Source organism: Borostomias antarcticus (genome assembly GCF_949987555.1).
Source record: "Borostomias antarcticus genome assembly, chromosome: 11".
Classification (NCBI taxonomy): domain Eukaryota; kingdom Metazoa; phylum Chordata; class Actinopteri; order Stomiiformes; family Stomiidae; genus Borostomias; species Borostomias antarcticus.
In genome coordinates, this window is record NC_140244.1 from 10,100,870 (window position 1) to 10,172,958 (window position 72,089).

At 43.9% G+C, this 72,089-nt stretch overlaps 2 protein-coding genes across 5 annotated transcripts; both read right to left on the reverse strand.

The window, feature by feature from the left end:
• Positions 1 to 721: 721 nt before the first annotated feature.
• Positions 722 to 28,951, reverse strand: stat2 (signal transducer and activator of transcription 2). Of its 4 annotated transcripts, none has more exons than XM_084446021.1 (24): positions 28,731 to 28,951; positions 27,412 to 27,545; positions 26,900 to 27,044; positions 26,459 to 26,554; positions 14,344 to 14,436; positions 14,089 to 14,170; positions 13,815 to 13,894; positions 13,519 to 13,670; positions 13,020 to 13,178; positions 10,904 to 10,993; positions 10,714 to 10,773; positions 10,537 to 10,557; positions 8,937 to 9,024; positions 8,793 to 8,840; positions 8,537 to 8,620; positions 7,277 to 7,375; positions 6,800 to 6,935; positions 6,634 to 6,686; positions 6,421 to 6,515; positions 5,099 to 5,238; positions 4,052 to 4,240; positions 3,785 to 3,839; positions 3,493 to 3,584; positions 722 to 2,341 (listed from the first exon to the last, which is right to left on the reverse strand). In XM_084446021.1, exons 2-24 carry the CDS (start codon positions 27,540 to 27,542, stop codon positions 2,094 to 2,096), a joined length of 2,436 nt encoding a protein of 811 aa, XP_084302147.1. In that variant the 5' UTR covers positions 27,543 to 27,545; positions 28,731 to 28,951; the 3' UTR covers positions 722 to 2,093. The 4 variants fall into 4 exon arrangements, with proteins under 4 accessions (XP_084302147.1, XP_084302144.1, XP_084302145.1 ...); XM_084446018.1 differs by having other exon boundaries at positions 8,937 to 9,030; positions 28,731 to 28,950; XM_084446019.1 differs by having other exon boundaries at positions 8,937 to 9,030; positions 27,412 to 27,548; positions 28,731 to 28,950.
• A 7,532-nt stretch (positions 28,952 to 36,483) lies between these two features.
• On the reverse strand, positions 36,484 to 37,821 carry apof (apolipoprotein F; the record flags this gene model as incomplete). Its single annotated transcript, XM_084446055.1, has 1 exon — positions 36,484 to 37,821. One exon carries the CDS (start codon positions 37,819 to 37,821, stop codon positions 36,484 to 36,486), a length of 1,338 nt encoding a protein of 445 aa, XP_084302181.1.
• Between the last annotated feature and the right edge of the window lie 34,268 nt (positions 37,822 to 72,089).

Here is a 72,089-nt window from a genome sequence, read left to right on the forward strand (position 1 = left end):
CGGCCTTATCAAATACAAATTACAAAAAACTCCAAAGTAATTGAAATACGTATTTCAAATACAAGTAATAGAAATACTGCCCATCTCTGCCTATAGCCAGCATAGCCAGGTGATTCCCCTTCATGTTCTTGCAGCGTTTCTTCTCCCATTTCTCCAAATGAAACATGGGGTTAAACGGAAATATAACTGGAAGAACTAGGCAGAAGAGGCCAGCAATATGTTCAATGTTGTGGTAACACCACAGGGGTCTGTTCAACAAACAGCAAATCCAGATATAAGTATAAGGACACCGTGTAGGCTGTGTGTGTGTGTGTGTGTGTGTACTGTACAGTATGTGTGCACACTATCCCTTTACCTCACAACTTTGTCACATCCTCACAACACACCGGGTCTCATTTCCCCAAAGAGGAACATTTGAACCTGAAACTGTTGTGCCTCACACATCATGGGAAATACACTATGGTGTAACATACCGTAGGATGTGATTCAGGTGACGTGACACCCGTCTAATTGAAATGAGAATGATAGAACTGTCATAGAACGATAAACGGATAAAACAAGGCGATAATTTCTTGTCATATTGTAGAAGTCAGTTTGCAAAGTGAAGTTATTACTATTTCTAAAAGGTCCACAAGTGTTTGGTCTTATAGCTCCCTCAGTCTGTGGGGAATGCCTAAGCACATAACCACACCCAATTTCCCTAAAAGAAAAAGACTTCAAAGCAGGAAAGAAAGGTGATTTATTTATGAGTTTAGGTCACCACTGGTCACAACCTCACCAACATCATTAACCAAGGCCGGCCTCTGCCATCCACCGTCCGTTCACATACAGTGCCAACAGTGAGAGTGGTACGACACACAGTAAACAAAGAAGCAGAGAAAAGCCAAGTTCACTATGTCCCTCCAATTGCTCGGAATCAATAGAGCACACTATGAGGAGGAGGCGTTTCAATGTACGTGTGCCTGCCCTGACCCTTGAGTAATAGAGCAATGCACTCCCACTATCAATCAGGTCAAGTACAATATAAATGCTGGTTAAGTAAACTGTTATTAGCAAGACAAAAGTGGTCCAGATCAATCCGAATCCAAGTACTAATCCTGAAAAGAACAACTGATTTACAAAATATTCATATTCTTAAAAGCATGTGGAGTTATTGTAGTCCACTACAACAGGACAAGGGCATAGGATCTCTGCTCTCACAAATGTCACATACAACAAGCCATGGAGGAGAAAAAAGTAAAAAGACCAGTCTAATCATGAAGCTACTCAAACTGATCTTGTTAAAGAATATTACATATTCTAGAATGGTACAAATTATTTGCACAAACCAATAAGGTATGAGATGCCAGCTCTCCTGAACACAGGAAGGGAGTGCAAACATTGGGTGTCCCGTTAAAAAAAAGTCTATGTTGTATGCATTACAAATATCTAAAATACAGTGCAAAGACTTTCAGAAAGCCCAGTTGCGCTGGGCTGAAATGGGCTTATATTATTTGGCTTTTTTACTGGATGCAAATCCTAAGGGACATATGTTAATATAGGTCGGAATTATGTGTCACTGGACCAGCATTTTTACCTTTCCAGAAGCTACAGTACTACAGGTACATCATGTTCCTGGTTTATGGTCTAACTACTGTAGAGCATCAGATCAATGGCCGAAAGGTTGGTGATTCAAAGCCGGGCCGGGTCACTTGTCAAGGTGGGATGTGCTAAGGTGAGGGTAAGGTGCTTGGAGGGCTGCCTTCCACTGTGCCCTTGAACAAGGCACTTAATTGTAGCTCATAAAATCCAGGAGCAGCGGTCATGCTGGTTGACCCTGTGCTCGACTCAACCAATGGTTGTGATGGAAGAGCAGAAGACAATTTCCCCTTGGGTGGATTAATACAGTATAAAATAAAATAAAAACAAAAAAAACTAGAAAGCTCAAAGCCGAGTATGGTAGTATGTGATCCCTAGGCCTAGATCAACTGTTATTATGTTATAGTTATAATGTTACATGCTATGAAGTGTTTCCGGGTAAAACGGATGAGGGTAAGCTATAAGCAGTAGTATGGTTAAACATGGTGCATTGTGGGGCCTGTAGTTTAAAAGGGTTATGGGGAGATGCTTCCACAGGACTGCATGGGGGCACAAGGGAACCCGTGCAGGGCTAGCTCAGGAAACACCTGCTCATCGTACAGGTCATTGGCTACGTCAAAGACATTGGGGTCGTTGAGGAACTGAAGCAAGTCTGTGGGCAGCAGATCCACCTCTTCATCCAAGACTGCATCAGGGCTGGGCAGCATGGGGTCGGGGTCACCCAGTAGCTCCTGGGGGGGGTAAAGGGGAATCCCACCGAGGCCTGAGGACAGGAGGAGGGGGAGGTGAAGGTGGTGGAGGAGGAGGTAGAGGAGGAGGAGGAGGGAGGTGAGCACAGGCAAATTACTTATTTAGTTGTCATAGCTAAGTCAAATACAGACTCAAAATGTTCTGCCTTTTATTCAGCACAGGAGAGGAAGCGCTTGTGAGTAGGGACTGGCTGTGCACATGCATGCATGCATCAGACACAAGTGATTGGAATCCCTTTAGTTAGATCATGGGTTCCGAAACTCCATCAATGTGGGCCTCCCTTCTGAAAACAGTGACACACCCATGCCCCCCCAACCCTCCAAATGTGTCCATTTTGCAAGGCAGCGTTACCTAGCCCATAACGTTACACAGCTAAGTTAGCTCGGTGGCACATGTTGCTAGTTAACGTTATGACGTTTTCGCACAATACATTCATGCCTGCGGGGGGAGGCTCTCTCCGCACTATCCACAAATTTAGTATACATCTCTCCCATTATTTATTTCGATCTTTTGACCTTTAAAATCACATTTCATTCATAAAAACCATAGACATTTAAAAAAAATAATGTTTTCCTTTTTTTTCTTTCTTTTTTTTTAACCATCCCTCCGCGTCTCCCCTGAATTTCTTTGGGGCCCCCCAGGGGAGGCCCGCCTCACAGTTTGGGAACCCATGAGTTACATAATATGGCCAACTGTGTTTAGCTAAAGCAAAGTCTGATTCAAGACAAGAAAAGGGCATCACACAGAGTGATAATATTGTATAAGCTTGGAATTTTATTTATTCAGCAGACACACTTGGAGGAAAACATTGTAATGAAAAAAGCAGGGGTTTAAGTCACAGAGCAGGTTAGTAAAGATTACAAGGCTGAAATGAACTATTGTAAAACCCTCTATCCCCTCTAGACTCGATCCTACTGTGGACATGATACAGTACATGCACGCAGACGCAGATCACTGGGACTGGGGAGGAAGCCAACAAATGTGAGACAAAACCAAAGATGCCCAGACAGACACCATGCCCTTTGTCCCTCTGGCCATCGCTCTGTGTGTCCCATGACAATGTTGTACGACAGTCGTGCAAAGGTTGGAGGTGAACTTAAAGGGATTGAGATGATTGGATTTCGACCTGAGCAGCCCAACACGGCGAGGTGAGCCATGACTCACCAGCGGCCTCCCCAGACAGGCCGTTCATTTGCCCCGAGCCTTCGCCTTCCACCGTGTCTGAAAACACGGGCGACTTAGCCTCCAGTGTGTTCCTACAGTGACCAATGACAAACAGCCATTACAACAACCTGTGCCTAAAGTGGCCAATAAGAGAGTGAGGGTGTACAGTAGTATACTACTGTTTTGCACAGAGCTCTTATGACCGCTGTGAGTGCCAACTAGCACCTGTTCTGACCGTCTGAGAGGTGAAAGGGGAAAAAAAGGAAAATAGGGAAAGGGAAAATATACTCACTCCTTTGAGACGAAAACCAACTTAGTTTTGATATACTTGATGTATGGACTTTCATCTGAAAGACAAACCATTTTCAGATTCACATCAGTCAACTCTGCTGAACAACGTGGAGAAGGAGAGCTGTCAAATTCATCACCTGCTTCACTATCAGATTCATTACAATGTAATATACTCTTCCTCAATCTTTACTCTTGGCCTTTTTTCAAGCAAAAGAACTAGCGAACTAACTTAAGATATTGTTTTTCAAGAGTAGCAAAGTATGCTCACCTCCACTCTTCTCGACGTAGTACTTCCCGAAGGCCTTGTCTTTAGGGGTGTCTGGGTAGAGGAAGCAGAGGGGGCTTTCTGGAACGTTCTCCGGGATCTGGATCTGGAAGTTCCTGATGATCTCATGGAAGGGGATTTGGATGAGGTCGGCCTTAGTGAAGGGTGTCACAGAGCGCACCTCAGCCTTACCTAGAAAAACCAGGATGAGACAAGAACATATGCAGAGGAGCTATGGCTCATAGTAGTAATAGTAATGGAGTAGTAACACAGTAGTAAAAACATTCATCATCAACTGGGATAAGGACCACATGTCATGGGGGGGGGGGGGGGTAATTGAAATGGCCATTCATTTGTCACACGACATGTCCTTCCTACTGTACTAGCTGCTACAAATAAATAAAATAATAGAAGTGTGAAGTGTTCACAGTAGACCAATAGGCTAACATGCATGTCTTAATAGCAACACTTCAGACCTCCATTGTGTCTTTATGTTTGCATCTCTAATGATTGATACTCTTCTTTTTTCCCTAAAACAAGTCTCCTTGTGTCCCTTGGAGGAAGGGGAGGAGTTTCATCATCTGAGTATTTGGTGGTGGAGGTGTTATTGCAAGCGTTAGGCACCGGCCCCACTAGTCAGTCAGGAAACAGACCGAAAACGAGTCAAACGTGTTCACTATGTTTGAATCTGTCTAGAATGTGTAGAATGTAGGCGTGAGATTTCTGACCGCTAAATGACTCTCATTGGCTAAATTGACGATTAGTAATAGCAGTATTTCTGAAGTTGTCATCATGACTTGATGCCTGACATAAGATACAAGTCAATATAGATGCTCTATGCAGCTAATCTATGTAATGTATGAATCTAGCACATTTCTAAAACATATTTATTCACAAAAGTGGTTTAAACATGCTTTCACTGCTTTGTTGGCACAAACGGGCAATGCTGCATCATTCGTGGGGGACAACAGGTTTACTGTGCATGTTGTTATTCTCATCAGTATATGAACTAGCATCAGCAGCTACTGTGGTGCTATTCCCAGGTCTCACCAGTAGGGGAGTAGTCCACCCAGGAGAAGGTGATGCCCCCGTCCCGGACGCTCTCGCTGAAGCGCAGCAGGAACGTGCCCCTCTGCTTCTTCTTCAGCAGGGACTTCTCCTTGTCTTTACTGACAAACCCCATGATGGAGCTGAACACAGGACACGCACAAACATCAACCTCATCTAAGACTCGCAGAACAAACACATCTTTGGCGAAGTTAGTGTTAGGATGGAATTTTGGTCGTCCTTGTGTAACAGTCAACTAAGGTACGCCCTTGGAGGGGAGTGGCAGAGTTTGGCATGAAAGTTGTCTCCTCATTAAGGCATGGCACGATAAGGGATACTCCCGCCGTCAGAATAAAGACATAAGACATCTCTGTCCGAGGCATGATCGGGCCATTACCTTTGATGTATCCCAGCTGTTCTTTAGTCACATTTATCCCTTTTGTCTAGCCAAAACTAGTTTAATTAAGATGTGTATGTCACTACTCTAATATAAGTATGGGGGCCTTAAGACCACTCTTCTATTGTTCTATTGATTAGATTCGATTCAACATTGCACCATAGCCTACAGGAACATCAAAATGTTAGGCTAACAATGAAATGCAGTTGACATCGTGAATAGCATTCTTTTCTGAAATACGTGTTTTAACGATCCAATGACATGTTCCTATGCATCTACATTAAACTAAGTTATTCCACGGATTTTACCATTTTTTAATGATTATTTGCAAAGATATTGGGCTTCTTTCCCATGTTTTTTCGCGGCGCCGGCAGCTATGTTTCATATCACTGCCTCGGTTCGCAAAGCATTGTGTGAGTTTTCATCTACCCCTCGGTTTCAAGTCAGCATCTGAAAACCCTTGTTTTGGAGGGCTGTTTGAGTGTCCACTAGCCCTCAATATGCCCCCTAGCCCTAGAAGCTAAAAGGAATGGGACACACTACCCTACATGTGAATGCGCAAAATGTAGGGGTAGAGCCAAGGGCTAGGGCTAAGGGGGAGGGTATTGGAATTGGGCCTTAGTCTGTCTATGATCAACACTATTTTATGTCTGCTGTATTGAGACTCCAATCCAATTTATTGCTTAATAAATCCTTTGTACTTTGAATCTCTGATCGAGCGTCCTGCACCTTTGTTCCTCTCTCAAGTGACTTGGTATGAAATATCTTCCTTTCAGTTAGGACAATGTTAGTCTCAGTTTCCAAGCAAAATAGGTTAAAATGTATTTGTTCTTTATAGATGTGTAATAAAGGCATTCTGGTGTACTCATACTCTACAGTATGAGCCTAATGTGTGTGTTCCTAGGTGACAAGGCATTAGCAAACATACCCATCTCTCCACAGGTTCTCCAGGTGGGTCTTCACCATGACCTGGATTCCATCGAACCACACCCAGAACGTGAAATTGGTGGCCAGGACATTTTCCTGCAGCACATGAAGGTGGCAGACAATTGGCATAAAAAAGGCATATTCAGAAGGCATCTTCATCAAGCATAAAAATATTTTTTTTCTATCTGCAATGGTAAAGATATCAGGTTCTCACCTTGCTAAACCTGGCCCAAGAGATGGTGTTGGCTTTATAACTCTTCTGCTTTCCTGTTGTGACAAAGAGCTTGTTGATGATTTGATTACATGAAAAGATACTTGGCATTAGTGAGATGTTAGCCTTGCTGTGGTATCAAGAGTGTTGTGGAGGGCAGTGTCCATACCAAAGAGTTTGTGTGCGATCATGTCCAGCTGATTGTCATTCAGGCCTCTTTTGGTAGTGGAGAGGAACTGCCAGCTCAACATCTCCCCAAACTGCGGCCAGGTGGCCGCAGGGCAATTAGCGAAAAACAAAATGTTCTGGACACACCCACACACACACACCCACAAACAGAAACATACACACATAGACACAAACAGTATTTTAATCTTTTCATCATCAAAGCAGACACAAAGCAAACAGACCCAGTGGTGTAGTGAAGAGTATACCCACTTCTTGATCCATGGACCCACAGTATACCCACTTCTTTCAACACCACTAATGTAAAAACTCACATTTCTGTTACAGTAAACCCACTTTAGTCAAAGTATACCCACTTCTTTGATCACCACTACACCCCTGGACCTACTTAATATCTCTGTTTCCGATAGATATCTATCTACGTCAGTTTAGACATGGTGACCTAGAGGTGACCTCTGACCTTTGGGTTTTCACTCAGCCGGTTGAACCAGAGGATGGAGGCCCAGGCACTCTGCTGCTGGCTGGAGTTAGAGATGATGACCACGGGGAGTGATGAGGTCTGGGGTGGGGCACCAGTCAACAGGAAAACAAACATTTAGGAGACACTTGTGTGAACATAACATACTTTGTTGATGAAATTTACTCTCGCTGAAAAGGGAGGAAAATAGAAATCTAGAAAGATTTCACAATTGTTAAATAGTGTGAACTAGTTAAATAGTGTGAACTGTAGGTGGACGACCAGCCAGCAAGTGCACATGATGCGTGTTCTTTAGTGGCAATGATGTGGAAACGTGGAATTTAGTATGATACACTACAGGAGATTTAAAATCCGAACCGATTTGTAAATCAGGTTGAATCACGCACATAAGGAGAATCTTAACAGATGTTCTTCTCGCGAATCTCAAACATGCACACACTACAAGATTTGAAAATAACGGTTCATCACACACTACAGGATATTATTGTGCCCGAGGGAGCAACGAACCACTCGTCTCGCTTGTTAAGTAATGACATAATACTCTAAATATCAAATATGTTTGATATTATCGGGGCCGCCCTGATGGGTCTGCGAGCCGATCGGGAGGTATAAGATTGGATGTGTAAACTCCTCACATTACAAGATCATCTGGGTCAAACCTCGGTTCCGACCAAAGTTCCAGACCAGATTTCTCCTCCATTTGTTGGGAGGGGTGAATCGGGTGAATCGGCCCAAAAATCCTGTAGTGTGAGCCCGGCATAACCTATGAGAATCCTAACGTAAAACAAGGATTAAACCAGCCAGGAAGCTTTTACACACCAAACGCTGTGGATCTGAACACTAGAAGTGTCCCTGAGCAGAATAGACTAGACTTTCAGTGAAACACATAGAATAGTTTCAGTGTTCCAAGCATATTGTATTGGCAATGAGAAAAACAACTTCAATCGCGTACCACTACTACCACGACATGCGCTCTAACCAAGAATTTAACTAGCTAGGAAGCACTTACATGTATGTCACTGTACATGTCTAAACTCAATGGATTTGGAAAGTAGAAAGGCCCCTGGGTAGAATCGACTGTACAGTACCTCTACTCAAACATATAAAATATAGTTTGTTGTGTACAAAGCAAAATGATATTGGCGATGGGAAACCTGAACTGTGGCTGATTTCATGTGGTTGGGGGACAATGAGAAGAGATCAGACTTTCTGAATCCCCAGAGGAGCCGGAGGAAGACCCACCTGCAGTGGAACAGAGAAGCCGTGCAGCTCGAACTCTGTGTCAAAGTTGATGATGTGCAGCTCCTCGGTAACACTGAGAGACAACTGGAAGAGACCAGAGCGGCACTCAAACACACACAAACACACACCAACGCCTGTCTTTAAACGAAATCTAACACGTACAGTACACTGTATGGATGAAGTGAAAATAGTTAATTTCTTTTCAGTTTGAGTTTTGAGTGCTGAGAGGACATGTTGATGATGTGATTGAACTCACGTCGTTGATGCCCTTCCCTCCTCCTCCAGACTTCTGCTCTCTCAGGGTCTACAGGCACACAAAGCAGAGTAGCTCAGACCATCGGTCAAACCACTCTTAGGCTGGCATTACTGGCTGCCAACCCCACAGCCCGACGTCACCTACCAGGTGTCTGAAGTCAGCCACCATGCCCCCGCTCATGCTCTCTGCCATGTTCAAGGCCTTACTGTCCGTACCCAGCAGGTTGAAGCGTCTGTACCTGCCGGGAAACACAACAGGGAAGCAGAAGGTGAGCATGTTTGTCTAACACAGACCACGGCCACAGGGCTGCTGAGGCAATGGTTTTGTCTCAGATGTCTATGAAACAAATGTATCTTTCATACTCAGGGAGTATGAAAGATACATTTCCTTCAAAATAAACTTAAAATCTTGGTTGAGAGATGGTCAAGTATGCGACCATTTTCACTGAGGAGTTGTAATGTATTTTAATGTATTGTAATGTATTTTATCAGCAGACCTAGTAACCTACTGCTTCCTACTGTGTTTTAATTATTGTAGTGCTCATGACACCTGCCCCAGAGACTACGGTTGAAAATTAGCCAATCTGGCTAAACTGGCATATTTACAGAAATATTCCTTAAAGCAATACATAGCGTTTTCTCCGGTTTTCTCCGAACTGCAGGCTCTGCAGTTATCAGATTGTCTTTTTCTTTTTCTGGCTTCCTCCGTGATGTTTCGCTTCGGTTTTCTCACCTCCGCCATGATATCATTGCATGTTCTATTAATACATCCATGCATGATATCCATAGACGCCGGAATAGTTAGCTACTACTGTGTTGTTTAAGCACAACGTTGCGCATGCACACTTCGACTGAATGCTTGCGTCCCGGGGGCGCAAGTTTTAAAAGGTAATAAATGTCAATGTATTATCTTTCTGAGTAGACTGTTTGGACGATTCAGCTTACTTTGAGTAAATCTAATTGGAGAATTAGCACCAGACATGTTTGTAAAGGTCCAAATATCGCGATGTATTGCTTTAGTATGCACTGTCTCTGTATTTTAAACCAATAAACTAAACTAAACTTTCTTTATACATTTATTTCTTATTTTGAAAGTTTTCTCCCAATTTGGTAGCCAATTGCACCTAACATATTGTCCAATTGCCCCCTTGTCGCTATAGAGGATTCCCCGCACAACCGTGCGGTCGGCGATCTCAAGGAGAGCAGCTACCTGACTCTCTCAGTTACCTGATTCTCTCAGTTACCTGACTCTCTCAGTTACCTGACTCTCTCAGCTACCTGACTCTCTCAGCTACCTGACTCTCTCAGCTACCTGACTCTCTCAGCTACCTGACTCTCTCAGCTACCTGACTCTCTCAGCTACCTGACTCTCTCAGCTACCTGACTCTCTCAGCTACCTGACTCTCTCAGCTCGAGACCGTGACTCCCACACCAGATGGGGTCGCTGTGGTGCGACGAAACCTCTAGCCGATAGGAGCCGGCAGCCAATGTGCCACCCCCTTCAGGGATCCGGCCATACAGGGGTCTGGCGAGACAAGGGCATGAACCCTGGTCCCCGGTGGGCAGCTGCACCCACACACGGTGCATTAGACCACTGCACCACCGCAGATCCCCATCATTTCATATATCTGTTGAAGTGGTTTTGAGACAAATTCCGCAATGGGCCATTTATAATTTGCTGTCTGTGGCAACACACACTTTAGCCTCCCACGCCATTCTAAGGACTGTGTAAACAAACTACTCACCCTTTGACCTGAGGAGCCTCCCTGATAGAGAGAAACACAGAGACAGTTCAGTATGATGAACACTGGAACAGTTCAACTATACAGTGTCTGAGCCATACAGTACTTTTACATCATTATTTACAGAAGAACAATGCTCTTTTCTGTATTTACACAATTTCCCAGAGGATTCCATCTCACCTGTCCATGGACACCTTCACCTTCATGGCATGGTTCAGCTCAGGAAACTTGACCAGAAGTCTGTTAAATAACACAGCACCATGCAGGTCAGGGTATAGAACTCACACAGGTATTTGCTAGCTATATACACTCACTGTACCTAAACTAAGGTCCACAGATGTCGTAAAGCAACTTGGACTTAAGTACTAACCTGGTCTTGACAGAGAACTGGACGTTAGTGCGCAGGACTAAGGGGCCTTTACCCTGAGGCATGGATGGCTGAGTCTCCACCACAAAGGCACTTAAAAACACACAAACAAAACATAAATACAACACACACACACACACACACGTGTCTTACATGTAGGTCCGTGTGATGAAAGATGGAACCTTGTATGTTATCTGATCGCCAATGCATGTGCATCTCTCCACATGATTATCACTTTACAAAGACCAGAAGGAGGGCTCACATCACACCAGTTTTAAAATCACTACACTAGTTACTGACACTAGTCAGTTTTAGAATAAACTTTTAAAATATACACCTACAGTAGTAGGTCTCTCAAGTGCTCTGGCACTGAGCTTTTAATGGTTCCTAGAGCCAGGACTAAGAGGCATAGGAAAGAAGCCTCGTTCTTATGCCCCCAGCCTTTGGAACACCCTGCCAGAGGACCTGAGAATGTCTGGGACCGTGGAAATCTTTAAGCGAGATCTTAAAACATACCTTTTTAACATTGCTTTTACCACATAGCTTTACTTGTCTTAATATCTTAGTGTTTCTAAATTTGCTTTCTCTGTTTTTATAGTTTTAATTCTAATTTACACTATCGTTATTTTTTTATTATTTTACTTTGTTTCTTTTAAATCTGTTCTCAATGTGTTTGTATGATTTATGTTTTATGGAAAGCACTATATGCTACATTAATTTGTATGAAAGGAGCTATATAAATAAAATGACATTGACAATGACATAATTGTTTTTTGTCTCCATCTATACTTCAAGCCTTCTTTACGGCTCTTCTGGGGCAGAAGGCTGTGCTGGGAGAGGTGTCCAGGATCAAAGCGTCTATGCTGGCACTTTGAAAGCGATCAACGAGCCATGACCTTGGACGCCTGCTATATCATTCCTACATACACAAAACCACATTCGTCGTGACTAGCTCAGGTGTCTCTAGAATAACATGTCCTACTTACATATACTACAAATATTACAGTATATGATTGACAATGTGATCATTTATATAAACATGTTAGAATGATTATCTCATGTGCCTTGATTACTAATTGAATGCGCCAATGTCAGAACAAGATATCAGTAAAAGTCTTTATAGGCTGCATGGTCAACTTGCAGTAAGAGAAAAATATTCCTTTAAGACCTGGGTTCTCCAAGGTTCCCCAACAGTATTTTAGGCTTGCCTTACTGAAGAGAACTGTAGTTGATGATTAAAGTTCACACATTAACATGTGTACCCCCATTAATATGTACCTCTCAAATTTATTCTTTATTACCCATTAACGTGCATCACTTTATAACATAACACCTTGATATATAACAAATTATACTTTGTCTTTATTATTATTTTTAAACCACCTGAACTGTATACTTGTACACCTGTACTTAAGACTGTGTGTTCTGTCTTAAGACTGTTGGTTCTGTGGTGGAATTCAAGAGTTCAACTTACATATATCTTCAAGACAATATCTACCGTTTGTTATAATGGGCCTCTTGTTATATGACCTGCCTTGTATATCTTGGAAGAGCAAAAGACCTTTGACCTTAAACCTTTTAGTGAGAATATAGGAGTGCAGTTTTACTGGCGCCCCAGATACTGTAATAGTAAACAGCTGTTCTACAGACAGAGAACTGATATCACACCTTTGTTGTTCAGAATATGTTCTGTATGATGTATGCTTAGACCTTGAGGAGAACAGCTGCAGCCAGACTCCCAGACATGTTTTCCTTGAGGAACAGTCTGTCTATTGTGAGAACCATGAGCCGTCAGAAGGAGAAGGAGAAGCCATTAGGAAGGAGAGGGTTGGCTGCTTTAATACTGTTTATGGCCTTGATGACTGGCCTGGGAGGAGAGGGTTGGCTGTTTTAATACTGTCTATCGCCTTGAAGACGCCAGAACTGACCATTACTTCTCTGTATGCTCTGTATGCTTCGGAGTAGACATTATTAACTATATCCAGAACGTCTAAACCTTATTTCCCCCAAATGTAACCCTTTCAGTGGGTATGTGTTTGTGTGTCTGCATGTGTGAGTACACGTGTGTGTGTGTGTGTGTGTGTGTGTGTGTGTGTGTGTGTGTGTGTGTGTCTGAGACCTTTTGAGCAGCGTTGTGAGGAGGTTGTCCACCCTCTTCTGCAGCGCGGGTTGCTGAGCAGGCACAGGGTCATGTTCGTACGACACCTTCACAATCAACTCCTCCAGCTTCATTAGGAACTTACGGACCTGGAACAGACAGTCCGCCTCCGCCGTGAACCTACACAGGTCAGAGGTCACATACTGGTCATTCAGGAGGTCTTCTGGGGGTGTCATATACTGTTCGTCACAGAGCTCTGGGATGAATGCTATTTGCCAAAAAACAGCCTTTCAAGTAAAGGATCCCTGTGTTTGGTGAGTGGGAGAGTTTTCCTTTGTTTTCCTTTGCTCCATTACCAGGTCAAGGCTGATATATGGCTCAGTGCGAAACCAGGGCCTACAGCGGTAAATACAGTCACCACTGATGTTGAAACTGTAGTGTTCCAGCAAACAAGCTATTAAGAGTATAACCTCTTCCTCAGTGTGTGTGTGTGTGTGTGTGTGTGTGGGCTGTGCTGTACCATTTCTCCAGCTGCTCCAGGCAGGTGCTGTCCGGGGCTCCTATGCAGGCCCTCTGCTGCCTCCTCTGCCACTCCAGCAGTTCCTGCTTAACCAGTAGCTCCAGCAGCTCCCCAGCGCCGTCCAGCAGCGCCCCCAGGCTGGCCAGCATGCACTGGGGGGCGGAGGGAGGAAGGACATGGGGGAGAGGGACAGGGAGACATGCCATGTGTACAGTGCTGTATATATCAATGCCATTTCAATGGCTCAGGGGTAGATGGAGCTGTCGCCGCCGGCTGAAAGACAACAAGCATCTAACCTTCCTTGAGCCGTCCAGTTTATTGAGGAGCTCCTGCAGCATCCTCCACTGTTCTTTCCTCTCTGCCTCAGCTGTGGTCGCTGCAAACACACACCTGTTAGCCACCTACCTTCACACCGACAGAGCTACAGTACCTCCACAACTCAAGCCCAGAACCCTTGGAAACTGTGAATGTCAATAAACAAAACAGAAAACTATCTAACTATTGTCCGTCCGTCAATCTGTCCTGAGAGACAAGGTTTATGTCCAGACCACAGACCTGCAGTGAGCTCACCTTCTTCCATGTTGTGAATCTGGTACTTAAAATCAAATTCATCTTGCTGTTCCTCCAGACATTTCACTATGTATTCCATGCGCTGTATTTACAAAAATACAAAACAAAATGTCACCAAACCGCCACAGCAACGGCTGCATGTGTTACATGTAAACCTCTGGACTTACAGCAACAGAAAATATCCAAGATCACAGGTGTATGGTTGTTATAACAAGTTCAAACTCAAACACTGGTTTGACTGTGAGGGCAGCTCACCTCTACTTTGTTTTTGAGGCTGTCCACTTTGCACTGTACATTCCTCTGGCTGTCTGTCTCCATGGGGTTGTGTTGGACCTGAAGCTGTTGAACCTGAGAGATAGAGGATGAAGAGGAAATTGTGTGAAAAGTAGGCTAGAACGGAGTGGCTAGCTGGGAGTGCTAAGCTACATTAGCTGTTTTGTTGGCCATGCCTTCTCTTCTCTCAGGCAACCTGCTCACTGAACAGCCACTGGGCCACAACCTCAACAGCTTAACCAAGGCCATTCAGAGTTAAAAACAAAACAAAAAAGCATGTGTTGGGGGGGGGGTTCACCGTGGCCTTAAATTAAACTTTATCATTCTTATGTTATAATGTGCAACGCATGTTTGTTATCGTCTTTGCTGTAAGATTGATTTGTGTGCATTTCCTATTTAAAAAAAAATCATATTTGGTCATCTTGCTGGTTAACCTCTGGTACCTCCAGACGTTCTGCCGTGTGTCATCCTCTTCAACGCAGGTGCAGACCTCCCATATTGTTTTATTTATGCTCAAAGAGTAAGTGAAATTGTTTTCCACCAAATATGCAATATCTCTGTTTTCCATAGTTCACTGACTCACTGCTGCTGCTGAGTAGCTAACATAACGTAACATAACATCACATAACATAGCATAGGATAACGACAGACAACAATGATGAATAGGCTAGGTGGGCATTTATTTCATCAGGATGCAATTTGAGTTGCGAGAAGCCAGACTTCTCCAGGTTCCCTTGACCATTTGTTGGAAGCACCTTGATGAATCACAGTTTAGTTTACTTTAGCTTAGTTCATATTTTTGTAAATATAACTTAATCTGATTGCTTTTAACTTCTGGAAGGGACTTGGATCTACAGACTGAACTAGAATTTAGTATAACTAGAGTGAAGTATAATTTTCTTACTCTAATAGGTAGTGCTAAGTGCTAAGTCGTCTGAGTAGTTGTGAAGCTGCTTTGTTAGTCAATTCTTTTGTGAGTTATGCCGCGTTCCAGATAGGATTTTGAGCCCGTAAGTTACGACTTCAAGTCAGGACTCACAACTTCATAGCGTTCCAGGCAAACTGTTAGCCCCTCACACGACTGCTAAGTAACCTGACCAACATTAGCGAAATCAGGTTCAACGGTCACTCCGCCTGGTTATCGGATCTAAACTACTCGATAAAGTATCGCAGAGACATTTCAAAGGTACTCACAGAAGAAGGAAGGTTGCATCTTCAAAAACGCATGGTTTTGAAAGAAATGCGCTGCTAATAAACATGTTCAATCTTACACTCAAAAACGGGTCATATTTTCACAAAATGAATCACCGGCAAACGCTTAGAAGTAGACAAGCGTTTGATTTCCCCCTTTATCACTTTACTTAAAGATTACAAAGACCACTTATAATGTCATATAACCAGTTTATAATACAACATGTCTGTTCATAACAGCATGTTCCTTTTATCACTTTACTTAAAGCTTACAAAGACCACTTATAATGTCACAAAACCATTCATAATGTTTCATAAATTATAATGTAGCTTAACATAACACGTAGTAATCTGTAAATCAACTTCTGCAGAATAAGTGAGCTATAATGCTTTATGGCCTTTGGTACATTATAGGCTAGCAGCAAGTCCTCAAAAAAGGCTTTAGTTTTCGAGATACCCCTACCCGAGTTAGAACAAAACACAACCATGTTTTTTCATATTCCCTATGTGTCCCATTAATGAAATGTATGGTTGTGGAACTTTAGTTAATGGGGAAATAAGTTTTTTGGGCTATTCTTTAGACCTATCCTAATATCTGAAAAAGAGCTAAATTAAGCCTGTCCGATTAGGGGTGAGGTTACAAAAAAGCCCATAATTTGATAATGCTCACTCCGATTTTCATCAAATTTGCTGTGGTATGAAGTAGGTACCTGCCCAACATAACCAGAGAGTCAAATTTGTATTTATATATAAATAAATCCAGATATAAACTCATGTAAACATAGCATTAACTTAGGCGGAATTTGTATTTTTGTGGATAGGACAAGAGCACTCCTTAACTTTTCTCTTATTCATCGGGAAAACATAGATTTGCATGCAATATTCTGTTACTGGTTGGCCTAGGGTGCTATTGAACTAAAACCAAATGGTTGTGTGGATATATATTATGTTTTTTTGCAAACAAGTCGACTTAAGACCTACTACTACTCTGGAACCAAACAAATTAAATGATTACAAAATGCTCATATTTGGAGAGGGAAAGGCCAGGTGCTGTAGGCTACACCAAACAGTCAGAGTGTGAGTGTATAACCCAATAAAGCTTAACTAAAATTACAAACATAAAGATCCAAGGTGTAGGTAGAATAATTTTCATTGAAATAATCCATTTAAATCAGAACCAAGAACATACCATACAAAAATGTTCTTCTTACTTTAGATATTGAATTGTCAAATTGCAGGTTCTTCAGACACATCTGGGGATACATTTTGACATCCTGCACAGCAAGTACAGAACTCTGTACAGGGAAGGCCAACAGAGAGGCACTGGCACTTTCCAGTCTGTCCACAATTTGCATCAGTGCAATATAAGTGTGTAATGTCTCTAACCTCTGTCGGTGCCGGGGGTTTCTTAAACAGGACGGGTTTGAGGGCTCCATCACTGACAGTCCATCCCTTGTCGATTGGACTCCATAGGAGAGGTTTGGGGAGATGACTGTGGCACCATATTGCGGTCTGGAACATTGCTCTCTGTACATGTTGTTCGAATGCATCCTCTGTTGGTGGGAGATTTCCAGAGGCTGCATCTGTTGTCGATGCAATGATGTAGCGGAGTTCATCCAGGTTAGTGCACAGTCTTCCATTTTCTTTTTTCTTTTTCCCATACAGGAGAAGCACATACTCTCTTGCTACTGGCAAAGACTCCTCCAAGCATCCAGAGAGTCCAAAGTGGGCCATGTCTTTGAGCTCACTGAGATGTGTCTTGAGTTTGTTGAATGCTGTTGTCTTGCCTATTCTATACAAACTGCTTGTTGTGTCACAGCCAGTGAGCGCATGACATGCTGGAAGACAGCTGGACATGTCTTTTCTGAGTTTGTCTGCTATAGTGTTGATGGGGAAATACCTCTCTCTCGTTCCATGCCCTGCATGCATGTAGACTTGAGATGATCCAAACACGCCTTTGCTTGCATAATACACCAGCAGTACTTCTACATCTGTGTCATCACACCGCACAATGATGGAAAAATATGAATCGGCAAGATGTATGGCATGTAAGACCATTCTCGTATCGGCCTCCTCCTGATCACTGTAAAGTGATGTGAGAGTGCTGATTCCTGCTCTGCTTATGTTCCTCACCTCCTCTGCTTTGGCAAACCCACCTGCCAGGATGATGGAGCCATCTGATTGGATCCTCTGTGGGCCTGCAGAGATGATGTAACTGCTCACAAAGATACACAGTGCCGTCTTGTTTCCACTGCTCCTCAGGTACCTCCTGTAGTTCGGAACATTTGCGTTACCTGTGATCACGTGTGGGCCCATCAGTTGCTCCTCTCCTTTGCCTCTCCAGGATCTTTATTGACTGTGGGTTGTCATATCTGTCAAAGACTATGACGACACATTTTATCTCTTGCTTCTTTAGAAGAGACAAGATCTTCTTGAGGATGCATTCAGCAAGGTCACTAAAAGTCAGGAAGGCTGAATCAGGAAGACTTTGGAGCAGAGCCATGCCATCAATGATATAGGCTGATTTTGCTGTGATTTCAGGCAGCTCTTGCATCACCTCCACTACAGACTCCAGTTTCTTTGCTAGGTCAGATTTTGTGGTTTTCCTCATCTCTCCATCATCATAGAAGAGAGAGGGTGGGACAGCAGCCAACTCATGAGACATTACATTTTCCAATGACACGTCTCTTTGTTTTGAAACAGCCAGGAGTCTCCTGAAGAGCACATCTGAATCCATGTGAAGCTTTGTAGATTTACTGGTTGCAATGCATGTTTTCATATCAGTGAATGTTGCCAATTTGTGTCTTTTCTCTGGGTTCCAGAAACTTGTTGGTTTTTCACTCTTTAGTCGTTCCTCTATGAAAGCTGTATTTACCCTTTCTCCATATTCCAGAAAGCTTGAAAGATCTTTTGTCACTTTTTGTGATGCTACTTGTCCACTTGCAATGTTGATTAGCTCATCAGGAATTTTCTCCAAATCAAAAGGGTTCTGCCTGTCTTGTACAAACTCCATTATCTGTGCTATTTCCCTCTCATCCCTGTCCATGCGGGCTGCTCCATGCTCTTTGTGGGATTTTGGTGTACCCGTATGTGTATCTCCATCGCAAAGCTCTATCATTGCATTGCGGTACTCACTGGTGACATGTCTTGTGATGAGCCATCTTTTCAGAGCTCCTTTTCGTAGGGTGAAGCCGACAATGCCTCCTTGACTCTTTCCTTCTCTGTTGATAGTTTGTTCAAGTGCTTGATCAGAGGCCACACAGTTGAAGTTTCTGTTTGTTGAGCGCCGCACAACAAACCCTCCCTCTCTCAGGAATCTGTAGGATTCTGGTTGGCTTTTCTCAAGAGCTTTCATCTCAGCTATGTACACTGGCATGTACTTTGCATAGTTCATCCTGCCAGCAGCCCGGAACCATGGTATTGCTTCAGACATGCAGTTGAGATGAAGTTCAAAGTTAGCCTCACGCTCTGTACGCAGCATTCTAAGTAAGAGATCAGCCCCTTCGATAAAATGTAGCCAGTACTTAAAGGTTGCTGACTGTTGAACTCCACTCTCTGAAAACTGCTGTATTTTTCTCCTCAGCTCGGGAAGGTCTGTTTCCATTTCCTTTAAGGACTGTCTGGCAGAACCCTGGTTATTGCCATGAAAGGCATGCTGTACATTTCGCAGGAGGTCCTCTTGTGCACCAGCCAGTGGAGCTTCATCTTGTTTGTCAAGCCAGGATACCATTGCTATCCAGAGGAGCCTAAAGAGAGCCTCAGATACAAGCTTAATGCTCCTGATACCTCCAAACTCATGATGGATCATTATGCCAAGTCCCAGTGTGATAGGTGTACGGCTGCTGCAGCACTGTGCAATCAGGTCATGGCAAAAGGTTAGAACACTTAGATTATTCTTCAGAGATGGGTCCTCATTACAGGTCTGCACTTTTCTAAATGCACTAGAGTTAACACACCAATTCACAAAATCATATAGAATGTTTGGAACATATTTACAGCACTGGGGAAGGGAAAGCTGACTGCTTATGTAGAATTGATGCTCATGCTCAACTTCTTCCATGGTTTTCCTTAGTATACCTGCAGCTTGGTGTAGGATTTGAGTATCAGTTAGTGCCTCTGTTCTCTGAGGAGGCATTGTTTCCCTGTCTTCTGCTAGTTTTTCTCCTGAGGAGTGATGCTTCTTTCATTGCATGACCAACAGTAATGCCGCTGGAACAAATTAGATCTGACTTTCCAGGACGTTCAATGAAAATGAGCCTGTCTCCATAATTTTGGACCAACTTTTCTTTGAGCTTCCATGACTTGTATACTGCAGCTGATTCTTCCACTTTACTAAGTCTTCTCCCATAGCTCTCAGTTACAGCACTCAGTGTTGTGACAGTCATATTATTTGAAAAGACTGTCTCATTTAACTCTTCAGTTAGCTCAATGAAGGCTCTTTGATGTTCGGTGAACTTTTTTTCTGAAAGATGCTTGTTTCTGGCTGCTGAAATATTATTTGCTGAAATGTAGTGTGCGAGGCAGCTTCTGTGGTACTTAGCATCATAAGCAAATAGATCTTGATGTGTCAGCATGCGAAGATGTATTTTTTCATCAAGCCTCTCTGAGGCAGCACTAAGGACCTTTAACCTTGTGCTTTCACCTGTTCCAGTACTTATTGCGGTCAACGGCCCTTTTTTATAGTGGGCTTTGTCGTCACAGATGAAACACTGATTGCGGATGTCAAATTCGGTGTCTCTGCTCAGTCTTGGTTTTTTGATTAGGGACTGATCCTTGTCTGTGTCTTGCACAGTCACGGTGGAAGTAGTGCAATAGGCCAGGTTGGTTGTGCTGGAGTAATTTGCTCTGCATGACTTGTGGTATGACACTTTCAATTTGAAGGAGAGTAGGTCACTTGAGTGGGGAGAGAGTCTCTTGTGAACCTCATCATTTTGTTCCTGGGCAACTTTCAATATTGTTTTTAGTCCTTCCAATTTGGGATTCTTGATATATGGATTTTTTTTTATCATCTTGCAGAGCTTTACTACATATCAGGCATAGCTTTTCATTTAGTCCCAGTGTCTGGCTTGTTGACTGTGCTGGCTCTGTTGGTTCCATAAGTGCACAGCTGGACTCAGACACAGCTGGTGAATACGGAAAACACAGTTAACATATTTGCCACACAGACTCACACACACACTGTCAAGAGTTATCTTTGTATCTGCAATTAGCATTGTACAATGGTATGCTAGCTAGCTAAAGGAATAGTACACTGGCTAAGCTAGCTAAAATACTAATAATCATTTCAACACAAAACATGTTATACTCAATTTAAGAATATATAAAAATGAATGAATCATTAGACGTGTGTTACCTGTCTGATCTGTCATTAGACTGGTAGTGAAGGGTTTCTTTCTTTTTTTATTTCTGCCACATAACATTATGTCAATCCTTTGGAAGTGGCAGTTTGAAAATGGCAGTTACAATTTTAAAAACAAGGAGGCACACTGCTGGATGGAATGGAATGCCTGAATGGAATGTGGTGCTATATTGACTTCAGAGGGTGATATGGATTGCATATCACAAATTAACACTAAACAATGAATATATCTCTTTCAGGAAGGGCTTGCTTATGGTTAATGAAAAGGATATTGACTTCCAAAACCTTTTTATTTTGTTCAAATGAAAAAGTTGTGTTATTTCACCATGAAAAATAATTTACTGTATATGCTTTCCGCCTATTCATCACTGTGTTTAGAGGTCAACAGTACATAATTAAAACAAATTATCAACATAAATTCAGGTAATCCATGTGCACAAGGTACTGTACCTGACGACTCTCACACAAAACTTTAAGTGGATCAGAGCTTCCTTTGGAAAACTAGACTGCGCAATGTAACCATTGCACCCCCCAGAAATATCTTTATTGGCTCTGTGTGGTGCATCACTTCATCAGTTGATTTCACTAATATCCCACAAAAATAAAGTTCCACAACAGTGCATTTCTTGAATGGGAAACCCAGAAGATAAAAAAAAATCATTGTTGTGTTTTGTTCTAATTTGGGTAGGGGTACAGTACCTCAAAATCTTAGGGCCCCTCCTGCTAGACTAACAAGTTCCGCCTACACTAAACTGATGTTTGCAGGACTATATTCTAGTATTTCTTTGGGGAAATTACATTTTAACTCTTTGGTGTTGTTGGACAGTTACTTGGGTCAAACCACAGCAAAGTTGATGCAAATTTGAGTGAGCATTATGAAATTATGGGCTTTTTTGTCACCTCACTCCTATCCGGACAAGCCTAATTTGGCTATTTTTCAGATATTAGGGTAGGTCTAAAGAATAGCCCAAAAAACTTATTTCCCACAAAAATAAAGTTCCACAACCATCCAGCTCATTAATGGGACACATAGGGGATATGAAAAAACATGGTTGTGTTTTGTTCTAACTCGGGTAGGGGTACCTCAAAATCTGAGGGCCCCTCCTAGACTATTATGTTATAATGCATTTTGCAGCTCGGAATTATGATCATTCATAACTAACTGTTGTAATGTTTTATAAAGTTGGTTATGAGGAGTTATGAAAAGGTACACATGATTATAACAAGTGCTATAATGACTTATGTATGCATTATGAGACATTATTAATACCTTTATAACACATTATAGATAGGGGCTTCATAGAAAGTGTTACCACTTTTTTTTGTTATCACAGTCTGGCATAGGTCAATGATTAGCCCCAATATTGTTTTTGATGGATAATTACTTTTTGTGCAATCTCATTCTAAACAAATAGTTACGTTGATGACCCTCATGACCAAAATTGGCCACGTATAAAATCCTTATATTTTAACATATTTTTGCATACATCTATTACAAACGTTTGCTCATATTTTCACAAAATGAATCACCGGCAAACGCTTGTCTTCTTCTACACTGCTGTCATGGGTGGTGCGCTGTGATTGGACGGCAGCACACAGCAGCGTAGAAGAAGACAAGCGTTTGCCGGTGATTCATTTTGTGAAAATATGACCCGGTTTTGAGCGTAAGATTGAACATGTTTTTTTAGCAGCGCATTTCTTTCAAAACCATGCGTTTTTGAAGACGCAACCCTCCTGCTTCTGTGAGTACCTTTGAAATTCCTCTGCGATACTTTATCGAGTAGTTATGATCCGATAACCAGGCCGAGTGACCATTGAACCTAATTTCGCTAATGGGGGGATAAGGGACTACTAGTACTGTCAGGTTACTTAGCAGTCGTGTGAGGGGCTAGCAAACTGTCTGAGTGCGTGGAATTCTGGATAAATGTAAACAAGCCAATATGGCAAAAGTTTGAGATTTGTCACACTGTCAGAGCTGGCAAGCTAAACATTGTATGCCTAATTTTGCTATGCTAAGAAATCGTACGTTACATAATTTTATTTATTGACATGATCGACTTTTCACCGTTTTCATGGTCAAGTTCAGGTTTACCTTAACGTTAGCTAGCTATCTCTTGTCAACATATTTGGGCGTCATTACATACACATAGCAGATTGGAGTGCATAATCGTTTGTATTATTTTGATTACAATGTACAAATTTACTTTATGTTGCCCTAAAGTTCTCTTTGTCACCGTACCCATGTGGGCTGCCATCTTGTTTAGAGGGCTGTGTGACGTCAGAGAGCGCAACTGGGAGTACATCGATCTGGTACGAGTTCACGGGTGGGAAGTTACGGGTTTGACTGCCATTCCAGTGCATTTACACGTGTAGAAGGTTGGAAAAACCCGGGTTACGGGTTGCCTGGAACACACCATTAGTTTCTGCCTGAGATAGACTAATTGCCCTGGTGACTGCCCTGAAGGAGTGGCCTACTCTCCTGGCGGACAATTAGCAATCAGTAGCAACAGGCTTTAAAAACAGAAATTTCACAGAAATGAAAAAAGCATTCTGTCCCATTTTGGTTCACATAATTGGTCATAGTGTTCACCTATTCAACGATGTATGCCAAGAAAATTACCAAATTCTACTTTTGTTGTAATCTTATATCAAAGTATATAATTTCGTACTTCTTGGAAAACGGTAGGTCACATGCAATTACGACAACAGGTACCTTAGATTTTAGGCCAATAATCTCACGACATCCACCCGTCAATCAACGCTATCCTTCTATCGAATCTGTCTAAAGTTCTTAAAACCCGTCCAGTTGTCAATGTTCCAATCAAATTCCTCTAAACATATGTCCCACCCTCATAGCTTGTTTGCGTCGGAAATACTTAAAACTACGGAAGTTAGATGATCTCAAACGTCCGTTTCTGTGCAACTTTAAACACTGCTGCCCTAGACGGCGACAGCTCCCTCCGGTGCGCGACCGAAGGCTAGGGCGACCAAAGGCACCGGGCGACTTATTCAAGAGTAACTTCATCAAGAAAAACTGGGTCAGGAAAGTAGTAAGTCTACATTTACTTCTGTACCTGTTTTGTTACCATTATGTGTTTGCATCCTATTCCTGTTTTGTTCCCTCTTCGGGGGTCACACAGACATTGGGTCCCCCCCAGACTCCATAACCCCTCTAACCTCATCCATCCCACTGTCTCAACTCATAGCGAGCAAGTGGTGACAAGGGGACTTTGGAATTGCCAGTCGGCGGTGCCCAAAGCTGAGTTTATAGTAAGTAAGTAAGTCTCAGGCTCCTCGCTCTCCCTAAACTTTCTTGCTCTCACCAAGACATGGATCACACCAGAGAACACTGCCACACCCGCAGCCCTGTCAGATGTGTACTCTTTCTCCCACACTCCCAGAGCTGTGTGACAGGTGGTGGTACTGGCCTGCTCATTTCCCCAACATTGAAATACTCTCTCTTCTCTATTCCACAGTTCTCCCCGCCCTCTTTTGAATTCCATGCTGTCTCTGTCACGTATCCAATCAAGCTCACCATTGCCGTTATGTATGGCCCACCAGGTCCTCTTGGTGAATTCCTGGAGGAGCTTGATACACCAGTTTCGCACTTCCCTGATGATGGGTCCGCACTCATCCTTCTCGGCAACTTCAACAACCAGAGTGAGAAACTGGAACCTCTTCTCTCTTTCCTCTCCTCCTTTGACCTCTCTGTCACTCCCCTCCATCTCTCCGACCACTATTTCATGTCCTACTCCCTCTCCTTCCCCTCTTACCCCGTAACTCCTCCTCCTACCCACATGGTTACCACCTGTAGCCATCTCCGCTCGCTCTCCCCTTCTGACCTTTCCTCTGCCGTCACCTCCACCCTCCCCGCCCCTGAATCCTTCTCTCTCCTAGCCTCTGATACTGCCACTGATCTTCACCTCTCTACTCTTTCCTCTTCTCTGGACAATCTCTCTCCCCTCACCTCCAGGCCTACACGCCCAACTCCACCTGCCTCATGGCTGTCGGACTCAGTGTGTACTAATAGATGGAGCCTGAGAATATCTGAGCGTAAATGGAGGAAAGGCAGACTCCCAGAATCTCTTCTTTCCACATTCTCCTCCTCCCTGTCTGCTGCTAAAGCTGCTTTCTTCCTTTCTAAAATCCTAACCTCTGCTTCCAATCCTAAAAAACTCTTTGAAACCTTCTCTCACTACTTCAGCCCCCACCTCCTACTCCCAACTCCTCCCTTCTCCCTGATGACTTCAAGGCTGGCCACTCGACAGAAACAGCCCTCTTGCAGTGACGGAGTCACTCCATGCTGCGAGAGCGAACTCTCCTCTGTTCTGATACTCCTAGACCTGTCAGCAGCATTTGATACGGTAGACCACCAGATCCTCCTCTCCACCCTCGAGGAGAAAGGCGTCGCTGGCTCTGCACGCTCCCTGTTTGCATCCTACGTGATCCAAGCCCTGGTCATCTCCCGCCTGGACTACTGCAACTCCCTCCTTGCTGGGGCCCCGGTGTCAGCCATTAAACCCCTGGAACTTGTTCAGAAAGCTGCTGCTCGCCTGGTGTTCAACCACACCAAGTTCTCCCACACAACTTCCCTTCTCCGTTCCCTACACTGGCTCCCTATAGCGGCTCGCATCCAGTTTAAAACTCTGGCGCTAGCCTACAGGGCAATGAAAGGAACAGCCCCCTCCTACCTCCAGGCCATGGTCAAATGTTCACCCTACACGCCCTCCCGACCGCTACGCTCTGCTACTTCGGGGTGACAGTTTGCCCCGTCACTCCGAGGCCCCTGCGGTCGATCGACACAGTCACGGCTCTTCTCTGTCCTGGCCCCGCAGTGGTGGAACGAATTGTCCACTGATGTCAGGACAGCAGAGTCGCTGCCCATCTTTCGTCGCAGGCTCAAAACTCATCTCTTCAAGAAGTACTACAACAATCCTCCCTCCTAAGCACCTATTGTATTTTAGATTGCTATTCTTGCACTTTGCCTTCAGCACTAGATTATGCTCTTAGTCACTTGTTTTAGAAAGAAGATGCACTTGTGAGTTCTAGCAAGTAGTAGTACATTGGCTTTTCCTACGTTAAATGCAATTATTGTTAGTCGCTTTGGATAAAAGCGTCTGCTAAATGACTGTAATGTAATGTAATCTGATTGGCTAATATAAAAATGTTTTAACTACATGGGAAGCCAACGGATTCTGGCTTCCCTTGACATACAATGTATATAAACACATTGCACATACATTAACACATTGCAAATATGCGGTATATTGCACATCATTTTGTATTTGCCCTTTGCTCCCTGCGCTACTATATATTTTGCACTGTCCTGTTTTTGCACTGTCCTATCTAGTCCCTGCACCCTGTCTATTGTTGTCTATCCATTAGTGTTATGCACCAACTGACCAGAACAAATTCCTAGTATGTGTAAAAACCTATCTGGCAAAATAAATTCTGATTCTGATCAGTATTTAAATTAGTGAAATAAGATGTAACTGTAAGAAGTAAAAGAGAATGTAACTTCCTGGTTGTCTGCGCAGTCTGTCTAACCTTTTCCGCCAGCTCTGCGTTCTGCAGGATCTGTCCCTCCTTGAACAGCAGCCAGAGGATGATGCTGGCCAGGACACATGGCTGCTCCTGGTATCTCTGTGGACCAGAAGGGGGGTCAGTAAATTACAATAGCCATATGGGTTTATTTTGGGTCCTCTGACTAACATGTGACCATCTCTCATAAAAACCACTCCAGCCAGCTACGGCAGCAAAAAGCTAGCAATTTGATGCCGTGGGTGGGGGGTACTTGTACGGAAGAGTCAGTTTAATCTCAGTTACACAATCCTTCTCTACAGGCACCTGTTCTCAGCTGAAACAACTCAGTGGCACTACACACTCAGCTGATGTTGTACTGCAGTTCCCAGAGGTCACTCTGCAGGGTGTGGTGTGTTCCAGGAACCCCCTACAGGGCTACAGCTGCGGTGGAGCTGGAACACAGACCTGGAAGTTCTGTTTCAGACGTCTGAAGTTGTGCTGCTGCAGGAAGTCCTCTTCCTGGACGAAGCGACCATGCTGGATATCCAGGTTCTCCAGCAGTGCCTGAAACACCACCAAGGCCAGGTCGTGGTCTTGCGCTGCACGCCCCCTGAGAGACAGAAACACAAACACTGGCTCAGCCAAAATATTCAATTATGGTACAAACAAGGTGACGTCCCTCCTCTTGTCCAAATTTTTAATCCCGTTATTTCTATGGTTTTCTACTATGATCCCTTTTTCTGTGGCAGAGCACCCAATAAGAAGCCCACATGAAGCACACCTGTTACCCATTATGTTAAGGGCCTCATAACTGTGTCAATAAATGGGCTTCAGTAGCCACTAGCTTTATTAATTTTACCAGACATTAAAGCAGTGTTGATTTAGGTAGAGATGACATGTGTGAGAGGGGAGGAGAGAGAGAGGGGAGAGAGAGAGAGAGAGAGAGAGAGAGAGAGAGAGAGAGAGAGCTGCCTCACCACTCCTGATTCTCTATCCAGGAAGCCAGGTAGTGGCGTACATCCATAGGGAAGTCATCCCCGTCATAAAGATCATCTACCTGCTGCCTGGAGACAGAGTCCAGCTGCCTCAGTCTCTCCCACTGGGCCATAGGCTACTGGGCGCACGCACACACACGCACACACATGCACACACACACACACACACACACACACACACACACACACACACACACACACACACACACACACACACACACACACACATATAGCTTGAGAAACAAGTACACAGTATTCAGTAGGATACATTAAAGAATGAGTATTAAAAGTTTAATCAAGACCTAATAATAATATACGAGGTGCGACCGAAAAGTCCCCAGATTGTGTCAGCCACGCTCATGCCTCTATTTGAATTGAAAAAACAATGATATCTCTTTGTTGCCCTATATCTCACGACTATTCTGGTATAATATTGTTCACCTCACTCAATCGGTGCTTCTGTGACAGGCTGTTTTGTAGAGTGTCGCAGGGGGTAGCTTGTCACAGTTGTGGCATTCGCTTTTGCCACCCACCTCTGTGGAAGAGATCAAAGCCACCGTGAGTGGGGAACTAAGGGGGCTCAAAGAGGAGGACTTTGCCAAGTGCTTCCATGGGTGGCAAAAGCGAATGCAGAAGTGCATTAACTATGGGGGGGACTACTTTGAGGGGGACAATGGGTAATTTCTCTGCAGATTCTGTAATACAAATGTTTTGAGAGTGTACTTTCTTAATTGTAATAAAATTGTTGAGTTTTGGGAGTTGGTAGAAAAAAGTGCCACAACTGTGACAAGCTACCCCTGCGACACTCTACAAAACAGCCCGTCACAGAAGCACCGATTGAGTGAGGTGAACAATATTATACCAGAATAGTCGTGAGATATAGGGCAACAAAGGGATATCATTGTTTTTTTCAATTCAAATAGAGGCATGCGTGGCCTACACAATCCGGGGACTTTTCGGTCGCACCTCGTACATCTGCAATTTAGCTCCAGGCTACTGTCTAACCGCCTCTTGTTGTGATTGGAAAATGTGTGTGTATATCCACGAACCACTCACCTACAGGCCAACATGAACACGTTAGTTACATTGAATAAGTCTAACATACAGTAGGCCTACACAATTTGCATAACGTTCACTGTTTCTAAACATGCGGAACTGACTACACGTAGACACGGTATGCAGACATGCATAGGCCTACTGTAAAACCAACACAGCTGACAGTTCTAAACTTAACGTTACTGTGGGGCTGATAGGGTTTGAGGCTAACTATTTACAATAGCTAACTGACAGCTTTCACGCACCTGCAATGTTGTGAAACTCGATTCTCGCGACAGTGTGAATTGTTCCCGTGCAGATTTAATATTCTTCCATTTAGGATTAATATGAATATTAAAATATATATTTACTTGACAATAACAATCCGACAGAGCGTCACTTTCTTTTCCGAATAGTCTTATTTAATGCGTGGTTCGCTCACCTCCTCCCTCACGTACAGTAGAGCGTCCTAATGCACTCTATTGGCTACAGCAGTAGTCCCGCCTATTTGCTCTTGACTCATAAACAACAAATCATTTTTGGTTCTGCGATACTGCTCTTAATGCATTATGAGCCTGAGTGGTTTGCGTCAGGCATCAGTTTTGTATTAAACCTTTTACAGAAAGCTGATAGGTACTTCTCGATACTGCGTAGTCATCTTCATTGGTCAAATGTATGTGCCAATCAATTTTCAGAGGCGTGTGGGAGAGGGGGCGAAATGGAGCAGCAGAATAGAAACCATGGCTCAGATAGAGCACGAAAAATTCCAAGAAATGACGCTATGAAACTTAACTGAGGTAGCGAATGATCCGTCCACACATCACTGCCTGGCGCTGGTTTTGAATCAGCAATAATAGCCTACATGAGACGTATCCTACTTAAAACACACAAACATACTTTTATTTAACAACGTCGTGTACATTTTACATTATACATGCATTATGCTTGTTTGGCAAGATTCAACACCATAGACACAATAGCCTAGCATGTCCCGAATCCCAATTACCCCCCCCCTTCAGAACGGAGCTACAAGGGATAGGGGTTGAAATCTTTACCTAAGAAATGGGACAACACTCGCTACGTCTTCAATCGGAATTTTATTAGTTGCCTGATTTTCTGTGGAGTCCCTGGAATGTTACAGTAGCCTATGATTGCTATTATAGTGACAAATCTGACCAAATTTCAGGACAGAACAAGACGAGACAGATTAATGAATTGAACAGCCAGGAAGCATGTTCGGCTGTTGACCGGCTGTTCCCTGTTGAGAAGGGAAGTGCAGAAAAAATGGACTATTGGATTATACCAACTGTCACTCAGAAATCGTTGTTTACACAAAGTTCTATTGATAAAATTAGATTCAACCTTGCACCGTAGCCTACTGGAACATAAAATGCTGTTAAATTAGGCTAACAATGAACTGCAGTTGACATCGTGAATAGCGATTTTTTTCTGAAATGCGTGTCATAACGATACAATGACATGTTCCTTTGCATCTACTTTAAACTAAACTTCCACGGATTTAAAAAATTGTTGAATGTTTATTTGCGAAGATATTGGGCTTCTTTCCCATGTTTTTTCATGGCACCGGCAGCTATGTCACTCGGTTCGCAAAGCATTGTGTGAGTTTTCATGGTTTTCATCTACCCCTCGGTTTCAAGTCAGCATCTGAAAACCCTCGTTTTGGGGTGCAGTTTGAACGTCCAACCCTCGATATGCCCTCTAGCCCTAGAAGATAAAAGGAATGGGTCACACTACCCTACGCGTGAATGCGCAGAATGTAGGGGTAAAGCCAAGGGCTAGGGCTAAGGGGGGGTATTGGGATTGGGCCACAGTCTAGGCCTAGTACTAGTAGACTACAATTCAGGTCGACTGTTTGAAGACTGGAGCAGTATATTCATGGTTACAGCACAAACGCACGTTTTAAATCATTATTTCTCATCTGTTACAAAATTCTCCTTGGTAAATATATAGGCCTAATAAATCTAGTTAGACACCAGACTATGATATATATATTGAAGAACCATACTCTATATTGTTGTAGCCTAGTAGTTACGCCCTGTCATATTCACAGAACACTGACATGATCAAGACAGGTCTAGGTATTCCTATATAATACATGTATGAGTCAATGCAAAAAGTGGGCTACTTTTCTCCCATGGTCAGTTCTAGGCAAATGCTAATGCCCCAGTGAAAAAATGGCTGACATCAATTAGTTGACGGTTTTGTGTCTCCTGAATAATGCTCCAATAATATTTCTTGTTGATAATAAAAAAACAACATTATTTTAGGTATTACTGATATAACGTTGATCCATGAGTATTCCTTGTTGAAAATTAAACAAAACAAAAATCTATATTTAAAGTAAATAATCCCTGCTGTTTGAATAGTGAGGTGGATATTGAGTCTGGCCTGACCAGTGCTGTATGAGCAGACAGAGAGAGAGGTAAGAGGGAGTTTCTGACCTCTAACTTTTAAGTCACATCTGTTTCTTCATTATCCAACCGCTATTAGTCTTTCTCTTGACAAACAGACAATTTGTCTGATTCCCTCAACACGGAGCTTTGTAGAATAAAGATAACTAAATCGCTTCATATCACATACAGTATGCAGACTACCACAATGTACAATCAAAGAGAAACAGGGTAAACAGGTAAATGCACTAAAGCAAAAAAGGAAATAAAAAACAACAACAAACATAATAGCCTACTGTCCTTTAGAAGAATACCTTTGATCCCTGTAGCACCCGATAATGTAATAATCAACCGATAATGTAATAACGCCTGATAATGTAATAAAAGTTTGACTTAAGTCCATCGAAAATGTAATAAAACCTGATAATGTAATAACTTAACCAATAATGTAATAAAATGTCCTGACTGATAATGTAATACCATTTTTCTGATAATGTAATACCTTATTACATTATTGGTCAAGTTATTACATTATCAGGTGGGTCTTTTTTTTTCAAAACTGGTAATGTAATACTTGACTGATAATGTAATAATTTAAAAAGTGAATGAATAATACTGTTAGGGTACTTTGTGGTATACTTTAGCGTACTTTGTGGTACTTGTGGTATACTTTGGTGTGTCTCATGATACATTGCAGTATACTTTGGGGTGCTTTGAGGTACTCTGTGGTATACTTTTCAGTACTTTGCAGTACTTTGTGGTATACTTTGGGGTACACAGCAATACTTTGCAGTACTCTGCAGTATACTTTGGGGTACTTTGAGGTACTCTGCGGAATACTTTGAGGTACTTTGTGGTGTGCTTTGGAGTACTTTGCGGTACTTAGTGGTATACTTTGGGGTACTTTGTAGTACTTTGCAGTACTTTGCAGTACTTTGTGGTATACTTTGGGGTACTTTGAGGTACTTTGCGGTACTCTGCAGAATACTTTGAGGTACTTTGTGGTGTGCTTTGGAGTACTTTGCGGTACTAAGTGGTATACTTTGGGGTACTTTGTAGTACTTTGCAGTACTTTGTGGTATACTTGGGGTACACAGCAATACTTTGCAGTACTCTGCAGTATACTTTGGGGTACTTTGAGGTACTTTGCGGTACTCTGCAGAATACTTTGAGGTACTTTGTGGTGTGCTTTGGAGTACTTTGCGGTACTTAGTGGTATACTTTGGGGTACTTTGTAGTACTTTGCAGTACTTTGCAGTAAACTTTGGGTACTTTGCAGTATACTTTGGGGTACTTTGTGGTATACATTGAGGTACTACTTTGCTGTATACTTTGGGGTACTTTGCTGTATACTTCGGGGTACTTTGGTATTTTGCAATATTTTGCAGTACTTTGCGCTTTACTTTGGAGTACTTTGCGGTACTTTGTGGTATACTTTGGAGTACTTTGAGGTACTTGGTGATTAGTAGGGCCCTTCAAAAAGGGGTTCAGTATTTTATCTTAACCTATATAGTAAGAGACAGGATTTAATTTAAGACATAGATTTAATAATATGAATTGAAAGCAAAGTGTATGAGGCAAATTATGTGAGGCTGCTGTTCATCAACTATAGTTAAGAGCTGCTATCCATTGACTAGATTTCAGATTGCAATACCATACCAACTTCTTATTAGCATGAACTACCCTTTATCCTCACGTCACCTACCTCTCCAGAGCACATGAGACAAATGGATGGAAGTGAGGTCTGAAGATGTGTTTATGGGGAAAACCAATGAGGTGCACACAATAACTGACATTCAGTTGCACATTGCCCGTTTGTTTATCCAAACTTTATATCATGTTATTCCAGTTTTTCGGATAGCCATAGATGTTTTAAAAATCATAATTACACTAGCCTACACAGGCATTACATTAATGAGGACAGAATTAGTGAGGACAGAATTTAAGGTAGGCCTACTCTATAAATCCAGACAGTACCAGCACCTTCAGGCCAGATTTGTGGACAAGCCCATCCTGAAGCTAATCAAGGATGTCCAGACCAGACACCAGATTGATCTTGTAGATATGAATAGATTGAAAGTATGGTATGGCAAAGCCACATAAAGATATATTCTAATGGTGCCAGACATCTTCAGTAGATATTTCTGGCTTAAGCAGCTGACAGGGAAAGGTAGCAATGAAATAGCCAAACAAACAACCACATTTATATTAAACATGGTCCTCATACAGTAATCCAAAATGACCAAGGTGCTGAGGGAACTCATGCAGTAGCTTAAAGTAAAGATCAATGAAATTTCCCCTTATCATCCACAAAGTCAAAGAAAAGTAGAGAGTATGCATCGAATATTGCATAAAAATATGTTGTATGATCTAGGGAACTTAGAGGGTGAAGGAGTAAACATAGCATATTCAAGTCAAAGTTTTATCGGTAACATGCAACATACCCTGACAATGAGCAGTGATGTTTCCACTAGCTGCTAAATATGTACACTAGGCAAAGTAAAAAGGAGAAACGTACTATACACACCAAACATATAAATATGTAAACCAAGTCCAAAATATAAAATATTTATTAATGGAATGAAATAAAATGAGCTGAGATGACATATTAAATTGGACAGTTCACCTAAATAGAGAAGTATACATATGGATCTAGAGAGAATAAATGTATGTATATTCACGTTTATTTACAGAATGTAGATTTTTATAATCTAGCAGGTATAAATATACAGTGCTGTTGTGCAGAGTATAGTACTGAGTTAAGGACAGAGATGAGCAGAGTGAACTCATTCCGGATGTGGATGGTCTGAAGGTAGAAGCTTCTTCTGAGCCTCTGTGAGTTGATCTTCTTCAGTAGGCAGTACCTGAGCAGAGAGAAGAGGCTGTTGTCCGGGTGGCTGGGATGTTTCAACATTCTCCTGACCTTGGTCCTGCAGCCCCGTGTGTCGATGTCCTGGAGGTGTGGGAGATATGTTCTGCTGACCAAACACTCTCTACAGTGACTTGTCCTGCATGGTGTTGCTTCCATAGCATGTTGGTAGTGTTGATGTTCTCAGTCAGACACCCTCTCAATCATGCATATACAGGAATGTTTGTTGTCCATGTCTGGTGATCTGTACATCAATATACTGTACTTGTAAATACACTGTCTCCACAGGGGTCCTACTGTTGTTCAGGCAATTGGCCGCTCCTGCTTCCTGCTAGTCCACTAGAATCACTTTCATCTTCCTGCTTCCTGCTGTAGTCCACTAGCATCTCCATTATCTTACTGACATTCAGGTGGAGGTTGTTGTCCTGACAACATTTAGTTTGGCATGCCACCTCCTCCAAGTAGGCCTTCTCATTATTGTTGGAGATCAGGCCTACCGCAGCTGTGTCATCAGTGAATTGATAATTGAGCTGGAATTGTAGGTAACTATGCAGTCGTGTTTGTACAGAGGATATGAAACAGCCCAGTGTTGAAGGTGAGAGGGTGACTTTCTCCAGTGTTTAGGGTGAGAGAAGATGATGCCCACTCTCGCCCCCTGAGGTCTGCCCGTCAGGAAGTTGAGGATCCACCTGTGCAGGAAGGGTTTAATCTCCAATCTCCATCCTGCGTTTGGAGATGAGTATGGGGAGTTATGGTATTGCAATCTGAAATATAGTCGATGGACAGCAGCCTCACATAATTTGCCTCATACACTTTGCTTTCAATTCATAGAATTAAATCAGTTCCTGTCTCCTACTATATAGGCTAAGATAAAATACTGAACCCCTTTTTGAAGGGCCCTACTAATCACTAAGTATCTCAAAGTACTCCAAAGTATACCACAAAGTACTCCAAAGTATAGCGCAAAGTACTCCAAAGTATACAGCAAAGTACCCCAAAGTATACAGCAAAGTACCACAAAGTACCCCAAAGCATACTGAAAAGTACCTCTGTATACCACAAATTACCACACATTACTGCAAAGTATAGGTAAGTACCTCAATGTATACCACAAAGTACTTCAAAGTACTCCAAAGTATAACGCAAAGTACCCAAAGCTTACTGCAAAGTACTGCAGAGTACCGCAAAGTACTCCAAAGCAGACCACAAAGTACCTCAAAGTATTCCGCAAAGTACCGCAAAGTACTGCAAAGTACCCCAACGTTTACTGCAAACTACTGCAAAATATCAAAGTACCTCAAAGTACCCCAAAGTATACTGCAAAGTACTGCAAAGTATACCACAGAGTACCCCAACGTATACCACAAGTACCACAAAGTACTCCAAAGCACACCACAAAGTACCTCAAAGTATTCTGCAGAGTACCACAAAGTACCTCAAAGTACCCCGAAGTATACTGCAGAGTACTGAAAAGTATTGCTGTGTACCCCAAAGTATACCACAAAGTACTGCAAAGTACTACAAAGCACCCCAAAGTATACCACTTAGTACCGCAAAGTACTCCAAAGCACACCACAAAGTACCTCAAAGTATTCCGCAGAGTACCGCAAAGTACCTCAAAGTACCCCAAAGTATACTGCAGAGTACTGCAAAGTATTGCTGTGTACCCCAAAGTATACCACAAAGTACTGCAAAGTACTACAAAGTACCCCAAAGTATACCACTAAGTACCGCAAAGTACTCCAAAGCACACCACAAAGTACCTCAAAGTATTCCGCAGAGTACCGCAAAGTACCTCAAAGTACCCCAAAGTATACTGCAGAGTACTGCAAAGTATTGCTGTGTACCCCAAAGTATACCACAAAGTACTGCAAAGTACTGCAAAGTACTACAAAGTACCCCAAAGTATACCACTAAGTACCGCAAAGTACTCCAAAGCACACCAGAAAAGTACCTCAAAGTATTCCCGCAGAGTACCTCAAAGTACCCCAAAGTATACTGCAGAGTACTGCAAAGTATTGCTGTGTACCCCAAAGTATACCACAAAGTACTGCAAAGTACTGAAAAGTATACCACAGAGTACCCCAAAGTATACCACAAAGTACCTCAAAGCACCCCAAAGTATACTGCAAAGTATCATGAGACACACCAAAGTATACCACAAGTACCACAGCGTACGCCAAAGTATACCACAAAGTACCCTAACAGTATTATTCATTCACTTTTTAAATTATTACATTATCAGTAAAGTATTACATTACCAGTTTTGAAAAAAAAGACCCACCTGATAATGTAATAACTTGACCAATAATGTAATAAGGTATTACATTATCAGAAAAATGGTATTACATTATCAGTCAGGACATTTTATTACATTATTGGTTAAGTTATTACATTATCAGGTTTTATTACATTTTCGATTGACTTAAGTCAAACTTTTATTACATTATCAGGCGTTATTACATTATCGGTTGATTATTACATTATCGGGTGCTACAATCCCCAAACATGATTTTACAATTTCCCTTGAGAGAATTAAACACTGAAGGTTATGTAAACAATCCAAACTTACTGTATATAATTTCATTAGTAATTTTCAAACTTTATTTGAGGTGTTTTTCCCTCTATTCTGAGTATTACAGTATTTTTTGCTCCGATCTTATCAATTTTGCCCTGGCAAATTTGAACCTAGAGAGAGGAGTTGGCTGAATCAGGAGCAGATTTGCCGGGCTGCAGGCTCTACTGCACATTAATGACCCCCTCCTCCCAGCTGTACTGGTTCACCATCAGGTCATCCTCCTGCTTCATGGAGCTCATCAAGTATTTGATCCCGGCCTTCAATCCAGTCTTGAACCCCGCCCCCAAGGCGTAGCCCGCCACCCCCGCCGCGCCCCCCGTCACCGCCATCAGGGCGTCGGTGCCCAGGTCCACTGCGCTCATGAGGGCTCTTTCTTTGGCCGTCTCGGAGCAGTTGACAGCAGCGTAGTAGACGGCCGTGCCCAGGTTGTAGAAGGTGCTGACGGCAGGGAACCACTCCACCACGCTATAGACGCGCTTCTCCTGCTCGTCCACGCAGTCCCTTTGAGGGCTGCGACGGGCGCGCCGGCTTGAGGCGCCAGGGAGCGCCCGGTCCCCCTCGGCTTGGCACTGGTGGATCCAGCACTCTGAGTCGGGGTGTTCTGACGGCACCGCCCGGCTCCCTGGCTTCATAATGGCCTGGTAGAGCCCAGGGTTGAGAGCCCCGCCACGGGACACGCCAGCACACTGGACACCCAGGCTTTCACAGGCCCTCACGGCCACTTCCAGACCCCCTATGGCTCCTTCCACCACCTCCCCCAACAACAGGGTGCCGTTCACCCTGGTCCACCCCTCACAATGGTCCACCTGCTTCCTGCTCTGAGCACCCCCCTGCCGCCTCTCACCCTCCCCAGCCCTGGCCAGTTGCTGGATGTTAAACATCACCGCCTGGAGGCGTGGCTCTGCCTGCACGCTCCCCGCAGGCCAGGCAGAAGAGGCAGTGGCTCTGGGGCGGGGAGGCCCCCTCTCCATCAGACCCTCCAGCTCCATCAGGAGCAACTCCGTGTCTTCCACCCCCAACAGCTCATAGAGCCTCAGCACCAGGGTGCGGGCCTCCGCCAGGCAGCCCGCCGCCACCAGCACCGGCACCAGGGAGAGGCCGAGGAGCTCCCTGGGGAAGAGGGCCGCGGACGGGCTGGAGGCGGCCAGCAGCTCCTCACAGCTGGCGTTCAACTGGATGTGGATGCCGCCCCGCAGTGGACCCTGGAACTTTGCCTCAAGGGTGGACAAGATACGCTGGGCAGACCGGCCCCTGTCCTCTCGCTGCACCGTCCCCTCCGCAGGGACTGATTCCTCTGCCGCCCCTGGTAGGTGGCCAGCCTGGGTCCGGGAGCCCAGGAGAGGGGGCTGGCTTTGTTTGGTGGTGTCCCCCCCGTCCTGGACAGGCGTGCTGGGCAGGGGATGGATCATGCAGGGTCGGGGCGGCGGCGCTCTACAGAGAGCCTGCTCAGCCAGCAGCAGCTGGAGCAGAATCCACCACTTCATCTTAGACTGCATCATCCTGCCCGAGAGAGAGAGGTGTACCCAAGGATCTAGGGAGATAACAATCAAAAAAGGACAAAGTAAAGGTTTCTTTGTTTGTAGCAACTGTCTGAATGATTGTAGAAACGACCATCAGTTCGGATGTGCAATGACTATTGTGAGATGGGCCGTGTCCGAAATGCCTGCTACTTGCTATATAGCAGGCGAGAAGTAGCATGCTGTGTGCCTGCTACCTCACGCCTGCTATTCTCGCCTGCTACCTCGCCTGCTATATTGTCGAAAAAACGGCGAAAAACGTAGCAAAGTCCAGAGCATGCTATTCCGGATGTTACGTCACTGTTCAGCGAAATTTTCAGGACAGCTGTCATGGCCGACGCCAGTAAGCAGTGCATTAACATTGTTAAGTACCTGCCATCAAATAAAGATTCTGTGAAATATATTGTTTCGAAAAATTTGTTCTTTATCCAGGCATCTTAGTTTTAACAGTTTCATTATAGCGGAGCAGGTTATATTTACTCGTATGTGGTATTTATTATGTTCACAACTTCGCGATCATACAGCCAGGCTACAGAGCTCCTGAAACCGTAGCCATAGCAGAGGAGCGGCCGGAACAGAATGCTCCTGTTGCGGTACCGGAACGCACCGGCCATCAAATCACCATTCTGTCAAATATATCGTTTCGAAAAATTATTTCTTTATCCAGGCATCTTAGTTTTAACAGTTTCATTATAGCTGAGCAGGTTATATTTGCTCGTATGTTGTATTTATTCTGTTCCAGTGGCGGCTGGTGACTCAAAAAACTGAGGAGGACAGGAGGAAGAGGGGCGAACCGCCCATGGGCGCCGGGGGGCACTTTCCCTCAGTCAGTTATTATTTGAAATATCAGCTTTAAAATGTGGATTTACAGTCAATTTTAGCATATGAAAAACTGAATAACACTTTCTTTAACTACATGCAGCATTTATTTATCATATTCATAATAAAATATTACAAAACAACAATAAAACATTGTAAGCAATAGTTGTTGTAATGGATTGTACTCTCCTCAAAAGAATTGATATTGGTGAGGTGCTGGAGAGGTTAGGTGATATATGAAAAAAAATTGATTAGGTGACACTGAGGTGTGCTGGCTCTCAAACAGTTTGTTGGCAAATAGATGACAACTGGACAATGGCATACGTTGCACAGCAAATGCAGTATCCAACAGTTCACTCATGGCTAGCTAGCAATGGTATAGCTATGGGATTAGCTCATTTGGGTTGCTGTCAAAGCTGCGACTCTTATGTTGCTATAGCCTACAATTATCAGAACAATATGAACATTCAGTTGAAAGTTTTCCATCCACCCATCCATCACTGGATAAGGAATAAGCACCGCAAAGCGATCAATTCTCACGCAAGCAGGAGCCAGGTTGTGGATTTCTCTGATCCGGTGTTGCGACCCAGTCTCTAGAAATGTTTTGGACGAGTTGCCGTTTGACTAGTTTGACTAACAAAATGTCAATATCTGAATCCTGTTCAGACAGGGCCGGAGTACTGTCCTCCCTTGCGGTAATTTTTCAGCGTTTTGGCCGATCACAAATTAGCAAGAAAAAAGGCATTACATTGATTTAAGAGAAAAGAACCCGCCCTAAGGGAGGCTAGCCTCCCTTCCATAGATATCTATGGGTCCTCCAGCTGCATGTTGTATATGTCACTGTTGGAGCTTTAGAATTTCAATAATGGGTTTTTATCCATAGGGAAAACCTGCTTTATGAACAAAACTGAGATAATATTAATTATGAATAAATAAATTAATATATTTATCAAGGTCAAGGTCAACTTTATTTATAAAGCACGTTTAAAATCAACCGAAGTTGCACCAAAGTGCTGTACAATATATAAAATAAACTAAAACAAAAAACAGAATAAAGTGCACATAATCACAGAACAATAAAAGGACAGGACACAAAACAGGACAAGGGATGTAGGCTATCAGGCCCCAAAAGCCAGTGAAAACAAGTGCGTTTTAAGCTGAGACTTAAAGAGCCCTAGGTTCTGTGCGTGTCTAATGTGTGGAGGGAGGCTGTTCCAGAGCTTTTGGGCCTGCCACCGCAAAAGCTCGGTCACCCTTGGTCTTAAGTCTCGATCTAGGGACTGTTAAAAGAGTCTCGGAGGAGGATCCCTCTCTTCTCTCCAAAAACTGAGGAGGACTGTCCTCCCCTGCCTCAATGGGCGAGCCTCCACTGTTCTGTTCACAACTTCGCGATCAGCCAGGCTACAGAGCTCCAGGAACCCTTATGCCAAGCCGAGCTGCATCACATTGTGGCCGGCCCAGAGTCCTCTGCTACGGCTACGGTTTCTGGAGCTCTGGAGCCTGGCTGTACGATCGCGAACAAAATAAATACCACATACGAGCAAATATGACCTGCTCCGCTATAATGAAACTGTTAAAACTGAGATGCCTGGATAAAGAACAGGTTCGAGGTCTGGGTAACTGAACGCCTTTTCGCGTCAGCATAACGACGTCACCCACGCATTCCCGTCACCTGACTCGAGTAGCATGCTACATTTTTCTCGCCTGCTATATCGTTTTCTTGGAGTAGTAGGTACTATATAGCATGCTACTTCTCGCCTGCTATATAGCAGGTAGCAGGCATTTCGGACACAGCCCATGACTAAAGGAATGCAACATCCAACTTTCCAGCTCATTCTTTGCCAACTAGCTTAATAAGCAGTTGCCCCAGTTCCTTCAAAAGAAATGCCATTAAAATATTTCCCATCAGTATATTCACCCCTTTTTTCATGTGAGGTTAATCTCTCATTTCCAAACATGAGTACAGTACATCATATCTCCAGGAAAGTTACTTGAGGAGGTTGTGGGAAGAACATACTGTTCTTACTGGACAGTCTAGCAATTACTAACCACATTAAAGCATAATCACACTTCATTTTCAGCATTTACTTTCATAATATAATCCAGTCCCAGAAATCACGTACAATAAACACATACCTTAAGTTTTTACACAGATGTCCAGATCTTGATTATCACGCCAAGGATAGCTCACTGTGTCACAGTCCTCACCCAATTTCTAACCACAAGTATGCACAGAGAAATATTTTCTCCTTTGGTCTACTATGACATTCCCCACTCCCCTGTCTCTCTCTCTCTCTCTCTCTCCCTCCTCAGTTTTTTGAGGCCTCATTGCTCGGCCGAGAGGACAGGGCTGGAATATTGATTGAAGTGGAGAAGGTCCATGTTTTTTTTAAAGCCATTTTGTTTGTTTGTACTTGTGTCCTCCTTTCCAACTCTCTCTCTCCCTCTCTCATCCCTCCCTCTCCCCCCCTCTCTCTTCTGTGAAGTAGTAAGTGGTGGGCTTTGTTTTTGACCTACTTGGCAGAAACCTTCCCTCGTGCCCTAAGCAGATTCATTTCTTTCGTGGGTGAAGGAGGGGGGATGTTTTGGGGCATCTAGGGCGATGACTTAAGGAATCTCGCTAAGAATTTGCCTCAGTGAATTTAATAACTCAAACCCAATAAATCATACTGTACATCGCCCCGTCTCTAATTTAGTATTACCCCTCCTCCTTTCCCCCCACAGCATACTCCAACAGTCCTGTTCACTGGGAACAATACTCATTTATGTTGAAATCTAATTGAAAATGGACCTCTTTTTTCTCCAGAGGGCTTATTCATCTAGTCTATATGGCTATAGAAACGGCCCATCCAAGTGCTGGGAGTTCTGAAGAGAGGATAGCTGTGCCCTGAGGACACCATCAGAGTGTGTGTGTGTGTGTGTGTGTGCACGAGTGTGTGTGTGTCATCATGAGGCTTCATTGGGATTTGTTTTCCTTCTCACATACTGTATCTTATGTTCAGTACTATAAACAAAATGCTGTTGTGGAAGAAAACTCAGTCTTCACTCCTTGTGGCTTTAGGTATAAAACTGTCTTTACATGCACCATGGAGAGAGACAAGACAAAAGTGAATGCAAAATCTGTCGGATTCTGAAGAGTCCTGCCTTTCAGAAGACATTCATACAGTACAACAGCACAAACACGTTTCTCAGCAAAAGCAATGGGTAGAGGTCACACATTGCTCAGAATATGAGATGAATATTACATTGAGTCACTGATAGAAAACAACTCAGAATATGACTGATTAATTTGATTTTAGCAAGCATATATACTTTCCATCTTTACACACACATATACACATACACACAGTCACCTACACACTACACTGTGCATCCTCACTGTACAGTATATACAGTACACTGACTGCACTACTTTTTGCACATTGTTCTTTTCTTTAGCTTATCCTTTTTTGCACTAGCTTTTTGTACTTGGCTTTTGCACTGTCCTGTCCTGTAATACAAAAGACTTTGTATTAAACGGCTGGCCAATTCCCTTCAGTTCTCTCATTTTTGTGAACTTTCTCTCTCTCCGTCTATCTAGCTGTCTATTGAGTACGGCTCTTGTTCTCTTTTCAAGTGCACCCAGTCAGATAAAAGGGTCAGAGTGACCAAAAACAAACACAGGTTCTGGTTACCCCGCTACCCTTGCCACCTTGGTGCAAGTGCCCATCTATTTTAGGTGACAAACCTGTTAGCAGGTTGTCAGGTCTGACCCTCTGGCGTTCTGGGGCAGCAGTATATAGCTAGTGGATATAGGACCCTAACCCTAACCCTAACTTGCTGGTCAATCAAATAGTTAAAGCTTCATTGATAGAAAAGCAGGTTATACACTTTTAAAAGCACATAAAAATATAAAATAAAAAGAAACCCTTGTTATTCCAGTATAAAAAAGCACTGCTGGGACTCTTGTTAGGGGCTTTGTTTTGATTAAGTCCTCTACTCAGGGAGGCCCAGGTTTAGGTCCTCTGCTCAGGGGGGGGGGCAGGTTTTGGGGGGTGGGGGAGGGGTGTGTGCAAAGGGTTAATTAGAATGCAGGCATGAAAGGGGGTGGGTAGAGAGAGGTGGAAGGAGGGGAGGGGACTTCTGACTGGTGACAGGATAAAGGAAACAGTGCAGAGAAAGAGATGAGCTTTGGAAATGTAAATGTATGTTTCCCATGCCAATAAAGTCCCTTGAATTGAATTGAGAAGCATAAGAGAGCTACAGACAGAAACTAAATTAAACTGAGAGAGAGAAAGAACGAGAGGTTTGGCTGAGGAAACAGTGTCTGGTCAGTGAGAAGCTCCAGGGTTAGAGAGCGTTAAAAACCATCAAAACCAGAGTAGTAGACATGTCCCAATCATTGTGTCACTTCACTGCTATAATCCAACATGCTGCTTTACTGTATTCAAATGGGCAGAGGGCACTGTTTCACCAGAAGAGATCCAGACAGACCTGGAGGGAGTTCAGTACCCTGTAAAGAGTGGTTCTGTTTGTGGAGCCAAATTGCACACACTGTATACTGTAACCTCCCGGGTGGGGGTCACTCTGAGGAAAGGGGAGGCGGAGGCAGGTTTACTGTGCCTAGGGGCGCGTTTATTTCTCCAACAGCTGGTCAGCTAAAAGTATGAACCAAAAAACGGTTGATAACGGTGAACTATGGTGGGCGCACGGAGCGCACAGAGCGAGCGAGGCGCCAGGGTCCGGGGCGCTCAGCTGCCAGTTGGAAGTCGGGGGCTGGGGCTCTGGGTATAGGCCGTTTCAGACGAGGAGCGATATCCGCGCATTGTATTTCATTTTCAATGAGAGGGGCGAGCGGACAATTTGGGAGCCGCGGACAATCTGGGGCGGAGCGGCAAGCGGGCGCGACCCCGTGAAATTGTCGCGCGTGTGCTCGTTTCGCCCGCGACAAGAGCTGAATTGCAGTCAGCTTTCCCCGCGGCGCGCAGGACGCGTGCGTCCCCCGCTCATCCGAGCGAGAACGCAGGCGGAATATCGTTCCCCGTCTGAAACGGCCTTTATCGCGGGCGGGCGTGTGCACGAAACGAGCACGCGCGCGACAATTTCACGGGGTCGCGCCCGCTTGCCGCTCCGCCCCAGATTGTCCGCGGCTCCCAAATTGTCCGCTCGCCTCTCTCATTGAAAATGAATTACAATGCGCGGATATCGCTCCTCGTCTGAAACGGCCTTAAGAGCTGAATTGTAGTCAGCTTTCCCCGCTGCGCGCAGGACGCGTGCGTCCCCCGCTGATCCGAGCGAGAACGCAGGCGGAATATCACTCCCCGTCTGAAACGGCCTTATCGCGGCCGTGCCGCGGAATACCGGGCTGTCAGGGCGCCTTCTTTTCCTGGGAGGTGAGGGAGAGAGAAAAGTATCAGTCCACAGGTCAAACAGCGAAAAGAAAAACCCATAGAGCAAAACCGTTCGTTTCGCTCGTCCAGCCGCGACGGGACGCGTCAGACTCACACTGCAGGTCGCCCAACTCGTGATGTGGTTTCCCCTCTTTTTCTAGGCAGGCACTTGATTGAGCGATTGCCTGCAGCCGTGGTCCGCAGGTGCGCCCCGGGGATGACCTGATTCGGTGCAGATGTGGCCGGTGCTGTGGCTGGCCGGTGTTGGAGCGCCCTCTAGCGGCGGAACCGCGACCTGCGGTGGAGCGTGATCACGTGGCGCGCCCCAAGCCCATGGGTGGGCGCCCACAATACACATAACATCACTCATCTATCACACTACGCTTTGCACATATACTGTTCACCATGCTCCATTCTGTACAGTATATAGCATGTAAATTGCATTTGTGCCTCTTTTTTTTTTAACTGTATATTTACCTCCATTGTTCTTGTACCTTTTCTTATTCTTTCTTTCTTTCTTTCTTTCTTTCTTTCTTTCTTTTTCTTTCTTTCTTTATTCTTCTGCCATTGGAGTCTATGGCAGCCTATAGAACCGTATGGTAAAAAGTTGTGAAAATTGGCACACTCATTCATGACCGGCCCCTGAGTCTTTTCACCAAGACCCATGTCCACAGCTCGAACCCTCTAGCGCCACCAACGTGTCAAAGTTGGAGGCGCGTTTGTGCACGCAACTTTTGAACTGTAAACCCGATTTTCAAAAACGAGGTACCGTTGGATTCCTTGGCTCAAGCCATCATTTTCTGCCATATTGGATTTCCCGCCATTTTGGGTTTTGTGAAAAACACTTAAAATGTATCTCCTCCTAGGAATCTTGACCAATCTGCACGAAACTTGGTATACACATTCTCTAGACCAATGTCCACAGAAGGACAGGAATTTTCGATTCTCTAAAGTGTTCGCCAGCTACAGCCAATCAAATTTGGCATCCAAGCCGCCAAACAGGATATGGGGTCATATCTCAGCAAATTGTTAATGTATCAAAGCCACATTTGGCACACACATTGGGGACAGTGCCCTAACCCCTGTCAGCAAGTGTCATCGCGACAGCTCAAACCCTCTAGCGCCACCACCATGTCAAAGTTGGAAGTGCATTTAGGCACACAACTTTTGACATGTGTGGCTGATTTTCAAAAATGAGGTACCGTTGGAATCCCTGGCTCATGCCGAGTTCAATGCACCCTATGATGTAATTTTCCACCAATTGGATTTCCTGCCATTTTGTATTTTGTGTAAAACACTTAAATGTATCTCCTCCTAGGAATTTTCACTAATCTACATGAACCTGGCTGTACACATTCTCTAGACCAATGTCCACAAAAGTATTACAGGGATTTTTGATTGTCAAAGGCGTTTACCCACTACAGCCAATCGAACTTGGTGTCCAAGCCGCCAAACAGAAAGTGTGGTCATATCTCAGTAACGTTTTGATGTATCATAACCACATTCGGCAAACTCATCGGGGATGGTCCCGTAACCCCTGTCACCAAGTCTATGTCGACACCTCAAACTCTCTAGCGCCACCAATTTGGAAGTGGAAGTGCGTTTATTCTGAACCGTATGCCCGATTTTCAAAACTGCGGTAGGGATTCGAATGCGGCTATGGCGTGTTTCGCTTGTTGATGCACTGGTCACGCATCCTGCTTGGCCCCCACATTGCTGCTTGCAGCTATATTTAGTAGTATTATTTATGTGCTATATGGCAGCCCATATAACCGACTGGTAACTTTTTAGGAAACTTTGCCCAATGGTAATGGTATCATGCGAAGAGGCCATGGAGCAAGTCTCACATTGATTGGCCAAAGGGGGGCACTATAGCAACCGTTTGAAATTGCAAACTTTGAACAGGCATATCTCATGTCCCGTTTGAGATAGAGGCATAAACAGAGGTACACAAGGAACACATCTGCCTCAAGAACCCTTAACTTCCGATTGTGTAGATTTTCCGCCATTTAGAATTTTTTGAAAAATGCTTAAAATCTATCTCCTCCTAGGAAGTTTCACCAATCTGCATGAACCTCGGTACACACAATCTAGGGACCAATATCTAAAGTTCCATTTCGGCAAAAAGTTTGAAAAGTAAAATAAAATTGCCACTATGAACCAATTAAGATTGCGGAGGGCAAGGCTTTTCACAGGTATACGAGTTCTGAATGGTTGGACTGACCACCACAAAACTTTGTAGGCATATCACCAACGATAAACAGAGGCTAAACCTCGATGGAGAAAGTTAAAACTGATTGGCCACAGGGTGGCGCTATAACAAGCTAAAATACTTTAAAGTGGCTAAAACGCAAATGATTACTGTGCCCCCCATGGCCAGATTGGGTTCATATTTATTGTATGGGTAGGACATGGCTTGCTCTACATTTTACTAATTGGACTCGAAATTCCCAGATTACATTTTTATGTCGATATATTTAGGGCATTAACAGAAAAGTTGACTTGTCGATGTCAGTAGCATAAGTCGACTCCCCCGGGGAGCAGTCAACAAGTCGTGTTCCCCCCCCCTCTCTCTCTATGTGTCTGTACCTGACATAGTCTCAACGCCAGACTCATGAGAGTTCTTGCGCTGACACACTACGTTAGCTACGCTAACTACATTGCTGCATACTGCTGATCTCTCTATTATGTAGTATGTGGAGCGCGGCGATTCAACTGACAGGGAGAGACTACAGGGCTGCCAAGTAGACACGCATTTCAGCCTATTCTAACGCTCACACGGCACACTTTCTTTTCCGCAATTATCACGCGGAGAAATGACCAACCTCTAAATACTAGCAGTTCAATGCTCATGGGACCCTTATTTTGAAATTAGCCTACTTGAACGAACGCTAATCTTGCCTTCGTCCTTCGCAGTCAAAGAACGCTACCTAAATCTACGGGGGAGGGAGAACTTTTTATCAAACTCGGCAACCTGGACTATGCTGGCTATACATATCGGAGCTAACAAGACAACTAGCAGCTTAAATTACCTTCTGATGATGACAGCGGCGACATTCCTCACGAGTGTTTGCTTACCTACATTCACAATACCACATGTGGACAAGTAGCGACGATTGTCTGCTCAGTTCGCAAATTCAATTTGCACATGTGAAAGCGATAGCGACGTTTGTCAGGTTTGTCTTCTCAGTTAGCAAATCCACACAGGCCATAATTATGTGAGCTACACGAATGCCGCGACCAATGCACACATTGCTGACTTACTTCAGGCCATTATGTTATGGTTGTTGCTGTATCTATGTAGGCTAGGCTATTCCTCCGCTCTTTAAGTGTGATGACGTCATTACACGACTTGTCGACTCGACTTTATTAGTGTGAATGCTTTAGAGCATTCACACTATTGTCATCCAGTTCTTTATAGTTTATTCTTACTTCTTCTTCCGTACGTTTTTTGGCTCTCTGTAGCTCCTTCATACTTTGAGCTACTTAAACTATTCAAGTATCAAAATGTTCAGCTTGTTAAGGACATTATTGGAATCCTTTCAGATTTTGTATACCTTTTATACTTTTTAAAATATTCAACTTTTTCAACATTACTCAGCCTCCCAGGGAAAGTTTACTCCAAGGTGCTGGAAAGGAGGGTCTGGCCGATAGTCGAACCTCAGATCGAAGAGGAACAATGCGGATTTCGTCCTGGTCGTGGAACTACCGACCAGCTCTTCACTCTCGCAAGGATCTTGGAGGGGGCTTGGGAGTTTGCCCAACCTGTCTACATGTGTTTTGTGGACTTGGAGAAGGCTTACGACCGGGTCCCTCGAGAGGTCTTGTGGAGGGTTATGCGGGAGTATGGGGTGAGGGGGTCCCTACTTAGGGCCATCCAATCCCTGTACACCCAGAGCGAGAGCTGTGTCCGGGTCCTCGGCAGTAAGTCGTCTTCCTTTCCGGTGGGTGTTGGCCTCCGCCAGGGCTGCGCTTTGTCACCAATCCTGTTTGTGATTTTCATGGACAGGATATCGAGGCGTAGCCGGGGGGAGGTGGGTTTGCAGTTCGGTGAGCTGGGGATCACGTCACTGCTTTTTGCAGATGATGTGGTCCTGATGGCATCAGCTGCCTGCGAGTGTGAAGCGGCTGGGATGAGAATAAGCACTTCTAAATCTGAGGCCATGGTTCTCAGCAGGAAACCGGTGGCCTGTCCGCTCCGAGTAGGAAATGAGTCCTTACCCCAAGTGAAGGAGTTCAAGTATCTGGGGGTCTTGTTCACGAGTGAGGGAACCATGGAGAGGGAGTTTGGCCGGAGAATCGGAGCAGCTGGTGCGGTTCTGCAGTCGCTTTACCGCACTGTTGTGACGAAAAGAGAGCTGAGCCAAAAGGCAAAGCTCTCGATCTACCGGTCTATCTTCGTCCCCACCCTCACCTATGGTCATGAAGGATGGGTCATGACCGAAAGAACGAGGATCACGGATACAAGCGGCCGAAATGAGTTTTCTCCGGAGGGTGGCTGGGGTCTCCCTGAGAGATCGGGTGAGAAGTTCAGTCATCCGGGAGAGACTCGGAGTAGAGCCGCTGCTCCTTTGCGTCGAAAGGAGCCAGTTGAGGTGGTTCGGGCATCTAGTGAGGATGCCTCCTGGGCGCCTCCCTAGGGAGGTGTTCCAGGCGTGTCCGGCTGGGAGGAGGCCGCGGGGTAGACCCAGGACTAGGTGGCGGGACTACATCTCCGCACTGGCCTGTGAGCGGCTAAAGATTCCCCAGGCAGAGCTGGTTGATGCTGCTAGGGAAAGGGATGTCTGGGGCCCCCTGCTGGAGCTGCTGCCTCCGCGACCCGACCCTGGATAAGCGGATGAAGATGATGAACTTTTTCAACAATTATTTTGAATGGAAGTCAATGGGGGAGTTTTGAAACTTCTTCAGCCTTCAACTCCTTCATACTTTGAGCTACAGAAACCATTCAACTATCAAAACGTTCAGCTCTTTAAGGTCTTTGTGGCATATCTTTCAGATTTTTAATACCTTTCATACTTTTAAAAATATAGCTTTTTTCAACAATTTTTTACAATGGAAGTCTATGGGCGGACCTTGAAATCCTCTTCAGCTTTGAAACCTATCTCCTCCTTCATTTTTTGGGCTAGAAACCTTCAAAGTTTAAAATGTTCAGGACCTTTAGCACATTTAACGCATTCAACAGGCGCCATGCCTACAGTTTTAAAGTTACACGAACATATCATAGCCTAAAATGTTCAGCATTTTCTCAGGATTCCTACGGTGTCAATATCTAGGCTGTGACCTTTATACATTTTGAGAGAGAGCTGTCTGAAGCCGGCATGCCTTTCCATTGAAGTGAATGAGAGGATGCTCACTGTGTCAGTTGGGATTTAAATTTGGGGACACACGCAGGCTCTCTGTACAGGCACCCTTTTATGACTACTGTGGTAGCATTCATATTCCTTCCTTCCGTCCGTCCGTCTGTCCGTCCATCGTCCGTCGGTCCGTCCGTCCGTCTGTCCGTCCGTCCGTCCGTCCTTCCTTCCTTCTTTCCTAGCTTCCTTCCTACCTTCCTTATAATAAATATTCAGAATGACACTCTTTTTCAGGCTGTAAACTCATATTAATACATTTTCTCCTCTTTCAGCTATTGAACTCAATAAATCTATGAGTTATGATGAGTGGTCTAATCTATTTTTGAGTGTAGTACTAGCAATACTTATAACAAACACACTGCAACTGCTTCTCACTTCAACTTCCATACAACACCTCCACAGCTACTGCTCGGCCCCGGAGTGGGCTATAGACACACGGTCTCGAATGAGGGGTGCATGGGGATGCCTGGCAATCACTGACCTGCCCCACACAACCGTCTCGCCACCACGCCACTCTCCACACTACCCTCCCCACATCTATGACCTTGAGTTGGCTAAAGACACAGTTTTGACGGTTAGGTGCATGTGGGTGGCCCGGAGAGCAGTACACTGTCCAGGACCGGCTCTGAACTGGCGGAGGCGGAGTCTTGTCACCACACCACTATCCACGCCACTGTCCCCACATCTCAGCCCCTGAGTGAGCTAAAGACACACGGTCTTCACTGGTGGGTGAATGGAGATTGCCCAGAGGTCACTGTACTGTCCGCGTCCGGCTGTGACGCAAGGGGGCGGAGTCTCATCACCATGCCACTATCACGCCACAGACCTCACAACACAGCCTCTGAGGTGGCTAGAGACACACGGTCCTAACTGGTGAAGGCAGGTGGGAGGCCCAGAGCGGCGTACACTGTCCAAGACCAGCTCTGACCCAAGGGGGCGGAGTCTCGCCATCACACCACTCACATGCCATGGACCTCAAAACACAGCCTCTGAGGCAGCTAGAGACACACGGTCTTCACTGGTGAAGGCAGGTGGGTAGCTTTGTGCGACCTACACTGTTCACTATCGGCTCTGACCCAAGGGGGCGGAGTCTCGCCACCACGCCACTACCACGCCACGGACCTCACAACACAGCCTCTGAGGCGGCTAGAGACACACGGTTTTCACTGGTGAAGGCAGGTGGGTATCCCGACGCGGCCTACCCTGTTCCGGCTCTGACCCAAGGGGGCGGAGTCACGCCGCCACGCCACGGACACCACAACTCAGCCCTTGAGTGGGCTAGAGACACATGATATTCACAGGTGGGTGCACGGAGATTGCCAAGAGGTCACTGTACTGTCCCCAACAGGTTGTGACCAAAGGAGGTGGAGTCTTGCCACCACGCCACTATCCACGCCACAGATCCCACAACTCAGCCCCTGAGTGAGCTAGAGACACACAGTCTTCACCAGTGGTTGCACTGCCCCCAACCAGCCTTGTGACCCAAGGGGGCGGAGTCTTTCCACCACACCACTATCCACGCCATGAACCACAGAACTCAGCCCATGTGGGCTAGATACATACGGTCTTCACCGTCTGGTGCATAGAGATTGCCCACAGGTCACTGTACTTTCCCCAACAGGCTTCGAAGCTTTTAAAGTCCAGGTTAATCCAGTTCAAATTTTTGTTATGAGCTTCACATACCACAGGAAAACATGTGATTAACCACCCAGCCAAATCTGAGTGATTAAAAATGTCGCTAAGTATATAAAATAAGGCTTCAAAATCGGTTAAAAATCAGCAGCATTCTCTGGTCTGAGACTGTGGGGGTGTGTCTGCTGAAGGCACCGAAGCCACACCCAATTGCATGGGGAGGGGGTGAGGAGGGAAGAACCTGTCAAATAGTACCGTTCTCTGGTCTGCATATTGTCACACTGGCACGCCGTCTCTTTTGTGGTAGGAAGGCACAGCTTTGTGAAAACAGAGGAGTTGAAATTACACTTGTCTAATGAGTCAAACGCACAGATGCTTCCTCCTAACCTACCTCCTGACAAACAACACAGGTAAAACTGTAGCTACTCTATACCAACGCGCCAGTGTTACTGCCCTTAGATGCAAAATACAAAAACAGGCAACGAGGAATGTATGAGTCCGTCCCTATTTTCTCCCTGCCACCTCCGGACCCATTCCTATCCCTCCCAGGCGATCCTGTCATCCCTTGGGATCAATGGAAAAAGTTGTTTAAAATGTACCTTTTAGTCACTGGCTTGAACAGCGCTGATAGCGCGAAGAAGCGTACACTACCGGAGTTAATAATCGGGACAGACTCAGACACTCTCGTTGGCAATATTATGTGTGAGAATAACAAGCACTCGGCTTCAACTTTCCCGCAACATATCCAACAGAACTGGAATGTTCAGCCAGTAGCCGCATAGCACCGCTTCACTGGGAGAGGGTGCGTCTTTCTCCAGCTGGTCTACCTAACCATCCCCCTCGCTCCCGCCTCCCGGTCTCCCGCTGGAGAAATATACTGTAACCATTACCGGTGAACCCATACGCACATCAGGTGCCACAAATATGGCAAACAGTTTCTGTATAGTTAACGCTTTATGTCATAATATATCATCCGTAACGTTATTTGGTGGGTGGTCGCCTGGTCGGTGCTGCTAGCTATGTTAGCTAGACTAAGGTTATATACACACTCCCATCTGCAACAAACTACATAGCTAATGTTAACTATAATTCCTCCTAAGATTACATATAATTCATCATAGCTGACATTACCACATAAATGTCAAGACACATATTTTGTAGATTAACGTAGCAGTGTATTTTCCTATTGCTTACGTTACCTAGCTAACGTTATAACGTTAATTAGCTATAAGCACACAAGGCAGCGGTGTCGGCACCAAAGGTTGATGCGACAGGAGGAGAATGGAGGCCGGGGAGGGAGATGGTTGGCTCCGCCGAATTCACCAGGACCAGTCGTGAGTCCGTAAAACCCAAAAGCCTCATATTATAATTGCAGAAGCTTTCGGGAGTGAAATGTTTGCTGCAGAGGCGGGCGCTAGCGGTGACAGACTCCTCTGTAACACCATGGCTCTTCAAAAATGCTAACCATTTGCTTCTCATTTCAGCTTTACTCGGGAGTTGAAAGAAGGAGACCTTATCATCCCATTCCTGCTGGCATCCAGGAAGGATGCATTTTCGTTTAGTTTTATGCATAGGCATTGTTAACTAAGAAAAACTAGCTAATTCTAGACTGCTGGTTAAAACTAGCTAATCCTAGACTCAAGATTGAGCAGGCGAACCGAAGATTCAAATCCGTTCTAGCTTTATATAGTGTTAGGGCGGGGATATGCTAAGAACACCGCTCTACGTCAACAAGTACCGTTTTAAGCCCGCCCAGAAAATCCAGAAATCAAAACTGGTCAAAAACACAAAACTGGTCTAACTTCACAATTCAGTACTACACATGGTTCATCCCATTTTTACATGTTATCAGCAATGCATCACTAACACATAGAATGTGTTTTCAAGCAAATCTCAGATTTTGGTTAACTGGGACTTTAAGCTATACATTCCATCAGTAAGTTCTTAGCTTCTTTAGGTAATGCAGTTCCAATTCTGCCAGTTTCACATTTCAGCTAAGCTTCCAGGTTTTCCAGCCTACAAGCTTTTTAGCAATACATTCCATAATTACAGTGTAACAGTTTATCTTCCAGCTTTTGTAGCAATGTATTTAAGTTCTTAGCTTCTTTATGTAATGCACTTCAGCTTCAACTCTGCCAGTTTCACAGTTCAGCTAAGCTTCAAGGTTTTTCAGCTTCCAGGCTTTTCAGCTTTCAGGATTTTCAGCTGTTCAGGTGTGATGCATTTGACATTTCAGATTTTTAACATGCATGCATTTTCAGCAATGCTTTTGCTATTCCGTTCAGCTGCTCAGCATTCACATGCATTTTCTGCAGGAAATGCAATTTTCTAGTTGATTGACAAAGTCGTTAATGCCCTACGATATAAGCATTTTTGGGAAAGGCCAGTCATGTGCCAACAAGTGCTATAACAAGCCAAAATGCTTAAAAGTGGCTAAAACACAATCAATAGCTGTGGCACACCCGGTGGGGTTCATATTACTTGTATGTGTAGGTCATGGCATGCTCTACAATTTACTCATTGGACACAAAATCGTCAGATTAAATTTTTATGTCAATATAAGCATTTTTGTGCAACAACGCCCCCATTGCACATTCATTGTATTTTAATTGACATCAATGGCCGCATAGCTCAAATGTGTATATGGCGTATTTCTCTTGTTGCCTTTGATGCGCTTGGCCCCATATCGTTATGTATTGTATTTGCACATTTTTTTGTATTGCATTTGCACTGTCCTGGCCTGCACCATGTCCTATATCGTCTGCAACAACGTATGCCTTAACCCTAATCAAATTGCTAGTATGCGTGTACCATATACATGGCCAACAAAACGGATCTTGAATCTTGAAAGTTGAGCAAGCTGAGGAGACTGCATGGTGGGATATGGTTTACAAGCAGAGCAAAGGGGAGAGAGAGAGACCAGCCTGAAAGGGCTTCAGTTGGAGGTGTTAATGAACAAAGTGTGTGTGATTATGTGTGATTTACTCATTATCACCCTTTGATGAAGAGGCACATGTACGCACACACAAACAATGAAAGTGATTTTTTGTTTTAAAATTACAAAAACATACTGTACACAAGCTTACATAAATAGACATGCAAAGGCTTTATGTTTCGGCAACATCCACCTCCTGGGTACCATCATGTGAGGCCTCTATCTCACACTTCTTTAGGAGGGTCTTGAGCTGGTCTTTCAGCCTCTTCTTCTGGCCCCCTGCAGAGCAATGGCCTAGGTGGAGCTGGACAGACAGGGTTTTGTGTGGGAGGCGGCTGGGTGGCATTCTGGTGACATGGAGATTTATTGTTTTTAATTGACCTTATGGCAGCATGGACTTCAGAGAAGGAAGGTGGGAGGTCAAGACTCTGGATGGTGGGTAGAGTTGTGAGCTCCTCTAGAACCGAGATGTCAATTGCGGCTGGCTGGTTTAGCAGGGCCTCAAAATGTTCTCCCCATCTCTGGACAATCACCGTTTGATCCTTAATGCGGGACGATTCATCAGCAGTTCTGAGTGGACAGACAGTATGGGTTCTTGGACCATGGATGGACTTTATTGCATCATAAAAATTGTGCATATCATATCTGTCTGTGTATGATTGTATTTGCTGCGCCTTGGATACCCACCACTGGTTTTGAAGTTGTCTCAGAGTACACTGCACCTTTCTCCTGTGTGCCTGTCAGTTGTTTTAAGGGCAGCAGAGGATGGGTTATTGAGTGAGGCTTTATGAGCTGACTGCATACTGTTGAGGAGAGTGGAGATATCTGTGGAATTTTCGTCAAACCAGTCCTGATGTTTCTTCCTGCTGTAGCCAATGGATTGGCTTTGTAAAGTGATGCACTGAGAGACAGCCACTTCTCTTCAGTCATGACATCCCTTTCCAGGAGAGGCGCAACATTCTCTAGCTGATTAGCTAGGGAACGGTGGAAGGTGTTACGTGCCTCTGTTTCCTGTAGCCGGGCACAGTGCAGCCTTTTCTTGGTGGACTTTCTGAGGTGTACTGCTGGTCGTATCCTCATTTTGAGCATGCTCATGATCAAACGATGGTCCGTCCAGCACTCTGCCCCTCTCATGGCTTGAGTGATCTGGACGTCTCTCAGATCTGACTGCCTGACGATGATGTAGTCGAGGAGGTGCCAGTGCTTGGATCTGGGATGCATCCAGGATGTTTTGTATTTGTTTTTCTGTTGGTGATGGTGAGGCTGTGTTCAGCACAGAGACTTAAGAGACGTATCCCATTTGCATTGGAGTGGCCTATGCCATGCTGCCCCAGTACACCTTTCCAAATACCACTGGCCCTCCCAACTCTTGCATTGAAGTCGCCCATCAATAGGATCTTGTCATTTCTGGGGACTTTGTGAAAGGCTTCATCCAGCATCTCATAGAAGCGGTCTTTTACGTCCTCCTCTGATGGAAGGGTGGGTGCATAAGCACTGAAGAGGGTGGCGTATTGCTTTCCTGCGAGGGGGATGTGGATTGACATGAGCCTTTCCACCCCAGTTGGTGTTTCAGTAGCTGCGTTTCCATTACACTTTTTCACAAAATAAAAGCGATATTTCTAAAGTTTCAACAAAGTACAATTGCGAATTGCAAGTGTTTCCATTGAAAGGTTGTTGTTTCCATTGAGAGCCGTAATTCTCGTAGTCTAGTCTCGCAACGCCACACAATTCACGCAAAGCGCAACCAGGAAGTAAACCATGGATGTAAACAAACCGTTGTAATATTTGAACTTTATTTTAGCTTTCCCCTCGGCTCCGCTCTTAAACAGCGTGCGTTTCTCGTATCGTTGCTTTAGGGTCTTCCACTTGCTCCAGAGGCATATCGCATCATTTTTTGAAGTGAGCAAATCACGTGACCCCTACCTCTTCTTCTCCTGTCTAAATTCGAAAAAAGTGTTTCCATTATGCTTTTGCGATATTCAGTACTTCTATATCGAAACTTCTGAAAAACCACCTCATGAGAGCGTAAAAACGTTTTATCGAAATTTAGGTGTTTCCATTACCAATTTTTTATTGCGATATTTCGGTTTTGCGCAATTCTAGGTGTAATGGAAACGCGATTAGTGAGACTTGAGAGGAGATGGTTCTTGATGGCCAGATGCTCGTTTTTGACAACCTGGACCTTATTTACGACATATTATAAGACGTTTGACTCACCGAGATCACTTTGGTGTAGTTCGGAGGCATGTAGAAGAAATTTAAAATCCAGCGCGAGCCAGTATATCCATGTAATGGCGGTGGACGGGCCATATTGCACACAATATTCTAGGCACCAACAATCCGATCGTAGCATAGAGAATGTGAGCAGCGAGTGTAGCCTACAGACGGAGACTAGCCAGTCAGTCTGCGCACTGGCCTGTGCGCATGCGTGCTGGAGCAAGTGGGGAAAGGCGTTTAAAAATCATATTACAGAGGCTAAAGACCACGTATTTGAAAACCACAACAAGGCGTCGCTTTGGGGAATCACAACTGTCGATTCATAAAATCAGATTGATGAAAACAACCGTTTAGCGGCCGAAAATAGATTTTTAGAAACTGCATTCTCGGTGCCCCGTCCACCGCCATTACATATAAATTGTTTATAGATATACTGGCTCGCGCTGGATTTTAAATTTCTTCTACATGCCTCCGAACTACACCAAAGTGATCTCGGTGAGTCAAACGTCTTATAATAAGTCGTAAATAAGGTCCAGGTTGTCAAAAACGAGCATTGTCTTTTAAGCTCTGCTGCGATCAGTGCTGTTCTTCAACTAGGCCTGTTGGTGCTATGGCTGGAGTCCAAGAGGGTTCCGACGTTCCATGTCGCAAGCCGTAAGGTTCTGTTTTGTATTGCTTGTTTTTGTTTTCGGCCGCAGAATGGAATATCCCGAAGGAGACTTATGCTCTCTACTCCTCTTTTCACCCTCTCAAAGAAGGTGACAATGCCAGTTTTTATGAAAATGGATTCAGTTCCAGACAGATGTTTTCCAGAAGCCGTCACAGATCCTGGTGTTTATTAAACAATTAAAGTCGCACAGAAACGGACGTTGCTGCCAGGAAACGGACGTTGCTGCCAGGAAACTTCCCTACTCAAAGCTGTGTGACTATTCATACACAGTCTAGGGCCTAGAGGTCAACTGAGTGCAGTTTACGTTAGCACTAGTGAATTAAGTCTAAAGCAAGCACAAAACTACTTCACTATCTATCTATCTATCTTTCTATCTATCTATCTATCTATCTATATCCATTACATCCTTTATTATTAGTTATGTTATTAAGCTGAGAAAAAAAAATTGAGATTTGAACCCTGATCGCTAGAGCGATAAGCGAAAGACCTACTAGATGAGCTAAACCTCCGCTCACTTATCCAGCGGACTATATAAATACATTCATGAAAGACAAGAATTTTAAAAAAAATCTATAGGAAGTTATAATACTAATGTGTAAAAGAGAGCTATCTATTCGTCTATCCATCCATCCATCCATCCATCCATCCGCGTCTTATGTGTCCTTGCTGGCACACGCCGGCCGGTCGCCACAACAGTACGACTAGCTAGCTAAAAGACAAAATGGATTCATCTTCCCTGCTCTGTTTAAAAACAATTAGCCCTTTGTTATTGTAGATTTTTTTATTTGACTGATAATAGGCTATAAAACAATATTTTGTTTTTAGTGATAGCATTATCACGTGATTAATTTATAGTAGGCCCTACTTGGCTACTGGTGATTGATGCCATTATCCTGTCATTGATTTAAGGTACCTGGCCACAGGTGAAATGGAAGAACCTGAGAGATGGCTATATGAAGCAGAGAAAGGGAATGAAAGAGAAGAAGAGTGGTGCAGGGGCAGATGAGCTGAAGTCAACATGGAAGTACTTCAATATTATGAGCTTCCTGGAGCCTCACGTCAGGGAGAGGGCCACTTCCTCCAACATGTTCACACCCAGAGAAGATAGTCCCCCAGCTACGTCAGCAGTTTTCTAATCACCATATGGTACCCTGTCTGTCCTTTACCTCTCCCCAGCTTCTGAACTATCTACCTCTGCCTCCCAGTCAATTCTGGCCATTGAGGAATCTTCTGAGACACTGCCTGACCCTGTAGCAGCCCCTGCTGTATCACAGGCCCCTATGTCTGTGGCTACTCCTGCACGCCATGTCCCTGATGTGTCCCAGCGCCCACCATCTACACTGGCACACCATGCCACCACAGCATCAGGACCCAGCTCAGCACCCTCGGCACCAACAAAAAAGAAAAGGCTACTCCTGTTTCCTTTTCTACTCCCGTTTCTCTTTCTAGTCCAGCACTTCTGGCCACTGATGAATCTTCTGAGACACTGGAGTTCATGTAGTTTGTTGTTGTTGTCAGGAGATACATGATGGAATAATCTTTCGAGTTTCAATAGGGCCTCGCACTGCCAGGTGCTCGGGCCCTAATAAAGATGCTTATATAACAGATGATGTAGTGGTTATTTAAGTCTTGACAATAAAGTCTATAGTGCTTGGACTCTAGCATTATATATGAATCAATGGGAGAAATGTGTGCTGCCATGGTATTGGATAGAATCAGAATGGGTTTGCCAGCCAGATAAGTTTACACATACTGTTTATTTCAACAGTGGCTAATAACTACATAAGATAAAAGAAAATGTGCAAAGAGAGGACAGTGCAAAACAGCAAAGCTGTCTCTCGTCGGCGGCGTAGGCTACTGCAGTAAATCGTTTCGTCATTCCAAGGTAGTTCTGGACGACCCGACCACAAAATAATAATCTAAAAATAAACTACATACAAGAAACGACATTTGTCGAAAATGGACAAAAACAAGTGTGGGTAATGTAGATTCACACACATTAAAATGAGACTGTTTCATAACTAAAAATAAACTCCTCGGGGTACCTTTAACATTTATATTGAACATTTATATTAAACATTTATATTTAGCATTTATATTGAACATTTAGATTTAACATATATATTTAGCATTTATATTTTACATTTAGATTTACATTTAACATTTAGATTTAACATTTAACTATCAAATAATTACTTGGCTACAAAACATCAACTGTGAAAAAGGGTACCGTATTTTACACCAATTTCACGCTAAATGTGGAAAAAAGTGACATACGGAAATTGCACACCAATTTTTCAACGTGTGTTAGTGCTAAATCTGGTAAAACTGAGCTTTTATTTTAAAGATGCAGGGGTATACATTCAACGCTCCATAGTCATAGTCTTGTTTTGATGTTCTGGGACCAGTGCCTCTTGTGGTAGCAACATAGAACTGCAGGTCAACAATGGCAGGACAGAGGGACAACCTCAAATTCGCTATTCAAGGTGCAACGGCTTCACCTCGCACAAAAGAAAAAGACAATCTGATAACGTTACGACAGTACGACAGTGCACTTACTCGCAGAGCCTGCGCCCCCAGCGCAGTTCTAAGAAAACCGGAGAAAACGCTATGTATTGATTTAAGTACCTTAAGTTTCATACATTTTCATTAAACGGGGTGGAAATGCCAGCATTTTGACATACAGTTAAATTGGTTACTGTAGTACCTGTATTCATGAATCATGGTCATTCTTTCTGGCAATTTTGTTTGTGGGGTTGTGGTGATGTTCAGGATAGGGGTGTTGAATATTGTTGATTTTCAGAGAAATGCCTTTTAATAAGATCCTGTTAGCCATTTCCTAATTATGATGATTGACCTCTGAGTATGGCTGTCGGCTTGAGTTTTCGGTAAGAAACGGTGTCCCTCTTCCATAGACTTATGAGATAAAGACATTTCATGGCTGGTACACTCTGGGCCAAACACCATTGTTGTGGTTAGAGATAAAGTCCTGGGCGCCGAGGCGGCGTAGGTTAACGTGACAAAACAAGGCCACAGAAGAGACCAGAGAGACAGTCTTATCGGAGAAGAGACGAGGGAGGGGGGACACTCAAACCACATAAGAACGTTGCAACGAGACCAATACTTTGATTTGGGTCCAGACAGCATACAGAGAGGTCAACTGTCCATTAGGCCATGCCATCGTCTTTTGTATGTCAAACCTTCTGTAATAAACCGCTTTTGCTTGAGGCTCAAATCCCGTGTTGGAGAGATTCATTTGGAATACACCTGAAAAGGAGACACTGGACTGTGTGGTATTGTGTGAGATTGGGGGCCGTCTTTTATTGGACTCAAAACACAACGCAGAGCTGAAATAAGGACAATAATAAAAGTCAACGAAAGTCATCAGGGGATAGAGGCAAAGAGGAACCACGCAGACACAGTTTCTGTCATTATAAAGACATACTGCTCCAGTTTCTTTGTGCTCTGTCAGTTCATTGTTTGGCCTTGTGCGTGTTAGCTGTGTTCTCGTTTTACCATGTTTGGATTCACTTTCTCATTGAATCTGCAATTGCATAAAATTCTGCAATTGGGTCCTTCCTCCGTTTTTCCCACACATCCTTCCTGTCCCGGCACTCTGACAAAGTGAAATGCGCAGAGATCCTGATGGAGGAACGCAATCAGTGAATTGTCGATGTATTGACTTAACAAAATGTAAATGGATGGTTAGTAAATTGAATGGTTGGGGATGTAAGTATTATGAAATGAGCCTTTTATATGAAATTATATTGTAAAATACATTGATTCCTCACCTTGGTTCATGGTTACCTGTTATTGTAGTCGGGTGGAGTGTGTAGTGTGTGAAATGTGACTGGTCAGCACATTGTTTCATTCCTCGTCTCATGCTTTTTGTGTATAATTGTTTATGCTTGTACACTATGTATACCAACACTTAACATGGAAACAACTCACCAATATAGAAACTCATGCATTCATATGACTGAGCCCTTAGTTGGGGCCTTAAAGGACAATGCTCGTTTTTGACAACCTGGACCTTATTTACGACATATTATAAGACGTTTGACTCACCGAGATCACTTTGGTGTAGTTCGGAGGCATGTAGAAGAAATTTAAATTTTCTTTGCAAGCCAGTATATGCATGTAATGGCGGTGGTGGGGGCACCGAGAATGCAGTTTCTAAAAATCTATTTTCTGCCGCGAAACGGTTGTTTTCATCAATCTGTCTTTATGAATCGCTAGTTGTGCTTACATAGAGCGTAGGCATGTTGTGGTTTTTCACATGCCTCTGTAATATGATCTTTAGAAACATCTTTAGACACGAAATAGCTTCCTCACTTGCTCCAGCACGCATGCGCCAGCGTGCTGGAGCAACGATTGCGCGCTGTGCGCATGCGTGCTGGAGCAGGTGGGGAAGCTATTTCGTTTCGAAAGACATTTCTAAAGATCATATTACAGAGGCATGTGAACAACCACAACAGGCCTACGCTCTATATAAGCACAACTAGCGATTCATAAAGACAGATTGATGAAAACAACCGTTTCGTGGCAGAAAATAGATTTTTAGAAACTGCATTCTCGGTGCCCCCACCACCGCCATTACATGCATATACTGGCTCGCGCTGGATTTTAAATTTCTTCTACATGCGTCCGAACTACACCAGTGATCTGGGTGAGTCAAACGTCTTATAATATGTCGTAAATAGGGTCCAGGTTGTCAAAAATGAGCATTGTCCTTTAATGCATTTAAACCAATAGACCTACACACCCAGACATTAATGATGTTAGTGGAGTGAGGAGGGTGGTTATGGATGTTCTTATCAGTTGCGGAGGAAAGGCGGTGAGAGTGGACTGGTCATCAGTCCTGTGAGCGTGTGGGAGTATTTCAGCTTCCACTCCCTCCTGACATCCTGGTGACAATGTGCAAAAATATACCAGGCAGCAGCAGTAGCAGTCTCTGGTCCACAGGAAGACGTATCACGCTGTTCCACATGAGAAAACAACATGATGCAGAGCATGAGCACGCAATGAGAATACAATAACTGCGCTGAGAAAGGGGACATGCATACAACAGTCAGGCTCTCACAGAGCAGCATCATAAGTGTCAGGCGGGCAACATCCACACAGACGTGTCAGTTACAGGGCGCCCAGAACAGGTAAACAACTGACTCCTGATGGGTTGATGGAGGGTGGATTCTACAAGTCATTCTAGCACAATTGAAAGCAGTCGCTGAAATAATAAACTTGTCCAACTCTAATGTAGTTGGCCTGAGTGACTGTTACATAAATACTTAATTTGAATTTGAATTTAAAGTCGTCAGACTTTCCTGGCACTCAGATAAGCTTGAAGGACCACGTAGATGCAGCAGGAAACAGCAGGAAAGGGAGAAAAAAGACAAATGGGAACATTGCTTATATTCGTTTGTCTGTATTCATGCATACAGTAGGCTCTACGTGATACACTTCACACTAAACAGTGCTACACCCCTTATCAATTCATTTTCAAGCTGTGCAGCCGCTTCTATATGTGACACGTATGTCCATCCGTTTGTGTGTCTGTGTGTCCGTTCGTAGCATGACCAATCAGGAATCACCAATCAGGAATCTCCAATACTGTTATATCACCAATACACTAGCACTAGAGGGCAGGCATAAGGAAAGCATACAGGTATGGTCAGCTTCAGACAGCTCTATCTTAAGAACTATAAATGTCACATCTTAAATATTGACACCGTAGGAATCCTGGTAACCAATATCCATATAGCTTAAAAACTTTAGGAGTGGCAACAGGTTAGAAAACCGGTATGAATTCAAAATTAGCAACTCAAAAGCTAGAGTGCCATTCGTTAAAAGGTTGAGCATGGTTGTCAAACAAATGGTCAAAACTCTAAATCTGTAAATAGCAGAACCTTGATAACTACATTGTACAAAATAATAAGCAGAATCATGTGAACATTTCAATGTACATCAGATGCTCTTTAGCTGAACGGTAAACAGGCCAACTTTCCGGAACTTACGTCTCTCTTTGTAGGTTTACCGACTGCTAGGTACACATTGAGATTATGTGCTTTGCTAACACATTACAGTATGTGGGATTCTCAGTACAACTACGTCACACGATCCAAACGTGCATTGGCTATTATTATCCATTTGCAAATCACTAGAAACTCTCTTCTAATGCCGCGTTCCAGATAGGATTTTGAGCCCGTAAATTAAAACTTCAAGTCACGACTCACGACTTCATAGCGTTCCAGGCAAACTGTCTGAGTGTGTGGAATTCTGGATAAATGTAAACAAGCCAATATGGCAAAAGCTTGAGATCTGGCACACTGTCAGAGCTGGCAAGCTAAACGTTACACTTTTATTTATTGACATCAACATTTCGCCGTTTGCATGGTCAAGTTAAGGTTTACCTTAACGTTAGCTAGCTAGCGCTAGCTATCTCTTGTCAACATATTTGGGCATCATTACATACACATAGCAGATTGTAGTGCATAATTGTTTGTATTATTTTGATTACAACGTACAAATTTACTTTACGTTGCCCTAAAGTTATCTTTGTCGTCGTACCCATGTGGACTGCCATCTTGTTTAGAGGGCTGTGTGACGTCAGAAAGCCAACTGGGAGTACATCGATCTGGTACGAGTTCACGGGTGGGAAGTTACGGGTTTGACTGCCATTCCAGTGCATTTTCACATGTAGAAGGTTGGAAAAACACGGGTTACGAGTTGCCTGGAACGCGCAATAATGCTCTTAGCTGACTCCAAATGACTATTACTGTGAGCAACTAACAACTGACTGTCTGAACTATTAGTTAATCAATGCTTTATGCATGGACCACTCTCAACTGCTTCATCTAAAGTCTACATAGAAAGAGAACATGCAAGCTCATGTGCTGAACATTATTAGTTTTCAGCGGTAGATGACGTCTTTACTTTACAACCAATACTTTAAACAATGAAAATAAAGAATAACCTAACCAAGACGAATAAAGGGGGGGGGGTATCTCATACCTGTCAACCCCCTCGTTTTTCCTGGGATTCTCCCTTATTTTACCCTTCTCTCCTGCTGCCCTCCTGTTTAAATATTTTCCTGTGAATCTCTCATATTTTTAACCTGTCTTATGGGAAGGAATCATCACGTTATGTGGTTGATGCTAGAATGGATTGTCCGGAGCGAGATGGGGAGGGAACTCTGCTACATATCAACCAATCACAGCGCTAGGCAGCTACTGGGTCAGTCGTGGACACAGGGCTCAGGCTGATTTACGAAACTGGACCCAGGAGTGGAGCTACTCGCACGGCGCTGAGTGGGAGCGCTTCGCATATCGCAATACCCCTGCTCGGGCACGCTCGCCTGGAGGCTTGCGGGTGGGAATTGCTCAATGTTCGCTGCCTGCGCGCCTCCTTGCAGCCCAAAAAATCCACTGTGAGCATTTGATGACGTGTAGCAGAGTTCCCTCCCCTGCTCGCTCTGGACGATCCATTAGCATCAACTGTGTTACATAGCCTAACGTTTAGACGGAGCAGTGTAGCATTTCATAATGGTCGTCATTCCAGTCAGTGACTGTCTAGCTAGATAGTTTCATACTTCTCAGTTTGCAACTATGTAATGTTAGTGCTAGCTATGCTCTTCATTAGCTGTTGCTTTCAGCTGGCTAGCACTATATAATTAGCTATGTTGCTATCTTCATCAATCGAATGACATCTATGCATGGGGGGGGGGGCCTCCAAGGTGGAGTTGGAGGTCCCGTTGGGGGGGGGGGGGGGGGGCTCCAAGGCAATGGTAGGGGAAATCTTCAGTGACAGTTTACTGTGGCTGCCAAGAGAAGTAGTCCACTTGATTTGGCCTTCGTTACCTCCCACTTCCGAAACAAGGCAATTAGCCTACTGATGAAAATGGCTGTTTTCAGAGAAATTACGTGGTTTAACCTGATCCTGTTAGCTGTTTCTAATTATGATGTTGACCCGAGTGTGGCTGTCGGCCGCAGTTTCTGTAAGAAACTGTGTCTCCCTTCGCATAGACAAACATCCCATATGAGATAAAGATGACATTCCATGGTTGGTACATTCTGTGGACAACAGCAATTGTTGTGGTTAGAGATAGAGACCTGGGCGCCCAGGCGGCGTAGGTTATCTTGACCACACAAGGCCGTGAGCTGCAGGTGAGACCAGACTAGTCCAGACCAGTCTGATCAGGGAAGGGGGGTGGAACGCCCCCGAACCATAAGAACCTTGCTCAAGCTCAGATGCTTTGATTTGGGCCAGACATTAGACTATATGCCAACGTCTTTTGTATGCTAAACCTTTCTGTAATAAAACAGCTTTTAATTGTTGCTCAAATCCCGTGTTGGAGAGATTCATTTGGAACAAAGGGTCACTGGACTGTGTGGTATTTGTGAGACATTGGGTGCCGTCTTTTATTGAAATCAAAACACAACGCAGAGCTGAATAAGGACAATAATAAAAGACAACGAAAGTCAACACTACTAACGAATTGGGTCTACTCAACAGTGAAAGCAAAGCGGTTGCCTTCTTCTACCCAGAGTGGTCATCCTGGAATTACTGTCTCAGTAATCTTGCCTGTCTCAATAATCTTAAATGAGTTCAGCTACAGCCAGTCTCCTGTGCTGTCACAGAAACTCTACAGCTGAAATTAGCTCTTTTTAATGTCAGATCGTTGTCTAACAAATCCTTTTAGGTTAATGATCTGATAACTGTAGCATAGCGGCTCGCATCCAGTTTAAAACTCTGACGCTAGCCTACAGGGCAATGAAACCCTACACCCCCTCCCGTCCGCTACGCTCTGCTACCTCGGGGCGACTGGTTGCCCCGTCACTCCGAGGCCCCTGCGGTCGATCGACACGGTCACGGCTCTTCTCTGTCCTGGCCCCGCAGTGGTGGAACGAACTGCCCACTGATGTCAGGAGAGCAGAGTCGCTGCCCATCTTTTGTCGCAGGCTCAAAACTCATCTCTTCAAGAAGTACTACAACAATCCCCCCTCCTAAGCACTTATTGTATTGTACTGTATTTTAGATTGCTATTCTTGCACTTTGCCTTCAGCACTAGATTATGCTCTTAGTCACTTGTTTTAGAAAGAAGATGCACTTGTGAGTTCTGGCAAGTAGTAGTACATTGGCTTTTCCTACGTTAAATGCAATTATTGTTAGTCGCTTTGGATAAAAGCATCTGCTAAATGACTAATGTAATGTAATGTAATAACTGAAAATATTTTTGCATTGCATGTTTTTAGTCGAGACCTGGCTAAGCAACTCTACTGGTGTAGCAACACTGATAGAGGCTTGTCCTATAATTTCTATCAGTCAGTTAGACAAAACAAGAAAGGAGGAGGGATTGCAGCCATTTTCTCTTCTCAGTTTGTTTGTAATGCCATTGACCTGGGTGAATTTACATTGTTTGAATATCTTGCTCTTGAACTCAAAGCAGAATTAGTTTGTTTGTAATGACATTGACCTGGGTGAATTTACATTGTTTGAATATCTTGCTCTTGAACTCAAAGCAGAATTAGAAGTGCTCATCATTACATTATATCGGCCACCAAGATATTCATTAGTATTTCTACAGGAATTCTCAGAGCTGATCTCAACTGGTCACTAGATATGATAGATTGATCTTGAATGGAGACCTGAACATTCATATTAATCAGAAGGATGACTCCAAAGCTATGGAGCTTATGAATCTACTGGACAGCTTTGAACTTACCCAACATGTAAATGAAGCCACTCATCAGCATGGTAACACTCTGGACCTAGAAATAACAAGGCTAAACATTGATAATGTATCAGTGCTTGAATTACTTATTTCTGACCATCACTGTGTTTTTGATATGAACATAATCTTAACAAAGACCAAATGAGAAATCTTGGTTCAAAATAGATTCCTAGACTGCAAGAGCAGACTTTACAGAGCTTTGTAAGATTGTCACTAAGTGTAACCCCTCTACCTCATGTCTTGACCCTCTACCTACAGAATTCTTTAAGCGGGTGCTCAATAATGTTTCAAATCATGTCCTGAAGATCATAAACACGTCTCTTCAAACAGGCATCTTCCCAGATACCTTCAAAACAGCTGTTGTAAAACCGCTACTAAAGAAACCCAACCTAGATGTTAATGCACTAAACAATTACAGGCCGATATTTTCTTTGATTTCTCAAAGAAAATAATATCCTAGATGAACTTCAATCAAGCTTTAGGACACACCACAGCACTGAAACGGCACTTACTAAAATAATCAGTCACCTCAGACTAAACTCTGATGGTCTCAATCCTTGTCCGACAATGACATCCTAATCAATCGCCTTGAAAGGATGGTTGGTTTCTCTGAGTGTGTTTAACTGGTACAGAACATACATCAAAGGGAGAAAGTTCTACATCAGGCTTGGAGATCATGTGTCTGAGAAACATGACACCTGCTTTGGGATTGCACAAGGGAGCTTCCTTGGTCCATTACTATTCTCACTATACATGCTGCCACTCTGGGATATCATTATAGAACACAATGTATGTTTTCATAGTGCAGATGACACACAACTGTACATCTTTGCTGAACCAAATGATGCTGCAGCTATAAACTCATTACTACCTGTCTTCTAGCAATAGATAAATGGATGAGCAATAACTTCTTAAAGCTAAATGAGGACAAAACTGAAATCCTACGATTGGCCCTAAAACATAAAAATAAATGTTGTTTAAAAATCTGGGGACAGTACATCCTGGATTAAACCTGAGGTTTTCTACTAAAAGGAGAAAACCTAATTTTTCCATCATAGAAACATAGCTAAAGTACGGTCATTTATAAATCAAATGGATTGCAGAAAAATCGATTCATGCTTTCATTTCAAGCCAACTCTATTACTATAATGCTGGCCTCCCCCAAAAAAACACTGAGAGACTCTGCAGCCCGACTATTAACAAAAACCAACACATCAGTCCAGTCTTAGCTGCTCTGCATTGGCTTCCAGTAACATTTAGAGTTGATTTTAAGGTAGTCCTCCTTATATAAAAGCTGAAAGAGAGAAACTAGCTGCACACTTAAAAACTCTGGAAATTGACACCAATTGCCAGGCTAAAAACCTAGGTGTCATACTTGACTCAGATCTTAATTTCGAAAACCACATCAAGAATATTATAAAGACATCTTTTTACCACCTAAAGAACATTGCCAAGGTGCAACCCTTTCTTTCTCAGGCTGACACCGAAAGATTAATGCATGCTTTCATCACAAGCAGGCTGGACTACTGCAATGCTCTACTATCAGGCCTACCAAAGAAAGCAATCTTTAAGCTACAAATGATACAGAATGCTGCAGCACGAGTCCTCACTAAGACTAGACGAAGGGCACACATCACACCAGCCTTAAAATCACTACACTGGTTACCAGTCAACTCTAGAATAGACTTTAAAATACTATTACTAGTCTATAAATCTCTCCACAATCACTCACCAGAATATATTTCAAACATGCTTGTTAAGTACATGCCCAACAGACCACTCAGATCCTCAGGTACTGAACTTTTAACAGTTCCAAAAGCCAGGACCAAGAAACACGGAGAGGCAGCTTTAAGTTTCTATGCCCCCAACCTCTGGAACACCCTACCGGAGTGCCTAAGAAGGGCCGAAACAACGGAGGTCTTCAAGCGAGACCTCAAGACGTACCTTTTCGACCTAGCCTACAATCACTAGCTAGGAACTTGAGACACAGAAAGGCAGCCTCAAACCTACCTATGAATCCTCTGTATACATTGGTCCAGTAGATGCCCCACTGTCGCCCGCAGACAATAGATACCCCCGTGTCAGCTGTGGATGTTGTAGTACTTAGTTAACACACACACATACACACACATACACACAGACACACACCAGTCCACATCCAGCTTAGGCCTGGACCTGGGCCCAGTTCCCTTTCCCCTCACCCTAACCCGGGTCCGTATCCTTTTCCCACCCCCACCCTACCCCCGACCCCTGCCTCTAACTGGACCCAGGCACACCTACACTCACACACACACAGACATACAGCAGTCCTGGGCTCGGATCCCCTCCCCCTCACCCTAACCCGGGTCCGTATCCTTTTCCTATCCCACCCTACCCCTGACCCCTGCCTCTACCTGGACCCAGGCACACTCACACTCACGCTCACACACACACAGACATACACCAGTCCTGGGCTCAGATCCCCTCACCCTAACCCGGGTCCGTATCCTTTTCCTACCCCCACCCTACCCCAACCCCTGCCTCTATCTGGGCCCAGGCACGCACACACACACAGACACACATCAGTGTTTGCCACACCTCTCCCATGATGCTCTTAGCCTTTCTTCCTCTGAAAATGTAGTTTGACGTAATGTATTGCTCTATATATGGCTCTGTGTGCTACTAACCCTGTTCTGCCTCCCCTCTCCCTAGTGCCTCTCTCTCTCCCTCCTATCTTCTAACCAGGTCCAGTGGATGCCCCACTGTCACCAGCAGACCACCCTGAGTCCGATAGATACCCCTGTGTCTGCTGCAGATGTCGTAGCAAATTAGTTAACACACACACACGTACACACAGACATACAACAGTCCACTTCCGGCTTTAGGCCTGGGCCCAGTACCCCCTTCCCCTCACCCTAACCCGGGTCCGTATCCTCTTCCTACCCCCACCCTACCCCTGACCCCTGCCTCTACCTGGACCCAGGCACACTCACACACACACAGACATACACCAGTCCTGGGCTCAGATCCCCTTCCCCTCACCCTAACCCGGGTCCGTATCCTTTTCCTACCCCGATCCTACCCCTGACCCCTGCCTCTATCTGGGCCAAGGCACATTCACGCACACACAGACATACACCAGTGTTTGTCATGTCTCTCCTATGATGTTATTAGCCTCTCTTACTCTGAAAATGTAATTTAATGTTATTTATTGCTTTATAAATCTTCTTAGCCTGTAGACAAACATACTCCAGGAGCTTGCTCGATCGCCTCGTTGAGAGGGGTCAGGGAAGAATTTTTACAGCTCACTTATCTGGCCCCCGGGTGATTACTGTTTTTTTGCTTCCCTCTGGAATATGTAGGGGTGGGATGTCTGCCCACCTCCCTTGTTCTCTGTAAAGCGCATTGTGTTGCCTCTGGGTATGAAATGCGCTATACAAATAAAGCTTTGATTGATTGATTGATATACAGTACAAAGCCCTTATGGGCGAGGACCAAGCTACATTGCTAACTCCATTGTCAACTACATGCCTTCAAGAACACTGCGATCATCTACTGCTGGTTTACTAGAAGGTCCCAGGAACAGTCGGAACTTGGAAGAAGATAGGGAGTGCAGCCTTTGTCAATCATGGCCCAAAGCTATGGAATACAATATCTATAGATATCAGGAAAGCCAGCTCACTAAATAGTTTTAAAAGAAAGATATAACGTATGTCTTTGTAACCCACCCACAAAAGTGGTTTAGTTATCAATGCTTATATATCTTCATACCATACATTTCAGACACTAACTTGACATAAATTATACTAATTTTCATCTAAGTTATAGGCCTGCTGCATATTTGGTATAATGAACATCTCTTTACGTCAGCGCCCCCTAGCTTTATACAGCTGCGCCTGCGTGCACGTGCTGTTTTAGAGAAATGATTGATGGGTGATGAGAGGGAAAGTTCTGCTGCGTAGCCTATTGAGAAATTATTGAAAGAGTATATTATTCACAAGTATTTGGTGTGTCTACCACATAATTGGGTGTCTGAAATCCTGCTTCTGTGTTAGGTAAGCTCATTTGAGTTTGGGTATTGAAAATAAGTATTTTGTTGATAACTTGACTAATCCACATGTAGTCTATTGTACTAGCTAGCGACAGAACGTAACTAGCTGTCTTACTCTTTGCAATGCGAGTGACAATTCGTTTTCCTGGTCATTCTGTTTAATTGCAATACTGTTCTAGAAGGTTGTGCATGTTATCAAACGATCATTTTGATGTTTGTCATTTTGCACTTTAGGTTGTCATGTTTTAGCAATGCAATTCGATGCAACAGGTTTAATACTATTCTGCACGGTGTGCATTGATTCGTGCATGACGTTCTCTGCAAAGCTAGCTTTATACAGCTGCACCAGCGTGTACGTGCTGTTTTAGAGAAATGATTGATGGGTGATAAGAGGGAAAGTTCTGCTGCGTAGCCTATGGAGAAATTATTGAAAGAGTATATTATTCACAAGGAGTTGGTGTGTCTACCACAGTGTTTCTGAAATCCTGCTTCTGTATTAGACCATACTGTGTGCTGCTGCGACATCTGCGCTGGAGAGACGGGACCTTTGTGGGTGCACGTGACGGGTGCATGTGGACTGCTTGGACTGTCTGGACATCGCGCCAGCATTTGGCTCCTTTGCTTAAAAACAAAGGACACTAGGAAGATTTCTCTTCAATCAGAAGTAAGACCATTCCGAGCATTTGTGGCTCAGAACACTGTGGGACACGGTTGTGCACAACAAATAACCTTGATATTGCTGCAGCTAGGCCCTTTATTTTATTTAGCTTTTTTTTTTTTTTTCTGAGTGGCCATCTCATTTTGGATGTTGAACAATAATATTGTATACGGGTTGCTAATTGATTCTAAGTGATTTTGACAAATCAAATCTATTCAAAATAATAAAAAAAAAAAATTCTTCTAAAAACTGTGTTTCCGGTGTTTGATTCAAACTAAGTATTCCCACAGCCCGTAAGTGAGGAAATAGTTGTATGTCTTCACAATTATCATCCTTCTTCATACTCCAACCCAGGACTCTTGCTGTAGTGATCTGTAGACTTGTTTCAGCAGGGAATTATAGGTTTTATGTAATACCTGGTTACATCTTCACTTTAGCTTTTAACTAACTCCTTTTGCACTTGTGGGCTACTGCACTTTTCTTTCTTAAAAAAAATTAATTAATAATAAAAAAATTATAAAAAATCTCTCCAGTACAATATTTTATAAAATTCGTCTTTACACTGTATTCTACTTACTCTTACTCTTAATTCTTATCTGCATCTTTTATTGTGCTTTATCTTCCATCTTATTTTCCTGCTTTTTGTTTATTTTGTCTATTTTTATGTGAAGCACTCATGCATGTACATTCTCTGTTGTAAAGCACTTTGAGCTGCATTTACTTGTATGAAAGCTGCTATACAAATAAAGTTTATTATTGTCATTATTATTATTATTATTTAAGTTGATGACCCTCATGCCTACACTTCGTGCCCTGCTGAAATCATTCTTATTCAC

Coding starts and splice junctions, on each gene's coding strand:
- stat2 (XM_084446018.1), bottom strand. CDS start 27,542: ATGGCCCAGTGGGAGAGACTGAGGCAGCTGGACTCTGTCTCCAGGCAG. Junction 13,895..14,088: donor GATTCACAACATGGAAGAAG/GTGAGCTCACTG, acceptor GTGTGTTTGCAG/CGACCACAGCTGAGGCAGAG. Junction 9,031..10,536: donor GAGGCTCCTCAGGTCAAAGG/GTGAGTAGTTTG, acceptor GTTTCCCGGCAG/GTACAGACGCTTCAACCTGC.